We start from the raw sequence: 72,089 nt of genomic DNA, 5'->3' as shown, positions 1-72,089 counted from the left end.
ATGTCTCAGAACGAACAAATGAATTATTCCGTCTACAGCACTCTCTACATTTATAAACCTGGACATTCATCTCTAGCATCGGCTGAAAAGAACACGCCTCTGTAAACTCTATGGAGATCGTGAGCATGAGTGCATACACACTACATAATCGGTCGGTGCTTGGTCAGAAAATATTAAGCAGGGTGACCAACCAAATGAAATGATGATCGGCACTTTGGAACGACTTTAGATCATCGATACACACTCAATATCTGACCAAACGGTCGGATGTCGGCTGATTGGAGGTTTGTTGTGTAATCATCGGGCCAGTGGGTACCTAGCCTTATGTATAGAAAGCGGAGATGATAAATGTATAGTAAAAGGAAATATACTAGGAACATTTTACAATACCAGATAGGCAAAATAAATGTCTTAAATGTATTGGAATAATTTATATTGCCCCTTTTTTAATATATAATTGTGACTGTATTTTTATATGTGTTGTATCAATATTAAAGAAAGTTAAATATAAAAGAAAGGTAACCTGCTCTCTTGTGAGCTTGGGGAGCTGGCATGATTGTAGAAAGGATTTTATGGCATGTTTAAGTTGTTGTGCACCAAAACTGCAGGTTGGAGGTTGTAGAGGAAAGCATAGTAGTTTTGAAAAAGCGGGGCTATCTGTTTTGTGTCATATATAAGAGAACCACTGGCAGACTTAAGGGCAGTTATTCTATTACATGTATGTCGGCTTCTAAAGCTGTGCGCAGGGGGAGTGTCAGCTCTATTACTCTTCTCATAATATCTTTGCTGAACCCATAGTTAGAGAGTTAGCTGCTGGAAGGTAATTAATTCAATTGACCGTTCATAAAATAAATCTTAAGGTAAATCTGTTTTTAGGAAATCGCTGGTGTTGGGTGGCAAGATTTAAAAAAATGTTTTCAGGTCTTGAATACGGTCCCTTTCAGCTCTTTTCTTTGCAACAGCTAGATTAATAAAAACTCTATGTAAAGTAGCATTATGGACTTCCCATAAGATGACCTGTGAAACCTTCGGAGAGGGGTTATGAATGTTATAATTGGCAATTACCTGTGCTATTTCAGTGATATGTTCTTATTTAAGCAAAAGTGACTCATTAACATGCCAATAGGAGCGATCACAGTATGGGTGAGGGATGGTTAATTCCAAATCCATTGCCGCTTGATCAGTCCGAGACACAGGGAAGATCTGAACCCCTTCTGCCTGGTCAAATGCTCAATAAAAAAGTAATCAATACAGGAATAGAAATCATGCAGGGCTATATAATAGGTATAGACTTTGGCCATTATATAAGATACTCACCAAGCATCATACAGGTTATGGAGTATGAGGCAAAAGTATGATAGATGGAGTGTCAGGATTCCCAATATGAAGACCACTGAGAGAGCATAAGTGGAATGAAGTGGTTTATAAATAACAAGTACACAGGTTTAGGATGCAATAAATGGTAAGGTAACAAGTACAGCAGGGTATGGCAGTTATATCTTGGATAACTCAGGAAGCCACAGAGAATGGTCAAAAATAATATAGTTCAAATAATCACTGCTGAGAAGCCAGATGACAAGGTCTAGTTCAGAGGTTGGATAACCAGGATAAACCACGGTTGTTAGGATACCTGGATCACTCAAGAAGCACGAGGCACCGGATGAACCATGGATGACAGGACTCCAGGTTACTCGAGAGACACAAGGCACTGAATTATTCACGGGTGTCAGGACTCAGGTTACTCAGGAGGCACCAGATGAGTCACCAATGTCCAAACTCCAGGTTATTCAGGAGTCACGAATAACTGGATGATCAGCAGGCATAGAAAGTGTAGCGGTCTGCAGGGTGGAGGTCCAGGTAGGCAGACAGCCAGATACTGGATCAGACACGGAGGTGTAACAACTGCAGACACAGGAGCTAGAGAGCTGGATAGCTGCTACATACTGTAGATGCTGGATTGCTAGGGGAGCAATACACTGCAGACACAGTAACACAGAGAGTCAAACAAGCCAGTGATCAAAGCCAGTCAGTCCAACACGATACCAGGGAGAAAGCAGGTACGAAGTCACAAGAATGCCGGGTCAGAGGTTAAAAAAAAAAGTGCCAAGATGGAGGGACAAGCAGAGGTCAATACCAGTAAATCAATCAGGAATAACACACAGGAGAACCAGTAGAAGTTAAGACAATAGTTAAACTGGCCCAGACTGCTGAGAGAAACAGTCTTTTAAAGGCTAGAGACAGGTGCTAAGCATCCTAGAGTAACAAGCTTAGCTCTATTAGGTAGGAGAACAATCCAAGTACCACAGTGGCCCCTTTGGTGGAACAGTGGTACTGCAGGCTGGATACATATAAATCTAACATAGTTCTTGGCAGACAGCAGCTGCAGGAGGCAAGTAACATGCTCATGGAAAGAGGCAGATAATGGAACAGGGAAACATAGCGGGGGGAGAGTGGCAGACCTAGTCCTGGTGTGTGTGTTAGGTCCCAGAAATAAAGAGAGAGCGCAATTGCCGAACATTCCTCATGGGGGCATCGGCCTGTGAGGTGACGTAGTGTGTATAAGGAGTGATTGAGGTGGATTGACAGTCACGGGAGATGTGAAATAGAAAATAGGGGTATCAGAAGAGAATACAAGCAAGGTGAAATCCAATATATATAAAACAATTAAACAAATAAATAACCCAGATAACAATAGAACAGTACAATAAATGAGAATGTGAAAATAAGTCTCCAGACTGATATGCCCTCATTTTACGGACTGAAACAATGTTAGTAATCCTACTTAAAGGAAAGAAGTGTCTGATACAGGTTTAAGTGAATGAATATTTGCAAAGATTCTGTGAAAAAAACAGAAATAGAGAAAGCATGCAAGGTTAAGTCATAATTATTATCTAAATTCTCTTAAACTTAGCATCATAGTTACTAATCTGTGCGAAGTCCTGTAGATGAATAATAGTGGGGGCTCATGCCTGCCACGATTCTGGAGCAAGGTCCAGAGATCACCATTGGGAAAAGGAGGCGGAGGGGAACTCCAATGGAATGCCTAGGATTATGCCAAAGGGTTGGAGGAAGTCATATACCGGGTCTTGGGTCTTAATGAAATAGTTGCATCCATCTTTATAGATTATGAATTGAAAGGGGAAGCCCCATTTACATTTAATGAAGTGATTTTTTTAGGGCTTTTGTGATATTCATTAAGTCACATCACTTCTTGAGTATAGTTGGGGCAAAGTCTCGGTAAAGCTGGAGGTGGTAGCCAGTATAAGGGACAGATGGGATCAGTGTCGGACTGGGGCATTAAGGGCCCACCGGGGGACTGTAATGCTAGAGGCCCACCAGAGAAGGTGTGGCCAGCCATCATAGAGGCGTGACCAGACACTAGTGGGGGAATGGTCAGCCTACGAAGGACAGCTAGCACCATAGTGTAGTATATAAATAATGTAGTGTGTATATAAAGAGTACACAGTGTTGACCTGCCCCTTAGATTGGCAGAACAGTCACCAAAAATCGGGATTGTCCCACTAGACCAGACTTGGCTAACCTGTGGCACACCAGGTGTTGTGAAAGTACAAGCCCCAGCATGCTTTGCCAATATATAGCAGCTTATTGCCGGAAGGGTGTCACTTAACGGACTATTAGTTCCTCTGGCTCAAGACTTAGGTCTCTCTTTGCCTTGCCGGAGCCTGTCTTGCACCGCGGCCGCCCGCCATCTTGACCAGGCGTCTGTGCATGTGCAGACCTACAGACTGTTAAAACCTTGTTCCTCTCCTCATTGGATAATTAATTACTCCTCACTATTTAAGACACCTGCTGCCCTATTACCTTTGCCTGTTCTTGGTCCTCATTCCTCTGAGGTAACCAAGGAGTTGTCTTTTCCTGTTCGTGGTTTCTGTTTGCTGTGGACGCTTACCTGCACCCGGACAAGTCTCTACTCCACGCCAGTGGTAATACCTGTCAGCCGCAGACTGCTCCACGCTACCTCGTATCTTACCTGTACCTGGACAAGTCTCTACTCCACGCCAGTGGCAATACCTGTCAGCCGCAGACCGCTCCACGCTACCTCGTATCTTACCTGCAACTGGACAAGTCTCTACTCCACGCCAGTGGTAATACCTGTCAGTCGCAGACCGCTCCACGCTACCTCGTATCTTACCTGCAACTGGACAAGTCTCTACTCCACGCCAGTGGTAATACCTGTCAGTCGCAGACCGCTCCACGCTACCTCGTATCTTACCTGCACCTGGACAAGTCTCTACTCCACGCCAGTGGTAATACCTGTCAGCCACAGACCGCTCCACGCTACCTCGTATCTTACCTGCACCTGGACAAGTCTCTACTCCACGCCAGTGGTAATACCTGTCAGCCGCAGATCGCTCCACGCTACCTCGTATCTTACCTGCACCTGGACAAGTCTCTATTCCACATCAGTGGTAATACCTGTCAGTCGCAGACCACACCTCGCTACCTTGTATGTTATCTATTACCAGGACTAAGCTTCTACTTTGCATCTGTGGTAATATCTGCTAGTAGCTGACTTCTCTGCTACTTCGTATTATTGACTGCTTGTATAGTCTTTGCCTTCAGTGGTGAAGTATCCGTTTGTGGTTCTTTTATATGTTGCAGCAGTACCTCTATTCACAAGAGGTGCTGCTATTGTGCCTTACTTGTTTGTATCAGGGGTTAACCTGCCCTGTAATTATTCCTTGCACCTGGGTGTGTCCCTTCTTAAACCTGTCATTCCCAGCATACACTGCTGGTTATTGTTGTCACATCCTGATGTTATACTCTGTGGTCACTTCCTCCTATTGTGCTCCTGGATATATGCTGCTGACCTGTTTCTTATGTGAACCTGGGACTTTTTTCACCTTATCCATGGCTTCTTAGCTGTATTTCTACATTGATTCGTGACAGTATAACCAGCCCAAAAAAACAGCTTAGGAGTCAGGTGAAAGTTATTTTTATTCTGGGATGTTTTTGTTCTGCAATCAATTTTTCATTTTATTTTTGGAACATGTCTGCTTTACCAGCTTTTGAATTGCCACAGCTACAGGCATTACAAATGGACATAATCCTGCTACTCTCCCAGCTGGCTAAATTTTCTATCTTGCTTATGGACCCATTCAGGAGGCTGTCAGACTCTTTCTCTTCTAATGCAGAAGCAGGTGATTTATCTCCACCTACTCTCTCAGCTGTGGAATCTGTGCAAGCAGCACCTCGTAATTGTGCTCTTACAAATTTGCTATTTACTAAGAACTATGGCTTAACTAATTCCCGGTTCACAGGTGGTCCACGCCCCCATCTCTCCGAAGAGGAGCGGCGGCGCAGAATAACAAACAAATTGTGTCTGTACTGTGCCAGCAATGAGCACTTCTTACAGGACTGTCCTATCCGTAGACCACGTCAGCCTACTGATCCATCCCCTGTTGCTTCCTCTCTGCATTCCAAAATTGTTTATGCTCCACCATTTCTGTTCTCGGGGATGAGACCCAATCTGCTAACTCCAGCCGCCTGTCCTGAGGCGCCAGCTCCAGCCGCCTGTCCTGAGGCGCCATCTCCTGCCGCCTGTCCTGAGGCGCTAGCTCCAGCCGCCTGTCCTGAGGCGCCAGCTCCAGCCGCCTGTCCTGAGGTGCCAGCTCCAGCCACCTGTCCTGAGGCGCCAGCTCCAGCCGCCTGTCCTGAAGCACCAGCTCCCTCTGTCTCCTGTTGCGAGGTGCCAGCCTCTGTCTCCTGTTACGAGGTGCCAGCCTCTGTCTCCTGTTGCGAGGTGCCATCATCTGCCTCTTGCTCCAAGGTGCCATCATCTGCCTCTTCCTCTGAGGTGCCATCATCTGCCTCTTGCTCCGAGGTGCCATCATCTGCCTCTTGCTCAGAGTCTCCTGCCACTGTGTCCGGTCCTGAGTCTTCTACCACTGTGTCCGATCCTGAGTCTCCTGCCACTGTGTCCGGTCCTGATGCTCCAGCCTCTACACCTGAGTCTCCTGCCGCAGCCTCTGCACCCGAGTCTTCAGCCGCTGTCTCCAGTTCCGAGTCTTCAGCCGCTGTCTCCAGTTCCGAGCATTTAGCCGCCGTGTCTAGTTCCGAGTCTTCAGCCGCCGTCTCCAGTTCCGAGTCTTCAGCCGCCGTCTCCAGTTCCGAGTCTTCAGCCGCCGTCTCCAGTGCCGAGTCTTCAGCCGCAGTCTCCAGTGCCGAGTCTTCAGCCGCCGTCTCCAGTTCCGAGTCTTCAGCCACTGTCTCTGTTCCTGAGCTACAGTCTGCTCCAGAGGGGGCGCTACCCTTAAAGCCTGCTCTAGAAAAGTTTCCAGTCCATGCGGTTCAGCCCGAGTTGCCTGTCCATGCGGTTCAGCCCGAGTTGCCACTCTATGCGGTTCAGCCCGAGTTACCACTTGGTGCTGTCTGCTTTGAGGCTTCTCACAGTGCTGTCTGCTCTGTGGCTTCTCACAGTGCTGTCTGCTCTGTGGCTTCTCACAGTGCTGTCTGCCCCGAGGCTTCTCACAGTGCTGTCTGCCCCGAGGCTTCTCACAGTGCTGTCTCCCCCGAGGCTTCTCACAGTGCTGTCTGCCCCGAGGCTTCTCACAGTGCTTCTGCCCCGAGACTTCTCACAGTGCTGTCTGCCCCAAGGCTTCTCTCAGTGCTGTCCCTGCCAATCTTGCCACCCAGTCTGGGCCTGCTGCCAAACCTGCCGCCCAGTCCGGGCCTGCTGCCAAGTCTGCCGCCCAGTCCGGGCTTGATGCCAAGTCCGAACCATCTGTTGCCGAGGGTGCCAAGTCTGAAGTACCACTTACCTTCAATGGGGACATACAGCAATTTAATGCTCTGATTAAATTTTTTATATCCTATTTTCCATCAGTACCTGACCTCATAGATAACCAACGGAAGCAAGTATATTACCTGTTATCCACCTTTACACAGGAAAAGCTCTGGAATGGGTCAGCCCCTTTATTGAGACCAGAGATCCCATCCTTTCTGTTTTACAACTTTTTTGTGAGGCAGTGTTCAAAGAATTTGCTCCAGCACCTGTCAGTTGTACTCCCTGCATGTCTTCCGTGCCAACTTCATTGTCTCCAGTTGCCCAACCCTTGAGGCTACCTGCATGTTCTATTCAGTTTGAGCAATCCTGTGTCCCTAAAAAGAAAGCAAAGAAAAATAAAGGTAGAAAGAAGAGAGGTGTGACTTCGGGATTCCTGCATCCCTTGGACATGGTTCCCGTACCTTCTCTGTCCATGGATGAGGAATTCTCCACTACATGCCCGATAGTGGACTATGACTGTGACACTTTCAAACACTTTTGGCGATTTAGGTGTCTGGAATCCACCCTTAAGGGAGGGGGTACTGTAACGACCTGCCTTCTGGACTTTTGGACTTTATTATTTGTGGTTCTTTTATGTGTTGCAGCAGTACCTCTATTCACCAGAGGTGCTGCTATTGTGCCTTACTTGTTTGTATCAGGGGTTAAGCTGCCCTGTAATTATGTCCCTTCTTAAACCTGTCATTCCCAGCATACACTGCTGGTTATTGTTGTCACATCCTGATGCTATACTCTGTGGTCACTTCCTCCTGTTGTGCTCCTGGATATATGCTGCTGGAGATCTTTCTCAACATACATTCTGCTGACCTGTTTCTTATGTGAACCTGGGACTTACCTGTGCATTTCCCTATACATGCTGCCTGGAATCTTTCCTCACCTCCCATTTACCTGCAACTGCTGTATGTCTGGTAATTTCTGCAAGCTCATTATTTCATCATCTGTTCATACTCTCCAGCAATAAACATTGTTTGTTTTTTCACCTAATCCATGGCTCCTTAGCTGTATTTCTACATTGATTCGTGACAAGGAGACCCTTGCTCTCATTGTGTATAGCTGTATCCGTCTATTTACCATGCTCCCCAGGGGGCCGCGACCTGCACAGTGGAAGCTGCTAAAAACCATACTTCCTTGCGGGAGTTCCTGGAGAAGACCAGCCACTGTGTTAGACTCCGCGCCTCTGGTGAGTAAAGCTACATCTGGTAAATTCTGGGTCAAGACTCCTAGTGACCGTGACCGTGACAAAGGGTATGCTGGGACTTGTAATTTCACAACACCTGGAGTGCCACAGGTTAGCCAAACCTGCACTAGACTCAGAACATTTGACAGACTGTCCTACCTGTTCTTGTCACGTTTACCATCTGTGGCTGCTGGGATCTTTAGTTGTGGCTTGTCTGGATCCTGGAATGTTGAAGGCCCTATTTGGAAAAAATAATGGGTACATTTAGAAAATTCCAACCAGCCACGGTATTAAATAAATAGGACCCAAAATTAATACTTAGGCCTCCTCCAGACCCAAAATTAAATGAATAGTATTCCCATTTAATAAATAAACCCAATACCCTCCCTTCAAACAGCCCCAGCAATAATTTAATAGCATTTACATTTAATACATCCATTTTCCACAACCATTCCCAGTATTAAATAATATTCACATTTAATAGATTGCCCTCCTCCCCACACTCAGCCCCACATTCAATTATAGACTAGAGATGAGCGCACTCGGATTTCGTGAATCCGAGCCCACCCGAACGTTGCCGATCCGAGTCGGATCCGAGACAGATCCGGGTATTGGCGCCAAATGAAAATCTGAAACCGAGGCTCGGAGTCATAATCCCGCTGTCGGATCTCGTGATACTCGGATCCTATAAATTCCCTGCTAGTCGCCACCATCTTAATTGGCTGATATAAAAAAATAATTGACCCTAGTCTCTCCCTCTCTGTCTGTGTGTGAGTGTGTGTCTATATTAAGGAATTTAGACTGTAAGCTCCAATGGGGCAGGGACTGATGTGAATGAGTTTGCTGTACAGCGCTGCGGAATTAGTGGCGCTATATAAATAAATGATGATGATGATGATGATGATGAAGTCCCATGACTCTTGCACCCCATTCTTTACATTAATTAATTCCAACTTCTGTCAGGTGAGTCCCTGACATGGCTGCTAGTGCTAGGGAAAGACTTGCCTTTAAAAGCTGTGTGCAGGTAAGACTTAAGCCCAGATAAAATAGCATAGCATTTGATCATGTTAGGACTGACCAGAATGGGAAGACTTTGGCGTGAGTTGGTCAGCTTAACATATATTGCAATATGTGGAACTAACATTCCCTGTTTTTACTATAGAATAGAACTTGGTACAGCATTAATTATGTGTGTGGAGAGTGCAGAGTATCCCTGTTTTTTTGTCTATATATATATATATATATATATATATATATATATATATATATATATGCCCCCAGGTCTTGTACTCTAGTTGTAGGAGCTGATACCTGAGAACGTACCGCAGGTGTTCACACAGAGGTGGAGTGAAGATCCCACAAGGGATATATGGTGACTGGCGAACTGCAGCGTCAGGTCCAGGCCAAGGTCAAAAAGGTCACAAGCAGTACGGCAGAGTTCAAGTCCAGGCAAAAGGTACAGGGTCACAAGAAAATCAGCAGCGCCTAATACAACTAGGGGTCGAGGTCACAGGCAATCAATCAAAGTCTGAATCTAGGCAAAAGTCGGCAACAGAAGAGAGTAAATATATAATACAGCAACAGCAGCACAGCAGGAAAAGTATGCAGGAGCAGGAACTATAACCGGCAGGGAGAGCTTGCCCCTTCCTGCCTTATATACTGATGTGGGCCAATGGGAATTGTCCTGCACAGCAGGAGATAATCAGCCCAGCTGGGCTATAAGCTACATTTAGATTGCACACGCGCCTAGCTTCCCTAGATGTTGGGACGCGGCGCTGTGGTCTGAGAGTTTCCCGACCATTGCCTTGGCGGAGTGGTCAAGGAACCCCGACAACCCGGTTTTCCGTGGAATTTTTTAAAGAATTCAATAAGTAACTTGTCCGAATGTAGATTCCTTTGTGGTACCTAGGACCTTTCCTCAGGGCCATACCCCCTCCAATGAACAAGAAAATGGGTTTGGTCCTGAACTTTCTTTGAATCCAAGATGTTTTCGACCTCAAATTCTTGATGTCCATTGATAGACAGAGGCTGGGGTCTAGAAGGCCGTTGGTGACCGAACTTCTTGGAGGTAAGAACGGGTTTCAACAGGGAGCAGTGGAACGTGCTGGGTATTCTTAACGATTCTGGAAGCTTCAGCCTGAAAGACACTGGGTTAATTTGTTTTCAGATAAGAAAAGGTCCAAAAATCTTGGGTCCTAACTTCGAGTTTGATATTCCGGGTAGACAACCATACGAAATCTCCAACCTTAAAGGAACAGGCGGAAAGGTGAAGGTCAGCAAAGATTTTGGATTTAAAAGAGGCTTGGAGTAAGGACTGATGTACCAACTTCCAGACTTTCCTAAGACGGGTGGACGTAGACCTAGGTTCAGATTATTTATCAGCAGACAAAGAGGACAATGAGTTGGCTCTGGGATGATACCCAAGATTACAGTAGAAAGGGGAGTGCTGGGATGAAGAATGGCATGCGTTGTTGTAGGCAAATTCGGCCCATGGAAGAAGGTCCACCCAGTTGTCGTGGCTTTTAGAAATATATAATCGCAGGTATTGCTCAAGAGACTGATTTACCCTTTCAGTTTGTCCGTTTGACTGCGGATGGTAGGCAGATGACAGGCTTAGACAAATACAGAGCAGGGAGCAAAATGATTTCCAGAAGGCTGCTATGAACTGGGAGCCTTGATCGGATACAATATTTTCAGGGAGGCCATGGATGCGAAACACATGTTTGATGAATAATGAAGCTAGGGAGCGTGCTGAAGGTAGTTTAGTCAACGGAATAAAGTGAGCCATTTTACTGAACCTATCCACGGTAACTTAGATGGTGTTGCACCCAGAAGATGGAGGTAAATCGACATGGAAGTCCATGGACAAATGGGTCCAAGGTCTGACTGGGACAGGTAAGGGCAACAATAGACCAGTAGGCAATTTTCAAGGAGCCTTGTTTTTAGAGCACAGATCGCAAGATAATAAATATGCTCTAACATCCGCAGACATAGATGGCCACCAGACAACTCGGGAGATTATTTCAATGGTCTTGGTAATACCAGGATGTCCAGAAGTCTGTTTGTCATGACATTCAGAAAGGACAGTTTTCCTGAGGTGGATAGGCACAAACAGTTTGTCTGCAGGGGTTTCAGGAGGTGCCTGTGGTTGAACTTGTAGAAGAGTTTTTCCCAGTTCTTGTGTGAAAGCAATCAGCACAGACGAGGCCGGGACAATAGGACACAGCTCTGAGGTAGGAGTCTGACACAAAACAAAACTACGGGATAGGGCATCCGCCCTAAGGTTCTTTGAGCCAGGCCGGAAGGTGATAATAAAATGGAAACGGGAGAAGAAGAGGGGCCATCGTGCTTGTCTGGAGTTCAACCTTTTAGCTGATTGGATGTAAGACAGGTTCTTATGATCGGTGTAAATTGTGATTACATGTCTTGCTCCTTCAAGCCAGTGGCGCCATTCTTCCAACGCCCACTTGACAGCCAGTAACTCTCTATTGCCCACGTCATAATGTTCTTCAGCGGAAGAAAATCTTCGGGATAAGTAAGCACAAGGATGAAAGCGATGGTCTTCAAGGTTTTTTTGAGAAAGCACGGCTCCTACTCCTACCTCTGAAGCATCGACTTCGACAATAAATGGAAGGTCTGGGTTAGGATGTCTCAGAAGAGGGGCAGACACAAAGCTTGTTTCAAGGCTTCAAAAGCAGATACTGTGGCAGATGACTAGATTTTCGGATCAGCTCCCTTGCGAGTCATAGCTGTGATGGGAGCAACAAGAATAGAAAAGGAACTGATAAATTTCCTGTAATAATTAGCAAATCCCAGGAATCTTTGGATGGCTTTAAGATTTGAGGGTTGCACCCAGTCAAGGATAGCATGGACTTTCGTCGGATCTATAGCGAAGCCTTCAGGGGAAATAACATACTTTGGAGACTTCAAATTCACATCTTTCAAATTTGGCATATAGATGATGATGACGGAGTTTCAGAAGTACTTGTCGAACATGTTCTCAATGCTGTTTTAATGAGCGGGAGTAAATCAGTATGTCATCTAAATAGACCACTACGAAGGAGCCCAAGAATTCGCGAAGGACATCATTAATTAAATCTTGGAAGACAAGAGGCTGAGGTCGAAGGGCATAACGAGGTATTCATAATGGCCCGTTTGAGTATTAAAGGCCGTTTTCCATTCGTCACCACTCCGGATTCGTATCAGATTATATGCTCTGCACAGATCTAATTTGGAGTAGATTTTTGCTCCTTTAAGTTGGTCGAAGATTACTGAGATAAGTGGCAAGGGATACGTGTTTTTGATGGTTATTTTATTTAAGCCCCTGTAATCAATACAAGGCCTCAACACGCCATCCTTTTTGGCCACAAGAAGAAGCCTGCTCCAGCAGGTGACTTGGAAGGCCTAATAAAGCCTTTCCATAGGTTTTCTTCTACATATGACTCCATGGCTTGGGTTTCTGGAATAGATAATGCGTACAGTCGTCCCTTGGGCAATCTTGAGCACAGGATGATGTCAATAGCACAATCGTACGCCCGGTGGGGAGGAAGAGTATCTGCATATTTTTTAGAGAAAACATCATGGAACTCACTGTAAGGTAGAGGCAGTTGCTCGGGACCAGTATGGGTGATCCTAATTGGCAAAGACAGACAAGAAGAAGAGCATTTAGGATCCCATTGAGTTATCTCACCCCTAGTCCAGTTGATAGAAGGATAATGAAGAGCTAGCCAGGGATGACCCAAGATCAGCGGAACTGAGGGACAATGAATTAAGTACAGTGAGATTGTCTCGGAGTGAAGAGCGCCAATCTTCAGCTGCAGAGGAGGAGAACGATGAGGAATTTCACCGTGGTTCAGGCGATTCCCATCCAACCCGCATACAGCAATTATGGAGTCTAGAGGAATGGCTGAGAAACCCAAGGACTGAGCGAAGGTTAAATCTAAAAAGTTTCCGGCAGCTCCACTATCCACGAATGCAGGAATAGAAATGACTTGTCCACCATATGTGAGTTGGGCAGGTATTGTAGGGAATTCTTTGGAGAGATGGCTTGTAGGCCTAAGAGTACTCCCTCCATGTTCACTTGGCCTGGTCTTTTCCCGGTTTGATGGGGCAAGTACGAAGCAAGTGGCCCTCCTGTCCACAGTACAAGCAGAGGCCCAAACTACGTCTCCAGGTATGTTCTTCAGAAGATAATCGATATGCTCCAAGTTGCATTGGTTCAACTTGATCAGTGAGAGAAGTTTGAGAAGGCACCGGAAAATAGGGTAAAGGATTTTCTTTTTCAGCTTTCCTCTCTCTGAACCTTTGGTCGATCCGAATTGCTAGTTGCATGAGTTCCTCGAGAGATCCCGCAGGAGGTTACTGGACAAGGGAATCTTTAATTTGTTCAGAGAGACCCAACCGGAACTGGCTACAGAGAGCCAGGTCATTCCACTCACAGTCTGAGGAGCAACGCCTGAAATTGGAGCAATATTCTTCTGCGGAACGTCGACCTTGCAGTAAAGATCGCAGCTGCGCTTCTGCAGAAGCCACTCGGTCTGGGTCGTCATAAATCAATCTTATGGATTCAAAGAATGCGCCCACTGACTGTAACTGAGGACTATTGGAATTCAAGCTGAATGCCCAAGATTGAGGATCTCCTTGTAGAAGGGAGATAATTATCCCCACTCTTTGCTGTGGTGATCCAGACGAGAGTGGCCTCAATCTGAAATAAAGTTTGCAGCTTTTCCGGAAGTTACGGAAGAGCCTGCAGTCTCTCGAAAAGCGATCTGGCAAATTCATCTTCGGTTCCACCACAGGAGGTTGAGCAGCTCTTGACGCCTGTTCTTGGACAGCCTGTCGCTGAGACAAATCTTGGATCATTTGGAACAGGGTTTGGATCTGTCCTGCTAACACTTGAGCCTGACTAGGTTCCATAGGACTGACTATAGACAATTCACTCACTCCTAGTGTATATTTGGGCCGGTTATAATGTTAGGGCTTACGCCCCTAGGCATCAACTCCTAGAACCGCTTCAGAGGTCTTCACCTATAGGTACTTTTCCCATAGAGCTAGATGCGCTCACAGGTACTCTGATGCCCCCAGGTCTTGTACTCTAGTTGTAGGAGCTGATACCTGAGAACGTAGCGCAGGTGTTCACATAGAGGTGGAGTGAAGATCCCGGCAAGGGATATATGGTTGCTGGTGAACTGCAGCGTCAGGTCCAGGCCGAGGTCAAAAAGGTCACAAGCAGTATGGCATAGTTCAAGTCCAAGCAAAAGGTACAGGGTCACAAGAAAATCAGCAGCGCCTAATACAAGCAGGGGTCGAGGTCACAGGCAATCAATCAAAGTCAGATTCCAGGCAAAATTTGGCAACAGAAGAGAGTAACTATATAATACAGCAACAGCAGCACAGCAGGAAAAGTATGCAGGAGCAGGGACTATAACCAGCAGGGAGGGCTTGCCCCTTCCTGCCTTATATACTGATGTGGGCCAATGGGAATTGTCCTGCACAGCAGGAGATAATCAGCCCAGCTGGGCTATAAGCTACATTTAGACTGCACGCGCGCCTGGCTTCGCTAGATGCCAGGACACGGCGCTGTGGTCTGAGAGCGTCCCGACCGTTGCCTTGGCAACAGCCGGGACAATGCGGAAGTGACGTCGGGGGCAACGGAGGAAGCGAGTTGCGGCGATGCCTGGAGCCGTCGCGGCTCGTGACATATGCAACGTATCAGATGTGATTAATTCGGGAACATTTTTAATGCAGATAGTATTATGTCTATTGCAAGGTCTTCCAGATGGTCTTTAAAAGAGTCAAATTCAGTCCTCAAATCCTTGTCAGTGGCATGTTTATGGTGGCACACTTCGTCCAGTTTATGTTCCATAGCGTCCTTATGTGTGCAGAGTTCTGTGACTTCAGATCTGAATTTGGTGATAACCACTCTCATTTCTTATAGTTTCTCATTAGCAGTCAGGAGTAGAGGTGTCATCCGAATCTGACCCTACGTCTGGCAGATGTGGAGGAAGTTTGGTATGGCCAACAGCCGTCGCTAGGGCTTTAATAATAATATGTTTGGGTAAAGTAGTCGACTTTTTGTATTTGTGCGATATTGCTGAAAAAATTGAGATATGCAGTCAAAAGAGTAAGCATCAAAAAAAGGCGTTTATAAATGCGGCTGAGATTTACGTTGCAATTAGCATAGCAAAAAAAGTAATCTCCTATTGTACCTTTGGCGGTTACATTGAAAAAGTCATGTGAATATAGTAAGCCACAATAGTGAAATAGTATGTATATACAACTGGGCAAAGACAATCACAAAGTGAGGGTGAAGGTGTTCCGAGGTGGGTCACCATTAGACATGTATTGCTATGAAAATGTAAGTGCTAACACATTATAGCTATTCTCTAAACTCAATTAACGCAAAGTCAAAAAGGTAAAAAAATGAATGATACCTAAAACTTTTGTTATAGCTCATTACAGGCATTTTAGTTACACATTCATTAGAAAATAAAATAGAGCCCATATTATATATAGATATTGAAACCAGTACTGTACTACAGTCTGAGCAACACAGATGAAATAGATATACATAATTGGTTCTAGATATATGGATGCTATTGTTGATCACACCGATATAAATATTAGAGATGTGCACTGTTTCCCGTATTTTGATTTTGGTTCTAAAATGTCTTTGTGTTTTGGTTTCATTACAGGTTTTCCCCAAAAAACATTGTGAAAAATAGGAAAAATTATGTGATATTGAGCTGTTTTTTGCTCCTCTATTATTATTTATAGCATTAACAGTAATTTACAGTCTATTTTCTAATGATCTCTTCACAACTGTCCAAATTTTCATAAATTTTGCCCAAAGTATTGCTGCTGACCTTCTCCAATGTGTTACAATACTGCCTAACAGTTACCTACTTGGTGCATTTTCTTTTTTAAAATTAAAATTTGATTAGGATGATGATGATGATGATAGTGGTGATGATAACATTGTCAAAATTGAGGACAGTGATCAGTAACCACTGCTATCCAAATACCCATGATTCATTTGTTAACTATCTGTTCTCCAGTTCAACATCCAAAATGTTGGCTTTTGTAGGGGCCCAAAGAAATCAAGCACTACAGCCACAGAAGTAGCAAACCCTGTCGCTGAAGTGCTTTTTTTGTTAAACTATGCTCATGTCCTTTTTCAGCATATGAGTGAGTGGGTGGACCCAATAACAATGCTATCTTGACTTGCACAATTTAACATTGTGCTTTCTCATCTTCTTTTAAATGTCTACCTATGCTGCTGTCTGTAGTTGAGGTCTTGTGTCCACTCTACTTAATAAAATATTTTGTAACTCCGCCATCATTGCATTTGCTTTCTCCGATTCAATTAAAAAAATAATTAACCAGTCTATACGGTTCTCTAACTTCATCACATAGCGTAAATTGTCATCATATCTCCATCTATACATGTCTTCTTTGCAATGCCAAATTTGTCCTCTTATCTTCTCATAATATGGCCTTTCAAATGCATTGTCTTGTCAACCAAATCTGCATCAATGTCAGTTATACATACTTACTTATGTGTGAAGGCCAACTATTGGCCGATCTGAACTGTCTGTTTTACATATTTCTTACACTTCACTAATATAACATATATATATATATATATATATATATATATTATTTATACATTCCATATTTATATATATTCCATATTTATTTACAGGGGTGTTTGGGACCACTGCAAGTCTCGGGCAGTCTCCTTTACCTCAGAGTTGTGTAAGGTGAGAGTTCCAGTCCCACCACCACTGAATTTTCAGATTTCCTCTGGGCCCAGTGCCCTGGAGGCACAGGCCCCTCAGGCTCCAAGCACCAATGGCCTTCCGGTATCAGACCACGTAGACACACCCATTCAGGGCAATCTGAACCAACCTTTCTAGGTAAGATATCACACTTGAGCTTAGCCAAAAGGATGAATCGCGACTGACATTTTAATCTCAAACTGGATGTAGAGATACATGGTAACTGGCAAATATATCAGAGTTCCCTTGTTTGATTCACAAGGACAGCATTACGACGCAGATCTAGCTTACTTATAGCATATAATTAAACCAAGGTATTTGAAAGCTCAGCTCTTGGCTACTGATGAATGCTCTGTCCATCGAGAAGTACATAGTACTAGTTTTTGAAGGTTTTAGTATGGGTGCAGGCCACCTTCGTCTATAATCATCAACATTTATATAGCTCAAGAAAATTACGTAAAACTTTACAATTGGGTATCTATCTACTTGTCTAAACATGCCATGGTCCATCTAATGACATCTGATTGTTACTGCCTCTTCACTCTCCATGAAAAAAGCTTTCTAACCTTCCAAATTTAGTGTGTGCGTAGCATTTCAACACTTTTTTCTCTTGCACCTTGCACGCCTTACACTACAATTTTATTGTTGTTTAATTATCTAATTAAATAAAATTTAAACACCCAAAACACTGCACCTCACCCTACAAGTGCCCTTGTTTGATTCACAAGAACAGCATTACGGCCCACATCTACCTTACTCATAGCATAAATAACCACTTAAGTAAAACAAAGCAATAATTTTAAATCTCTGCTCTTGACCTCCGATGAATGCTTTGCCCATCGAGAAGTGCAAAGTACTAGTCTTTGGATTTTTTAGTATGCGTGGGTGCAGGCCACCTTCGACTATCAACATTTATTTATATAGCGACAGAAAATTATGTAGCACTTTACAATTGGGTATCTATTTGTCTAAATATCTACTGATGCCTTTGCCCACCTAATGACATCTGATTGCTAATGCCTCTTAGCTCTGCATGATGCCAGTTTAGTTTCTGTCTCTTTAGGTCCCCCTCCACTTGTAGAAAATACTAAAAAATTCAGCCGTTATAGACTGTACAATATAAATTGAAATGGACAAAGGCAGTTTGGTTTCTGTCTCTATAGCCCAACCCCTCTCCACTTGTAGTCAAATAGAAAAAAAGCAGCCTGCATAGACTGAACAATCTAAAAAATAAATGGACTGAGGTAGTTTGGTGGCTGTCTATGACCCCCCCCTGCCCTCCACTTGTAGTTGAATAGAAAAAAAGCAGCCTGCATAGACTGAACAATCTAAAAAATAAATGGACTGAGGTAGTTTGGTGGCTGTCTATGACCCCCCGCCCTCCACTTGTAGTTGAATAGAAAAAAAGCAGCCTGCATAGACTGTAGAATTAGAATATAAAAATAAATGGGCAAAGGCAGTTTGGTATCTGTCTGCATCAGACCCCCTCTCCACTAGGAGTAAAATAGAAAACTATTCACCCATTATAGACTCTAGAATATAAATAGAAATTGAGAAAGGCAATTTGGTATCTGTCTGCATCATCCTCATCAACATCATCATTAGCGCCCTCATCACCTACACAAATCTCCCCCTCATCCTCTTCTAATTCCAAAGTGGCATCCTCAATTGGTGTATCGGCGGCTACACTCGGGCTGTTAAGGCACACATCAGCAGAACTGCTGAAAGGACCCTTCTTTATGGGTACACTAACAGAATGCTCACGATTACACATACCACTGGTGGATGGACTCTCCACAGGGATTGGTGTAATTTCTGATTCTGAGCATACATTATCCTCTAATGCAGTGGTTCCCAAACTTTTGCAGTTCGTGGCACCCTTAGAGTCTCCAAATTTTTTTCAAGGCACCCCTCCAAAATAATTACTGAGCAGTCCTGTTTTGGAAGTAGTTGGGTAAAAAAATTGTAATAAGTATTTAGGTCAGGACAGAAATACTTATTTAGTTGTATGCAAAATTGTCCCTCTGCATCCAGACACTCTTCCCCCTCTGCGTCCAGACACTCTGCCCCTCTGCATCCAGGCACACTGCCCCTCTGCATCCAGACACACTGCCCCCTCTGCATCCAGACACACTGCCCTCTCTCATGCTGCCCCCTCTGCCCTCTGTCACGCTGTCCCCTCCTCTGCCCTCTGTCACGCTGTCCCCCCTCCTCTGCTCTCTGTCACGCTGTTTTCCTCTTCTGCTCTCTGTCACGCTGTCCCCCTGCTCTGCCTCCTGTCACGCTGCCCTCTCTGCCCTCTTTCACGCTGTCCCCCCTCCTCTGCTCTGTCACACTGTCCTCCTCCTCTGCCCTCTCTCAAGCTATCCCCTCCTCTGCCCTCTCTCACACTGTCCTCCTCCTCTGCCCTCTCTCACGCTGTCCCCTCCTCTGCCCTCTCTCACGCTGTCCCTCTCCTCTGCTCTCTGTCACACTGTCGCCCCTCCTCTGCCCCACTGTCCCCCTCCTCTTCCCCGCTGACCCCCTCCTCTGCCCTCCGTCATGCTGTCCCCCTCCTCTGCACTCTGTCCCCTCCTCTGCCCTCTCTCATGCTGTCCCCTCCTCTGCCCTCTGTCACGCTGTCCCATCCTCTGCCCTCTCTCACGCTGTCCCTCTCCTCTGCCCTCTCTTACGCTGTTCCCCCTCCTGTGCCCCGCTGTCCCCCTCCTCTGCCACGCTGTCCCCCTCCTCTGCCCTCTCTATTGCTGTCCCCTCCTCTGCCCTCTTTCACGCTGTCCCCTCCTCTGCCCTCTCTCACACTGTCCCCCTCCTCTGCTCTCTGTCACATTGTCCCCCCTCCTCTGCCCCACTGTCCCCCTCCTCTGCCCCGCTGTCCCCTCCTCTGCCCTCTCTCACGCTGTCCCCTCCTCTGCTCTCTGTCACACTGTCCCCCCTCCTCTGCCACGCTGTCACAATCCATCTCACTCTGCCCCGCGCCAGCCATAGAAAAAAGAAAGAACACAAAAAAACGTACCAATCCGCGTGGTGCCGGCACCCTGCATCCTCCTCTCTCCCGCAGCTGTCACTGACGTCGATATTCAGTGACAAGCTGCGGGAGAGAGGAGGATGCAGGGTCCCGGCGCCGCGCGGATTGGTAAGTTTTTGTGTTCTTTCCTTTTTCTATGGGTGGCACACGGCACCCCAGTGACAGCGCCGCGGCACCCCTTGGAGCCGCGGCACACACTCTGGGAACCGTCGCTCTAATGCCTTACTGTTTTCTTGCAGCTTGCCTTTCAAGCGTAACAGTAGTTGTGCACCACTTTTAGACTCCAAATTTCTTGGTCTTGCTTGCTCACGAGTGACCTTACAAGAAGAAGGCTCAGTAACATTTTTAGATCTGGCAGTAATAGAGAAAGGCGAAGGCATCATTCTTTCTTTGCCACTGCGTGTGTAGAATGGCATGTTGGCAATTTTTTTTTTTATTGGCAGTTAACTTTTCTTCAGTTACACTTCTTTTTCGCTTCAACACAGTAAAAAAAAATTTGCTGTGTGTTTTTTTCCCTGATTTAAAAAGACTATGTACATTTACATAGGCATTACCAGATGACGTACTGGGAACACTACCATCAGGACTGGTGCCAGCACCTGCTTGTTGATTCTGCTCATATGTGGACTGCTTTGAATCCATTTTAATGAGCCCAAAGCACTTGTAGTGCAAAAAATTGTAGAAATACTGGTGATAAATATCACTTTTGACAGCCAGAAAAATTAATGTTTTACACTGGGGAATATGGGACACCCCAAAGCACTTGTAGTGCAAATAATTTAGAAAAAAAGCCTCCTCTCTTCCTGCTCTAACAATTGCCAATAGAATTGGAATTTATAATAGAATTGAATAGATTAGAAATGAAATAATAATACAAAGAATAAGGTGTACAGTTATTGCTCTGTCCCTGCTCTAATACAGCCTGTGACCTAACCCTGCTCTCTCCCTCTGTCAAATGGCAATGGATTGCTGCGGAGGCGGGTATTTATGCATTTCAAATATTGCGAGAACCGAGCTCTGAGATCCGACGACGTCACAATAACGTTTTGCCTCGATTTCGAATCCGAATGGGGGGGGAGAGTATAGGATAGGTGAAGTTCGCATGGGTTCAGTTCTCGGGGAACCGAGCTTGCCCATCTCTAATAGAAAGCAGCATTTACAGTGTGTTTTAAATCGAAAGTAAAATAGCATACAAACTGCATTGCACATCAGACACACTGAAATGGAACAAGCAGTATTAATAAAAAAATGGACTGCTGTATTGCTGTGGAGGCTGGTATTTATGCTTTTCAAATCTCGCGAAAACCGAGCTCTGAAATACGAATACGTCACGATGACGTTTTACCTCGATTTCGATACCGAACAGGTGGGAGAGCAACGAGCCTGCTCGGCTCGGTACTCGGATAGGCAAAGTTCGGGTGGGTTCGGATCTCTGGGAACCGAGCCCGAACATCTCTAGTGATGCTACTAGTCTCACTCTTTCAGACCTGGCGAGGAGGTTGGACGCCTCCTGAGAGCCTCTGAATAAGGTGAGTAATTACCTCTATGTTTTATATGTGTGTGGGATACAAGGTCCTTCACAGAAGACCGGGTGTTCCAGTGTGTTTAGTTAGTGAGGACATACAAGGTATTAATTTTTAAGTTTTCTTTAATTTTTCTGTTTAATAAAATTAGCTAAGTGCAAATTTATAGACTACAATGGCCACACTTGAAAATAACAGTGCTTCTATTATTAAAAAGTAAAGCAGTCTTTTAATTAGAGAACTTTAATATACTTATATAATTTAACTTACTGAATACAATCTCAGGTTTATCTGAAAGTGTTTGGAAAGATTTTTTTTTTTACAGCAGTTTAAATATTTTTTAAAAAATATATCCACATATTCAGATATGTGAGACTTTAAAGATTCAATGCCAGCGATGATAGATCTCTCTGGGGGATTAAGGGGAACTGTAGCAATATACACGGATTGATTTTGAACTAGAAGCTACCCTGAACAAGTTGTCAATGAAGCTATAACAAAAATGAAACAAATTAACAGGGAAGATTTATTGAAGTACTCCAAGAAAGGTGACCAAAAAGCAAAAGATCCTTTTACCATACAGTATAATTGCTGTAAGGAATAAATTACAACTATTGTTTCAACACTGGGCCAGACATTATAATTGGGCCCTAATATTTGACAATTAAACATATATTCAACAAATGTAAAATGATGATGATGAGCGTTTGAATTCTAGGGTTCACTTCCTCAGCATTACCCTCACTGATCTTATAGCTATATTGAAGTTGTTAAACCACCGTTGTGAACTTTTTATGGTCTATTGTGCAAATATAAGCCCTATCCTATAGTTAATCATTGGTTAGATAAAATCTCTAGAAGAATGAATCCAATGAGTACCTTATAGATTAGATTATCCATGTTTTGGGTCCTTGGTGTATATATTCCTGTGTCTTCACTCAGCCACCACCAAACAATTTTCGCATCACTCAAACTGATGATTTGGTGGTGGGAGTACAGCATAGACAAAATCTGATATTTTCAAAATAGACCTTAAGGGGAGCAAGGAGAGTGGTGGTTAACATTACAAAATGATCTACTATAAAGGTGGAATTAGCCTAAGTAAAGAATGCTGTATACTTAGTAGCCACTAGATGGCAGGAAAGGACCATAATATATTGAAGATTCTCTCTCTAAATCAGGTCTGTCCAACCTGCGGCCCTCCAGGTGTTGTGAAACTACAAGCCCCAGCATGCTTTGCCAGTAGACAACCTGCTGATAGCTGGAAGGGCATGCTGGGACTTGTAGTTTCACAACATCTGGAGGGCCGCAGGTTGGACAGGCCTGCTCTAAATAATACATTTATATATAGCTCTCTCACAAGCCCTGCTGTGATGCAAAGGGTTTAAATGCATTGTGGTTTTTGTATGCAAGGAAAATACTATATGCAGCACACAAATATGGACAACTTTATTTTAACATCACAGTTTGAGCCCCCTCCCAAATGTAAATATATTTGCACATTTTAAATTTGTCCCCTCTTCCCACAGTGCCACATGGTTTTGCCAAGGTGAAAACTTGCACCAACTGGCTGGATTTATTACGAACTCTAAATGAGACCCAAATTAATTGTTTTTTTTCCAAAAGGGGAGTATAGAAACCTGATTGTTCTGTTGAGATCCTGCTCCTGCCACGGATACATTTTGAAAGAGAAAACACAGCAAAACTTCTAAGGTTACCAATGTGTCTTCATATACTGTGTATCACAAAAGTTCTGGGTTACGGTAGAAGAAATAAATGGATGAGTTATTATTTCTTATTTTTAAACAGTATTTTGTCACTGAAGATAATATAGGTTTTGGCACAGATGGATTTAGGAATCAAATTTTTCATGTCTCTGAATGTTTAATTCTGCTAAGTGTCTTTTAAACCAGTCAGTCTTGCATGAGTCAAATGGACATACAAGAAATCTCAGATTTTATGAACAAAATTCACAGGGTGACTCAGCCCAAGTAAATAATGTGTTTCACCTTCTGACCCTTCAACATGACCTCTTCCACCTAGTGCAAAATGCTCTGATATTGAACTTACCACTTAATTTACTATTGCTGTTACCTGGGCTGAATTAATTAGTTGATAAAGATTGACTTTTTATTTAACATTAACTCTTTAGCTCAGTTAACTACAATAGCTAATTAAGTGGGGCATTTAAGAGCAGAGCACTGGAAGAGGTCATGTTGGACAGTTTGAGAATTTGCTCACACTATGGTCAAAACCGTATGCAATGTAATAAAATCACCCTGAAAACAGTGCAGGCGTCAAGATAACTGATCCTGGATTAAACACACCTATGATTTTCACACAAGCAGCAGTAACGACCACAGATCATCATTCCATTTAAAAGTTTAAACAAAGTCCCTGAACACACGTTTCTACACAAGCCACAAGCCTCCAGTGTCATTTAGTCTGTTTTACATTTACTGACAGCTGTTAGGACTTTCATTTTGCTGGTTTTCAGGTTATAAACTAAAATAAAACACAAGCTTAATTTGCCTGTATTACATTTTAGGTCTAATTAAAATGTATCAGAAGGGTTGAATTTATGATCACAGGTTCAGAAATTGATATCTTTCTCATAAAATAAGTATTATATTGCTAAGGTTTGATAATGTAAAGCTTCACAGTTATAGAATGTGTACTCAGGTCCCAGCTATGCAAATGGGACACTCCACCTCCTTCTATGCTGTTTGGAAGTGGTCCAGTTATCCCTCCCCTTACTGCAGTAAGAAGCTGTACATTGCTGCAGTGGGAGGTAGCTGTCTGTCTGACTGCTGCAGGGATCCGGTGAACACACTCAGGGAAAAGGTAAACCATACTTATAGCAGGCAGGAGCTAAGATGCATGTAGATCTTTCTATAAGGTAGACAAAGTGAAGAAATGAGAAATTTATATTTGGGGAGTTTGAAATATACAGAGACACACATTAGAACACAAATTTGATGATGGATGTGGAAGGTTTTTTTTTCTTTCTTTTTAAAGGGGGCACACATGGTCATACAATATTTCTGAAAAAGGCAAAGACATGTTGGCTCAGTAGATGCACATTAATAGAGAGGAAAGATACAAAATGCAGCTTTCACATTCTTTCAAAGTTAATTGACATCAAATAGAGAGGAAATGGCATCCTGTTGTTCGGCAACCATCCAATTGCATTATTTGGAGAGGACACAGCTTTGTGTGGCATTATATCCATACTATTCATGCTAATTTATTTGTTTTTTTCTACAATGGTTCAGAAATCTTTTATGTTTCTGTTCATACAGAAAAAATGAATTATACATTTTGATGGTAAAATAAAGTTTATAGTGTAAATTTCTTTAAATGACAACATTTCAATAACAACTTTTATTATATTTTTCATTAACATTTTAAAAAATATTTAAAAAAAAAAAAAAAAATTCACATATTGCATAATTCAAAATACAATAATATTTTATGACATAGAATCCCACTCACAAAGTAAAAACAATGAGATTTGAGATGAGGAAAGAAAGCAATTAATTTACTCTTGTCTGCAAGTCTTTACTTCCATAAAACATTGCATTATGCTATACCCTATTGTATTATTTTCTCTATTAAAGCTGGTCACACTACATGTGTGGGCTGCAAACATTTATGAGACACACGTATGAGAAACAGTGGAGGGGAACCATCAAGGAACCTCTCACCATATGAATATAAGTATTGATATATATTTTCTTTTCTGTTTAATCTGAATAGTATATACACAGCGCCTGAATTGTTCTTTAAGTATTTTAATTAAGTGTTTTTGTAAATTAGTGTGTGTTTTACATCTGAACTGGTTTGGGCAGCAGTTGATTTTTGGAGCGAGAAGTTTTTTTTTCTTTTAGAAACATGTAGACTTGCTTGATGACATTGTGATCTTGATAGAGTAAGTCAGACCCTCTCCGAGGACAGTGGCAGGGGTGAAGGTTGACTGGGGCAGTTCTCCATGTTAATTCATAATAATGGTGTTCTAATGGTTGCTCAGAGAGGCCCAAAACTCTTATGAAGCAGAGGTGCTGAAGCTTGGCTTGAGGAATGACTTTCAATAGATTTTAGCAAGGAAACAGTTCTGTTACGCCTAAAACCCTGACCTAGAATCGGTTGCAGCTAGAGCAATTAATTTACCCCTTGTCTCCAAGTCTGTACTTCTTTACAACATAACATTATGCTATACCTTATACTGGGCACAGGGCCTGTTATTTATTCCATATATACTGTTTTTCTCTGTTAAAGCTGGCACACATCATGTGTAAGCTGCAAACATTTGGACCTGCCTGTTGAAGTTGTGATCAGATTTGATAGGGTAAGGCACAATAACTGGTTGACTGACAACCACAACAAGATATATGTGAGATCATCAGTCAGCAAGAACAAATGTGTCAATGTAATACAGTCATTCATCCTGATCACTTAATGACTGGATATTTTTCTTCCTGAGTGAACAGTGATGAGTGAACCTCGGTTTGGTCATTTGGAATATGTGCATGATAGCTTGTTTCTCTCTGCAATGGTTCAGAAGCCTATTATTTTTCTTTATGTACAGAAAAGTTGAAATAGACAATAACAACGTTTATATCAATGTTCATTAAAAATGTAAAATAAAGATATTTTTTTAGGAAAGTCACATATTGCATACTTCCCAATAAAATATTTTCTTTTAAAAAAATGAATATGGAGCTCCTGTAAATGATCAAAATCTAGAACAATTTCAAACTGTTACAAATTGTTTCATTTATCTCTAGTGGCCAATGACCACATTGATATGTATGAAAAGAAGAACAGATAATTGCACAAAACTGTATGAAGAAAAGTTACAAATTAAATATTGTTATAAAAAGGTAGAAAAGGGACTATCTTTAGTAGTTAGTGCAGCATTTCAGCTAATGGGTGTGAGCAGGTCTGTCCCACCCTAGTCTTACTTTATTTATTATGCAGGATGTATGGAAGTCAAAAGCTGAACATGGCGTACACCCAAATTCTAGCACTATAGAACTAGTTCTAGATGAACAAGGCTCTTCTGAAAGCTTCCAACTGCACATATAATAAAAGTGGTTCAATGACACATGGAAAGTATTAGTGAAGCATGTTTATTGACAAAACAAAATGTTTTGGAGGCAGCCCCAACTTCATTTACTCACAAAGAGCTGTGTGCCATCTTTGTTTTGCAAACAAACATACAGTACACCTATGACAATGAGTCACTAACAAGTTGCCTGTGCAGACTTCAAACCACTTTTTTTTCATATATATATGTGGGTTCATGGAAGTCAACATAATGTGCAAAAATCCAACCGAAGATGGTGAGAAAGTCCCTCACTATTGAATATTAAATAAACTCTGCAGTTTACATGACCAAGGCAAAAGACTCCTATTGACTCTATCCCCTATCGTAATGTTATCTGCTTTTGCTTCTCCCTAAACACACACTGGGTTCTAACTGGCTTTGTCAGCTCTTAGTTCTGTGCATCAGAGAGCAATTTGACTAAGTGGCCAGCAGATGTATGGAACCAAGAACAGTCAGTGGCAGTCCATTTTCTGCACTCTATTTCAAAGCGTACGATACGCTACTGATCCTGATACACTAATCTGAATTGCTTGAGGGGACATGGCTCCAATCATCATCCACATTTATTTATATAGTGCCAGCAAATTTGTTAGTGCTTTATAATTGGGACCAAACATAGTAATAAAACAGTACTCAGTAATACAGACAGACAGACAGACAGAGAGGTAAGAGGGCCCTGCGTGCAAGCTCACAATCTATAGGACAATTGATACATAAGGTTAAGTGCTACATATTGCACATTGGCCCAGTTAGATTGTAAAGGTAAAAGTGCTTAGTGGGCTATATAACCCAGTCACAAAGCAATAATGGTCAAAGTGTTGTTGTCTTGTGTTAACTGTGTAAAGGGTGGTAATAGGGTAATCTAGGGAGGTTAATCGGGTGGTTGAGGAATTTTATAAGCTTGCCTGAAGATATAAAATTTCAGAGAATGCTTAAGAATGCTTACATGTTTGAAGAGTATAGGAAAGTGTTATTGTGCAAGGTAGGGGATTCCACAAAGTCGGTGCAGCCAGTCAAAAGTCCTGTAATTTGGAATGGTTGTGGATGAGATATGCAGATCTAGTGCAGAATGAAGGTGTCTTGTTGGGAGAGATTTTGAGACATGTGAGGAGATATATGTTGGTGCAGTTTTGTTGATGGCCTTGAATGTTATTAGAAGTATTTTACATTGGGTTTCAAGAAAAACAGGCAACCAATGTAGAGACTGTTAGTGGCTCAGCAGCGGAAGTAGAATTTGCAAGAAAAAGAGTCATGAATCACACCTAGGCAGCTAGGGTGTGATTTATGGGCATGTTGAAAGACCAGCTTATTACTAGAGATACTCAGGCTATTTTTTCTGAAAACTGAGCCCACCCGCACTTAGGGGATCCGAGAAGACTCGCGAGCCAGCTCGTTACTTTCGCGCATCATTGGATCTAAATTGGGGCAAAATGTCATTGTTAAAACAGAACAAACAATCCCACAAGGGGTTAATGGCGCACACTATGTGGGTGGAGGAATATACACAAATTAAATTTACCGAAGATTTAGATATGTTTATGCATAATCAATATATATTAATAAGAATAGAAATAGAAGGATACTCTGGTTTTCCACTACTGCACTCCCGTGGTCTATGGCATATAAACCACTATCACACTTATGTGTATCAACCAGAACGAACAAAACAGGTTGCGCTGTGCAGAACTTATATAATGTCATTGTTGCATTGTCGGATCTCATGGGTTTTGGATTCCATAAGTACCTCCCTCCCCGGGAGATCCAGCGCCATTGCTCACACAGAAACAGGAGTAGCAGTGTTCTTGTCACTCTCCAGTCTCCAGTGACATTGCTCAGTGCCATTGCTCACAAAGAAACAGGAGGAGTAGCAGTGTTCTTGTCACTTGACAAAAATTGAAATGATTGGAAATTAATGTTATTGAGGTTAGGGATAAAAAAGCCAAATTATGTGATTTTAGCAAAAAAAATAGGGATTTTAGAGAAAAAATCAGGATCCAAAATAAAAACAGCGAGGGCGGTTTTGCCAAAACCAAAACAAAAAACCCAACAAAGTTAATCCAGATCCAAAACCAAAACCAAAACACAAGGGTCAGTGAACATCTGTACTTATTACTGAAGTTATAACAAACACACAGATAAGGGTCGCTAATCCACCTAAAATGTACGATAGAGATGCTGCTTATCTAGGCAGGATCTGGACCTGCTATAATAGATACAAACTAAAAAAAGGGGATAAGATAGCGCAATTCTCAAATCGGCACAGTTGTTTATTGATCAGATATATAAAACCAATATAAATCTATATCACCTTAAGTATGAATGAACATGCGAAGTATTGCAATATACACTGGATTGCTATTAGGCAATCATTGATATGAGGTACACATATAGAGTTATTAGTGCAGCTTGATATATGCCATTGCAGCACTTAGTACAGAAAATAAAATCATAAAATAAAATTCACCTGGGTTCCAGGACACCAAATATATTATAAATAAAATGTCACTATATTCAAAAGAGACTTGTAGAATGAAACTACACATCCAAGTGTGTGAATAGTGACGTCCTCCTTGTTGTCTCCTCCGCCAATATGCGGGACCTAAACGACATATAGCGCTGTGAAGTTGTCAGATGAGTTTGTATTGCCAGCGTATGTGCTATGTTCAGTAACTTGCGCTCCCCATTATAGGTTCACTTGTTCGATGTTGAATTATGTCAGCCCACCAGCGGCTTTTATGATTTTATTTTCTGTACTAAGTGCTGCAATGGCATATATTAAGCTGCACTAATAACTCTATATGTGTACCTCATATCAATGATTGCCTAATAGCAATCCAGTGTATATTGCAATACTTCACATGTTCATTCATACTTACGGTGATATAGATTTATATTGGTTTTATATATCTGATCAATAAACAACTGTGCCGATTTAAGAATAGCGCTATCTTATCCCCTTTTTTTAGTTTGTATCTACTTATTACTGGTCTGAAAGACCAAATGCTATATTAGTGTAGGTGGCCACCAAGTATCTAATGCAACTATCTAGCAGTTTAACCAATGACCAGCCAGAAATTTGCATCTGTTGACATTATCAGACAGCTAATTTTCCATAACAAAGGTCCTTATTTAGTGGAAATTTCAATGACACAGCACTGCACTGTACTACATTGTGTACTGATTTGATGATTTGGATCAGTTTTTTTGCTACTAATATGAAACAGGTGTAACTTGGACCTACATACTATGTTTCATTAAAGGAGCGTTGTCTTTATATTTACATGTCTACTAATTCATGACTTAAATATAAAAAAATCTTCTTGTCTTCTTTCTTGTTCCAACATAGTCCAAATGGAAAGAAATGAAAATAAAAACTGATATTAAAAAAAATGACCCACCTGTACACTACAAACCAACTAGCTACATGATTAAAGCCTGGAGTCTCCAGGACTCCTATTCATTGGCTAGTCATCCTGCCCCCACCACCCCTCTCCTTTTATTTCTCACCCCCTTTCTCCTGTCCTCTACACCACTCTCTCCACTCTCTACATGGGGAAAGTGCAGAGAGCTCACAAGAGGCAGGAAATCTGCCTCTCCCAGCTGTCAAGGATATTCATTAATTCAAGTCCAGACTTACGACCATTTGCGTAGCGTATCTTGCGTGATTTCACACTGCACATGCCCAGAAACCAAACTTAAACATCTGAACCCAATTGCACATAATTCATATTTACACTCATCTGACACTTATAACCAGTGGTGGGATTCAAATAAATTAACAACCGGTTCTCTGCCTTAATGACCGTTTTAAGTGTACAAAAATATATACCGAAAGGTAGTTTAATATTTCATGCATTTAATACTCAAATAAGAACAATAAAAGAGGTACACAAAACTAGATTATGTTATAAGGAAGTGTTTTGTGCGATACTGCTTTTACCCCCCTTCACACTGTGCCATGCTGCTTTTGCCTCCCTTCACACTGTGCCATGCTGCTTTTGCCTCCCTTCACACAGTGCCATGCTGCTTTTGCCTCCCTTCACACAGTGCCATGCTGCTTTTGCCTCCCTTCACACTGTGCCATGCTGCTTTTGCCTCCCTTCACACTGTGCCATGCTGCTTTTGCCTCCCTTCACACTCTGCCATGCTGCCTTTGCTCCCCCTTCACACTGTGCCATGCTGCTTTTACCTCCCTTCACACTGTGCCATGCTGCTTTTACCCCCTTCACACAGTGCCATGCTGCTTTTACTCTTCTTCACTGTGCCATGCTGCTTTTGCCCCTATTCACCCTGTGCCATGCTGCTTTTGCCCCTATTCACACTGTGCCATGCTGCTTTTACCCCCTTCACTGTGCCATGCTGCTTTTGGCCCTCTTCACACTCTGCCATGCTGATTTTGCCCCCCTTCACACTGTGCCATGCTACTTTTACTCCCTTCACACTGTGCCATGCTGCTTTTGCCCCTCTTCACACTGTGTCATACTGCTTTTGCCCCTCTTCACATTGTGCCATGCTGCTTTTGCCCCTCTTCACACTGTGCCATGCTGCTTTTGCTCCCCCTTGCTTCCGTTCCTTCACTTACCTGTCTGCTCTTCTTGTCTTTTGTCTTCTTGCTGCTTGCTTGCTGACTCCTCTCTGCGCTCCTTATTGAATGTCGGGTGTGAAGACATCACGCCCGACACACAGTGCGGACGGAGCAGGGAGAAGGAGTGCCGATGCCACAAACGGTTCTCTTTTTTTTTTTTAAAGGACCCTGCTCTGCCTACCAACGAAGAAGGTGGACTCAGTCTGCAGCCACCGATTCGCCAAACTGACCTTAAAATTAGGTATCAGTTCTGGCAAACCAGCTGAATCCCACCACTGGTTATGACCCCTCACAACTTAAGAGGCAGATCAGGTGAAGGAAGGGGTGGACTAACGTAGGTCATATACAGTAAAGACGTGTTGCCAGAAATGCATCCAATTAAAATCCTCTGTTTATCGTAGGTGCACTTGTTTTCAGCCATATCTATTGCACCTGCTACAGGAAAAGTGCAAATGCCAGATGATAGTGATGACCAACATGGCATAGTCTGTGACTAGAAAATGATATGTATGTGTCTCTGTAGCTATCACAGAACAACAGTATGCATTTAATATTTATTTTCAAAATGCATTGTATGCACTATTCACATTGAAAAGTTACTTATTTAGTTAGTTATTTTAAAATACTTTATGGATCTAAATAAAAAAATATATATATAGATTACATTTTATTTTTTTATTATTATTATTATATTGTTGCAGTTGTTATTTTCATTTATGATCAAATTAAAGTTTTGATGTGAAATATTTGTAAATATGCATATTCTTTAGTCTGTTATGTGTCTATGCTTACAGAAGGTACAGCTTATACAGACTATTTCAACCCCAATTGAAATTGTACTCTATCCTAAGAAAAGGTTTGATTTGAATATGGGTGGAACTATGCAAAAGTTGCATACTCTTTTCATAGACATAAATTACATCCAATTTGCGCCCAGACTTGAATCAGGCCCCATCTTTCATGGAGGGGATTAATGTTATGTGGAGGTATGGTATTAATATTTTGTGGTGTGATTAATATTTTGTGGTGAGCTATTAATGTTATGTAGAACTGGTGGTGGATATTAATGTTATGTGATGGCTCTTTTTAAATGTTGGAGTTGTTAGTGTAATGTGGGGTTGGTGGAGCTATTGATATATTATAGGGGCTATTAAAGCAATCCAAGATCTAAATGTGAGGGCTATTAATTTAATGTTGGAGTTTAATGGGAGAAATGTGCCTATTTATTAAACAAAATGCTATTAAGTTACTGTCATGGGTGTTTGGGGGGAGGAAGCCTGCTTATTAAATGTAGATGTTGGTAGGCTGACTGGGGAAATTTAGACCATCTATTAAATATATTTGCCATTAATTTTAATGTGCTTAGTGCTAGCTGTCTGGAGAACTGTTTGTATATAGGTATATACTAGAGACGTGCGTTGTCCCCCATGTTTTGGTTTTGGATGTGGAAAACGTATTTGTGTTTTGGTTTTGTTTCAGGTTTTGCCCCAAAATCATTAAATATTTTGGTTTGGATTTAATTAGAGATGAGCGGGCTCAGAATTTCGCAAATCCGAGCCCACCCGAACAGTGCGGATCCGACGGGATCCGAGCACTGTTCAGGAACTTCCGGCCGCCAAATGCATCCAAAACGAGGCTATGACATCCAAGTCTCGCGTCTGATCTCGCGAGACTCGGATCTCATAAATGCCCCGCTCGTGGCCGCCATCTTCATTCTCCCTGTGGTTACTGAAGAGGGAGGTTGATGTGCTCTGTCCTGCTGATAACTATACAAAAGTGGTGCTTTGTCCTGCTGAGTGCAGTAGTACTTTTCCCAGTGCTCTGTCCTGCTGATTCCAGTGGTGCTTTGGCCAGTGTCTGTGCTGCTGAGTCCAGTGGTGCTTATGTCCTGTATTTGTTTCTGATAAGTCCATATCAATTTGTTAATTAGCCAAAAATCTTTTAAAAAATTAAAAAAAAATCTCCAAAAAAATAAAAAAAAAAATATAAAAAAATAATTGAAAAAGTATAAAAAATATTATAGAGCAATATATTCTTGCAGTCCCAAAATAGAGGACCTGCCATTTCTATTACTACGTTCATTATTTCTGTAGTTCCAAAAAATAGGAACTGCCAGTTCTATTACTACGGTCATTGTTTGTGTAGTTCCAAAAAATAGGAACTGCCAGTTCTATTACTACGGTCATTCTTTAAGCAGTTCCAGAGAATAGGTACTGCAATCTATATTACATTTAATACGTTCAATTTTTAAGCAGTGCAAGAGAATAGGTACTGCAATCTATATTACATTTACTACGTTCTTTCTTTATGTAGTTCAAAAAAGGAGTAACTGCCAATTCTATTAATACTTTCTTTATTTCAGTAGTTCAAAAAAATTGTAACTTCCATTTATATTACTATGTTCTTTGTTTTTGTAGTTACAAAAAAGAGGAACTGCCATTTTTATTACTACGTTCTTTCTTTCTGTAGTTCAAATAAATAGTAACTTACATTTATATTACCACGTTAATTGTTTGTGCAGTCCCAAAAAAGAGGAACTGCGGTCTTAACATCCATGTTGGTTTTAGACGTCCATGCGGTGTCCGCCATCTGTGCAGTGGAATTCAGACCTGTTGAGGGTGATATATTGTGGCCCCGGTACCAAATTGGGTACCGGGGCCACTCCACTACGCAGTCCAGAAAGCTACCGCGGTGCAACGTTTTGGACTAAAAAGAATATTGTGAGGTGTTCAGAATAGACTGGAAATTAGTGAAAATGATTGTTATTGAATGTTATTGAGGTTAATAATAGCGCAGGAGTGTAAAAAAAAACAAAAAAATGGATTTTAGCGCTTTTTATGCTTTTTTAAAAATAGCTGTGCTGTGTTCTGCTCAGTCCAGTCCAGTGGTGCTCCTGAGTCCAGTGGTGCTGTGTCCTGTGCTCTGTCCTGCTGAGTCCAGTGGTGCTTTGTGCAGTGCTGTGTCCTGCTGATTCCAGTGGTGCTGTGTCCTGTGCTCTGTTCTGCTAAGGGCATTGTTATTTCTAAATTATTCCAAAGTTCTAAAAAATTTATTAAAAAGTTATAAAAAAATAAATATAAAAAAAATAAAAAAATTATAAAAAAATTATACGAAAAAAAAAAATTAGGTTGAAAAAAAATAGGTAGTACTATTTCAATTCAAAGTCACACTACGTTCACTCTTCCAGCTGTCACAAAAATTAGGTAGTACTATTTCAATTCAAATTCACACTACATTCACTCTTGCAGCTGTCACTAAAAATAGGTGCTGCTGTATAACTACAGTCCAGTGGTACTCTCCTGTGCCACAGATAATTTGTAAAGGCTTTGCCCAGTGTGTGTGGTTTAGGGGTATGCTCTCTTGTGCTGCATATAATGGAGTACCAAAATTTGGAGGATAAAGTAGGGAAAGATCAAGAACCACTTCCTCCTAATGCTGAAGCTGCTGCCACTAGTCATGACATAGACGATGAAATACCATCAACGTCGTCTGCCAAGGCCGATGCCCAATCTCCTAGTACAGGGCGTGTAAAATCCAAAAACCCAAAGTTGACTAAAATTTCCAAAAAAAGAAAATTAAAAACATCTGAGGAGAAACGAAAACTTGCCAATATGCTATTTACGACACGGAGTGGCAAGGAACGTCTTAGGCCCTGGCCCGTGTTCAGGACTAGTGGTTCAGCTTCACCCAAGGATCTAAGCCCTCCTCCTCCCCCCTCTCAAAAAAAATTGAAGAGAGTTATGCTGTCAGCAACAACAACAAAACTGCAAACAACTCTGTCTTCTAAACAGATGACATCACAAATCCCCAAGGCGAGTCCAAGGGTGTTGGTGGTTGATAAGCCTGACCTTCCCATCACTGCACGGGAAGAGGTGACTCCATCCACCATTTGCAGCACACCCTCTGCATATGCTGGAAGGATCACCCACAGTGTAGATCCAGATTTGGATAATCAAGGTGTCAATGTTGTACACCGGGAGGAGGCTATTGATGTAGCTGGCGCTGTGGAGGAACTTGATGATGAGGATGCTGATGTGGTTATTGTAAATGAGGCACCAGGGGGGGGAAACAGCTGTTGTCCATGGGATGAAAAAGCCCATCGTCATGCCTGGTCAGAAGACCAAAAAATGCACCTCTTCGGTCTGGAGTTATTTTTATCCAAATCCTGACAACAAATGTATGGCCATATGTAGCTTATGTAAAGCTCAAATAAGCAGGGGTAAGGATCTTGGCCACCTAGGGACATCCTATCATTTCAGCCACAGTAGTTTGGTAGGCCCTGTTGCTGAAATGATTGGTTTGTTAAAGTGTGCATGTCCTCTTTCAACAATATCAGGGTGGGTGGGAGGGCCCAAGGACAATACCATCTTGCAACTCTTTTTTTGGCATTATGTGCTCTTTGGGGCCTAGTTCTATCTCCATCAGAGATATTCCTGCAGGCCATGTCACCGGCACAGCTATGTTGGTGTTAGACATGCGCTGCATACTCTGTCTGATTTAGCAGAAGCTAGCCATTGGCCTTGATAATCAAATAGGCTTTCCGTGATATTACATTGTCAGGGATTAGGCTAAACAGAGTGTCATGGTATTTGAGATCCTTACCTTACTTACACACAGCGTACACAGCGCTGCTATTTGTTCTATCATAATAATGTTTAGATAGGGTCTCTACATATTAACACACTCCGCTTGCTCACATCACCCAGTTAAGCAAGCGCTATATAAGTGCCAACTTTTATACACGTTAGGCAGCGTCTTTAACGAGAATACAGTATCTATATAATTGTGAGTGCTTTAAGATCTTACATGACCTTTAATCAGGCCACTTTAATCGCTGCTCTATTACAGATCTCTGTACAGTGATCATCACGCATATTTTTGCAGAACCAATTTAAATATATAAACAGGGTGTCCTAGAATACGTACTATTTTATTTAAAGGAGTTTTAAGGGGCATTACACTCTAATAGAGAGACTCATCATTTCTGAATAAAAAAAATGCTCTAATTCTTGTTAAGTTCCCAAAAAGAGGAACTGCCATTTCTATTACTACGTTCATTGTTTGTGTAGTTCAAAAAACGAGGAACTGCCATTTCTATTGATATTTTCATTCTATATGTAGTTCACAAAAAGAGGAACTGCCATTTCTATTGATATTTTCATTCTATATGTAGTTCCCAAAAAGAGGAACTGCCATTTCTATTGATATTTTCATTCTATATGTAGTTCCCAAAAAGAGGAACTGCCATTTCTATTGCTACGTTTTGTTTTTTTGTAGCTCCAAATAAAAATAACTGCGGCCTTAACTGCTATGTTGGTGTTAGACGTGCATCCTGTGTCCGCCATCTGTGCAGTGGTATTCAGACCAGTTGAGGGTTTTATATTGTGGCCCGGTACTAAATTGGGTACCGGGGCCACTCCACTACGCAGTCCAGATAGATGCGTATCAGATTTTAAACTACATTCAATGTTGGGGCCAAATCCAAAATTAACTAAAATGACCTGTCATCGTCAAAAACAAGAGGTATTGACCCTGTATATGCTGCAGAGGCTGTAGGATCAGCCATCTGTAGAGTGAAATTCAGACCAGTTAAGGTTTTTTTATTGTGGCCCCGGTATCCAAATTGGGTACCGAGGCCACTCCACTACGCAGTCCAGAAAGCTACCTCGGTCCAACGTTTTGGACTAAAAACAATATTGTGAGGTGTTCCAAATACACTGGAAATTAGTGAAAATGATTGTTATTGAATGTTATTGAGGTTAATAATAGCGTAGGAGTGAAAAACAAACAAAAAACTAGATTTTAGCACTTTTTATGCTTTTTTAAAAATAAATCAGAACCAAAAACCCTAAATCAGAACCAAAACCTTTCGTCAGGTGCTTTGCCAAAACAAATCAGAACCCAAAACCTCAAGCTAATCAGAACCCAAAACACAAAAAGCTAAAAGTGCCCGGTGCACACCCTTATTTTCTACCAATCTCTTCAAAACTGTCCAATTTTGGCCAAAGCATTGGTCTCTAATGTATTGCATGTCACACATGCTGCCTTAAAGTAACCTACTTTGTGACTCTTCTTTTTTTTAAATGAAAATGTAATTGATGTAGACATTTTTGATAACATTCTCATTTGTCACCACTGAGGAAGATGACCAGTGACCACTGTTAACCAAATGGCTATGATTTATTTGTTAACATCCCTATATATTATTATAATTATTATTATTACCATTTATTTATATAGCGCCACTAATTCCGCAGCGCTGTACAGAGAACTCACTCGCATCTGTCCCTGCCCCATTGTGGTTTACAGTCTAAATTCCCTAACACACACACAGACTAGGGTCAATTTGTTAGCAGCCAATTAACCCACCAGTATGTTTTTGGAAACCTGAGCACCCAGAGGAAACCCACGCAAACTCGGGGAGAACATACAAACACCTCACAGATAAGGCCATGGTCTGGAATTGAACTCATGACCCCAGTGCTGTAAGGCAGAAGTGCTAACCACTTAGCCACCGTGCTGCCCTAACTATTCTCCAGTTCAACCACTAAAATGCTGGGGGCCCAAACAAATCAAGCACTTCAGCCACAAAAGTGGCAGTCCCTGTCGCTGAAGTACTTGGTTTGTTAAAATATGTGCATGTCCTTTTCAACATATAGGTTGGTGGATGGGCCCAAGGACAATGCTATCTTGACTTGCACCATTTAACATTGTGCCTTCTCATCATCTTTTAAATATCTACTAATGCTGCTGTCCGTAGTTGAGGTCTTGCATCCACTCTCGTCTTAATGAAGGATTTTGTAACTCATCCATCATTGTATTTGCTTTCTCTGATTCAATGAAAAAATAATAACCAATTTTGGCAGTAATATAACTCCATCACATAGCGTAAACTGTCAAACATCAAATCTCCATCATATCTCCATCTTTTAGTTTCTCAGAATATGGAATTTCAGTTGCATTGTCTTGACAATGTAGATGTTTTTGGCAACCAAATCTGCATCAGTATCAGTTATACATACTTACTTGTGTGGATAGGACAACTATTGACCTATCTGAACTGTCTGTTTTACATATTTCTTAGACTTCCCTAATATAACATATATATATTATTTATTAGGGGTGTGCACCAATGCTTTGGCCAAAATTGGACAGTTTTGAAGAGATTGTTAGAAAATAAGGGTGTGCATCGGGCACTTTTAGGGTTTTGGGTTTTGGGTTCTGATATGTTTTGCCAAAACACCTGACGAAAGGTTTTGGTTCTGATTTAGGGTTCTGATTTTTTTTTAAAAAAGCATAAAAAGCGCTAAAATCCAGTTTTTTTGTTTTTTTACACTCCTGCCCTATTATTAACCTCAATAACATTCAATAACAATCATTTCCACTAATTTCCAGTGTATTCTGAACACCTCACACCTCACAATATTGTTTTTAGTCCAAAACATTGCACCGAGGCTTTCTAGACTGCATAGTGGAGTGGCCCTGTTACCCAATTTGGTACCGGGGCCACAATACCTCCTCCAACTGGTCTCAATTCCACTGCACATATGGCTGCTCCTACATCCTCTGCAGCATATAGAGGGTGTAGTTCGAGCGCGTCACTACCTCTTGTTTTCGACGATAAGTCATTTTCATAAAATTTTGATTTGGCAGCAACAGTCAACGTATTTTAATATATAATATGCATCTATCTGGACTGCGTAGTGCAGTGGCCACGGTACCCAATTTGGTACCGGGGCCACAATACCTCCTCCAAATGGTCTGAATTACACTGCACAGATGGCGGACACCGGATGCACGTCTAACACCAACATAGCTGTTAAGGCCGCAGTTATCTGCTTTGACATAGGATGACTACTGTCGTACTTTGTGCTCATGGCAAACGACTGTTGGATGGTCACATAATGCCAAAAAAAGAGGTGCAAGATGGAATTGTCATTGGGCCCGCCCACCCACCCTTATGTTGTTGAAATAGGACATGCACACTTTAGCAAACCAATCATTTCAGCGACAGGGCCTACCAAACTACTGTGGCTGAAATGATTGGTTTGTTTGGGCCCCCACACAAAAAAAGCAAATCATCTCTCCCTGTACAAAGTAAACTGGCTCTACTGAGGCAAGATGTCGTCCTCATCCTCATCCTCTGATTCCTCTCCCCCTTCAGTGTGTACTTCCTCCTCCTCACACATTATCAATTCATCCCCGCTGGACTCCACAACCACAGGTCCCTCTGTATTATCTGGAGGGCAGTGCTGTACTTGATTGAGGAATTGATAATTCATTTTTATGAACATCATTTTTTCAACGTTCTGAGGAAGCAACCTCCTTCGCCGCTCACTGACCAGGTTCCCCGCTGCACTAAAAACTCTTTCCGAGTACACACTGGAGGGGGGACAACTCAGGTAAAATTTAGCCAGTTTGTACAGGGGCTTCCAAACTGCCTTTTTTTCCTGCCAGTAACAATATGGACTGTCTGACATGTCTATTTGGATGGTGTCCACAAAATAATCCTCCACCATTTTTTTTAATTGTGACAGCATCCAATGCAGCGACGGTAGACATGTCTGCAATGGTTGGCAGGTCCTTCAGTCTGGACCAGATGTTCTCAGCATCCCCGCCAGCGGGTCTTTTAGGAAAACTGAGCTTTTTCCTCGCAGCCACAGGTGTGGAAGAAAATGAAGGTGGAGCTGTTGGTATGTCACGGTCCTCTTCAGAGGACAATCTCCTGACCAGCAGGTCTTTGCACCGCTATAGACTTGTGTCCGCCGGAAACAGAGACACAACATACGCTTTAAACCGAGGATCGAGCACGGTGGCCAGAATGTATTCCTCTGACTTTAAAAGAGTGACCACCCTCGGATCCTGGCAAAGCGTACGAAGGGCTTCATCCACAAGAGCTACATGCTTGGTGGAATCGCAATGGTTTACCAGCTCCTCCCTCACTTTCTCCAGCTGCTTCTGCAGCAGCCTGATCAGTGGAATCACCTGACTCAAGCTGGCAGTGTCTGAACTGACTTCTCATGTGGCAAGTTCAAACAGCTGGAGAACCTTGCACAACACGGAAATCAGTCTCCACTGCGCTTGACTCAAGCGCATCCCCACTCCTTTTCCTATGTCGTAGGTGGCTGTGTAGGCTTGAATGGCCTTTTTCTGCTCCTCCATCCTCTGCAGCATATAGAGGGTGGAGTTCCAGCGCGTCACAACCTCTTGTTTGAGGTGATGGCAGGGCAGGTTTAGGCTTTTCTGATGTTGCTCGAGTCTGCGGTAGGCACTGGCAGAATGCCGTAAGTGTCCAGCAATTTTGCGGGCCACCGCAAGCATCTCCTGCACACCCCTGTCACTCTTGAGGTAATGCTGCACCACCAAATTAACTGTGTGGGCAAAACATGGGACGTGCTGGAAATTGCCCATATGTAATGCCCGCACAATGTTACTGGCGTTGTCTGACACCACAAATCCCCAGGGGAGTCTAAGTGGGGTAAGCCACTGCGAGATTATTTCCCTCAGTTTCTCTAAGAGGTTGTCAGCGTTGTGCCTCTTATTAAAACCTGTGATACACAACGTTGCCTGCCTTGGCACGAGCAGCCGTTGTGGAGATGCTGCTACTGATGCAGCTGCTGCTGTTGCTGCGGAAGGCGATGCATCTACCCAGTGGGCTGTCACAGTCATATAGTCCTTCGTTTGCCCAGAACCACTTGTCCACATGTCCGTGGTTAAGTGGACAGTGGGTACAACCGCATTTTTCAGAGCACTGAGGACACTTGTTCGTACTTCTCTGTACATCCCGGTTATCGCCTGCCTAGTGAAGTGGAATCTAGATGGGATTTGGTACCGGGGACACAATACCTCCATCAACCGTCTAAATCCCACTCCACTGATGGCTGACACCGGACGCACGTCTAACACCAACATAGCTGTTACGGCTGCAGTTATCCGCTTTGCCATAGGATGACTACTGTCGTACTCCATGCTCATGGCAAACAACTGTTGTACGGTCAACTGTTTGGTGAAAGACGTAGCATTCTTGCGACTTCCCCTCTGGGGAGATGACCGACTACCAGCAACAGTGGCAGTAGTATGCGTACCGCTGCAGGATTCCTCAGATGAATCCTGTATTGAAGAGGACTCCGTCTGGCTGGTGACATGGCCTGCAGGACTAAATCTGATGGAGATTGTGGAGGAAGTTGACGAGGAGGGTGTTGGTGGTGTGTATCCAACAGAACCAAGGGATTTAGGTGTCCCTGGACTGCTGACGGTCCTAGCCACAGGTCCTGAACTAAACACTGAAATATGAAGGTTCTTCAGGTGACGTATATGGGAGGATGTCCCTAGGTGGCCAAGATCCTTACCCCTGCTTATTTGAGCTTTACATAAGCTAAATATGGCCATACATTTGTTGTCCGGATTGGGATAAAAATAACTCCAGACAGAAGAGGTGGATTTTTTGGTCTTCTGACCAGGCATGATGATAGGCTTGTTCATCCCATGGACAAGAACTGTTTCCCCCCCTGGGCGGTTCATTTATGATAACCACATCAGCATCCTCCTCAGCACCAGCTACATCAATATCCTCCTCCCGGTGTACAACATTCACACCTTCATTAGCCAAATCTGTAACTGGACTGTGGGTGATCCTTCCAGCATATGCAGAGGGCATGCTGCAAATGGTGGAAGGGGTCACCTCTTCCCGTACAGTGATGGGAAGGTCAGGCTTCGCAACCACCAACACCCTTGGACTCGCTGGACTTGGACTAGTTGTTGATGACAGCTTAGGTCTCTTAAATTTGTTAGAGGGGGGGGGAGGAGGAGTGCATAGATCAATGGGTGAAGCTGAACCACTAGTCATGAACACGGGCCAGGGCCTAAGCCGTTCCTTGCCACTCCGTGTCGTAAATGGCATATTGGCAAGTTTACATTTCTCCTCAGATGATTTTAATTTTATTTTTTTGCTAATTTTTGTGAACTTTGGTTTTTTGGATTTTACATACCCTATACTATGAGATTGGGCATCGCCCTTGGCACACGAGGTTGATGCCATTTCAGTGTCTATGTCAATGTCTTGACTAGTGGCAGCAGCTTCAGCATTAGGAGGAAGTGGGTCTTGTTCTTTCCCTACTTTATCCTTCAAATTTTTGTACTCCATTATATGCAGCACAAGAGAGCGTACCCCTAAACCACACACTCTTTGGGACTACAGAAACAATGAACGTAGTAATAGAAATGGCAGTTCCTCTTTTTTTGGAACTACAGAAACAATGAACGTAGTAATAGAAATGGCAGTTCCTCTTTTTTGGAACTACAGAAACGATGAACGTAGTAATAGAAATGACAGTTCCTCTTTTTTGGAACTACAGAAACGATGAACGTAGTAATAGAAATGACAGTTCCTCTTTTTTGGAACTACAGAAACGATGAACGTAGTAATAGAAATGACAGTTCCTCTTTTTTGGAACTACAGAAACAATGAACGTAGTAATAGAAATGACAGTTCCTCTTTTTTGGAGCTACAGAAACAATGAACGTAGTAATAGAAATGGCAGTTCCTCTTTTTTGGGACTGCAAGAATATATTGCTCTATAATATTTTTAATACTTTTTCAATTTTTTTTTATATTTTTTTAAAAAAAAATTGGGGGTATATTTTTGGTATTTTTTTTAACATTTTTAAATGATTTTTGGCTAATTAACAAATTGCTATGGACTTATCAGAAACAAATACAGGACAAAAGCACCACTGTACTCAGCAGCACAGACACTGGCCAAAGCACCACTGGAATCAGCAGGACAGAGCACTGGAAAAAGTACTACTGGACTCAGCAGGACAAAGCACCACTTGACTTAAGTAATCAGCAGGACAGAGCACTGGACAAAGTACTAATGGACTCAGCAGGACAAAGCACCACTTGACTAAAGTAATAAGCAGGACAGAGCACATCAACCTCCCTCTTCAGTAACCACAGGGAGAATGAAGATGACGGCCGCGAGCGGGGCATTTATGAGATCCGAGTCTCGCGAGATCCGACACGAGACTTGGATGTCATAGCCTCGGTTTGGCTTCATTTGGCGCCCGGAAGTTCCCGAACAGTGCTCGGATCCCGTCGGATCCGCACTGTTCGGGTGTGCTCGGATTAGCGAAATCCGAGCCCGCTCATCTCTATTATTTATGTACTCCATATTGCCATTTTTTATTCATGGCTGTGTTATTTTGCAAAATTGTAAGTGAGCCCACTCCCTTGGCTGAGAAGCAACCCCACACATGAATGGTCCTAGAATGCTTTACTATTGGCATGACACAGGACGGATGGTAGTACTAACCTTTCCTTCTCCGGACAAGCATTTTTCCAGATGCCCCTAACAATCTGAAAGGGGATTCATCAGAGAAATTGACTTTACCCCAGTCCTCAGCAGTCCAATCAGGGATTATCAGTGAATGTATTTTGGACTCACTGCAGTATTCCCAGACAAGATCTTGCAGCAATCCACATGCCTGAGGAGTTAAATGGAGTGCTGAACAATGCAGTCAAAAATTTAAATTTTAGAAAATCACTACCCAGCAATTCAAGACTACTTACTGTTTTTATGTGAATAAATGGGCAGCCAGCATCTTACTCTGCTGCCACATACTGAGGTAAGGTGATTCTCACATGACAAAGTTCTTGTGCACTTGTTTGGACTTAGATCTGAAGTCTTTTTTTAGATCAACCATTTGACCTTACCGGTGTAATGGAAGATGCTTTATGGCTCCAAAGAGTGGCAAATTTAGCAGGTATTTTTTTTCATGAAACTAAGTGTGTTACTTCAAGGTCCCAATACAACAGTTTTAATGTACAAGACTGAATCAAATCCATTTTTAAAAAAAAATTGCAATTTTGGCAGCAACGTTTGAAAAAAATAATTAGATTGAATGCTTCAGTACCCTTCAAGATTTTGTGACGGAAAATGACCTACAACTCAACAAACATGTACATTATAACATTAATGAACATCTCCATAAACTTTGTATATCATCCAGGGAATATTTTCCAGTCATGTCAGAAGTGAATTGGATTCCTTTGCTTTCCAAATAAAGCTATTTTATTTATACTGCCATTACCAACAACCTATTTTTGGGAGAACGTTTTTTTCAGCATACTTAATTAGAAAACAAAATAGCTTCTACAGGACCCTAGACAAGTTATGAGAGAAGCAGGAGAGTCAAGATCCATCCCGAAGTAAAAGAGAGCCAGATATCAGCCAAGCAGAAAAGGGAGAGCCAAGACACAGCCCAGACATCCAGGGAGAGTCCAGGAGTATTCCATGTGTCTATCTCTTGTCCTGTTTCTTTGCAATCCCTTCAGGCTCCTCCTGATTTTGCTGCTACCCCGTTCATATTGCATTATAGTATGGAGAGTCACTGGAGGTAATTGATTAGGAGATTCTTCCTATGTTGCAGAGCTGGTCTGTGTCTGCTACATGTGTTTGTAACCTGCCAAACACTACACTGCACCACACGCAGAGGTATTTGACTGTGTTATAGTACGTTTGAGACAGAGGTACTGCCTCGCATTGCCCTATGCTGATAGGACTACTCCTTTCCTTATTCTATACCTAGTCATATGCTTAGTAATTTTTATTGTATACGGGACCATTCTAGGACTTTTTACTACACTTACCTGTACCCAGAAGAACAGCATATTTCTGATGTGTGACAAATCTCCAATATCCCACACCTAAACATATTTCTTGCCATGAAAGAGTTTATATTTCAGACTACAACAACCATTATGGTTTCCTTTGTTTTTTAAAGTAAAGACTATTACTGCAGACTTTCTTCATCATAGTCTACATCCTAATACTATTCAGGGTGCCGTTTTTTTTTGCTGCATAAAATCCTTTTGTTCCAGGGTGCACATCCATAGTTAAGTTATAGAGTGTAACATTTTTTCACCAGTATGTAAGTCATGCAGAGAATTCTAAAGTAACATGGTTTTGATACACATCATCATGCTGTGATTACTGAGCCACTTTTATTGCCATACATAAGAACCACTTACAGAATTGCATTAGCTTTACATCGTCATCTGAAAGTGATATTGTCATTAAATTGCAATTCATCTTCCATTGTATTTTGTATTTTTTTAACTTTTTTTTCTCAAAAATGTTTTTATCTTCTGCCATACTGCCTTTGTTTAATTAAAATTACCATTCAAGTATTTGTATTTATTTCCTACCAATTCCTTATTATCTTGTGGTTATATTGCTCCACGTCTTTTCCAACATTAATTCTTAAACAGTAAACAATTTGTTAAACACCACCACTTTTTGGCTTCCAGGCTATAAGGTCTGTCTTTAACAGTGTTAGGCAATCGGGGACAGAAGGACCGCATGTAGCTTAGTAAGCCTATATCTGCGGCCCCCAGCTCCTTCCTACGTTAACTACTTGTTCGTTCATTTATCTGCTTTATGCCTCATTGAACCCTGCTCTAATCTTTTGCTTTATGCCTTTCAGAGCTTCACCTGTAGTTGCAGCTCTCACTGAGAGGTGTTTTAGGGAAAGTTGGAGTTTTGAGAGGCATTTTGGGTAAATGGTATTCAAAAAGGGCACATAGGGATTTTGGGGTGAATGTCAGGGATCTGAGGGGTGATTTGGGTGAGTGAGGGGTTTATGTGGCACATGGTCTATTGTAATGATATGCTATTTGAGTAAATTATTGTTTTAGGGATTTAGTTTAATGTGTAACCCTTTAGAAGATTAGTGGGTAGCACATGTGGTCTTGGAATGTATCAGGTGCCCACCACAGGTCTACAGTAATATCCTTACACATTCTACTTAATCCTACATATAATTACTGAGTCACCACCTACATATTCTAAAACCTCTACACTCTCTACTAACCCACACAAAGACTGTCATCCTCTGCACTTTCAATGTTGCAAAAGGTTATGCCTAACATATGCTACATCCCTACCTTCTGTTTATTACATTAATCCAAAATATTACTTTTCAGTCACAAACCTACACATCAAACATACCTGTGCTGCAAACACTGCACAGCTTACCTTTCACAATCAATAAATAACATTGTCATAGTTTCATACCTGCCAACAGTCCTGATTTACCTAGGACTGTCCTGAATTTTGGTGGACAAAATTGGCGTGGCCTCACAAATGTGGGCTGCTCTATGCCATGTAACTTTCACTACTCTTCAGTATACTGTCTCACTGTCACCCTCATTTACACCACTACTTTCCTAGACACCCAAACGGTTATGCAGTTATGCAAGGGCGATGTCTGTGTCACTTTTGCTATTTTTTTTTATTATAATAAACCCACATATCATAGTTTGCACCAATGGAAACGTAAAGTAAAATAAGTACATACGTTTCGTATGTATTTTGAACACTTGATACAGCTGGAAGCTTATTCTTCTGTTTTGCAAAAGGACTTGGTGGCCACCATGTATTATTTGTCTTGGACCCACCAAAGACTTAAAGTGGCACTGATCCCACCCACACTCTCGTGGCAGCATTCCGATTCCTCCTCAGCACCAGAACCAACTTCTCTCCCAGTACACCCCTATAGGGGCTTCCTCTACCAACCACAAACACACCACTGTCTTCCCTTAAGTAACAGTGGTGTTGTCGCCAGGGCCGGTGCTAGGGTCCATGGCGCCCTAGGCATTTTTACAAAATCGGCGCCCCCCCCCCCAAAAAAAAATCGGCGCCCTCCTCCCCCTCACCTCGTCTTTCCTTACCTTGTCTCACCACCGCCGCCTCTCTGCTCCATCTCCTCCCCTCCACTCACTGACACTAGTGAGTGGAGGGGAGAAGACGGAGCAGAGAGGCGGCGGTGGTGAGCAATAGCCTCTTCCCCCCCCCCCCCCCTCCCCGTGCATCTGAATGCTGTGCAGCGGCCGTGACAGGTATGGTCAGCGGTCGCCGCACAGTTTTAAAGTCATTTACCATTCTGTGGCGCCCTCCAGAGCCCAGAGCCCTAGGCAAGTGCCTAACTTTGCCTAATGGGAGCGCCGGGCCTGGTTGTTGCAATTCTCTTACATAAGGGAGAATTATTATTTTTGTCAAGGAGGCTGGAACTGGCTTCAAAAATAAAAGTTTATTTACCAAGTTGGCATACATATATATCACATATTAATGTTTCACTTCTGACTGGCTATATTGATGGCTCCTTTTAATGCATTAGCTCCACCTTACATTTCACGTCACTGATGTTTCTTTACAAAGCAAATAAGATATGTCCTTAGACAGTAGATGGCAGAAGAGCTACATCTAACAGCATACAAATGTCTAAAAAAATGCAATACAAAAATAAGTAAAAGTTATTACATAGTAATATATAATATATTCTGCCTTATTAATAATGAATCTTTATCTATGTATTCAAAAGTTAGTATGAACCATCAATTCAAATATCAGAGGTCTTATCTTGTACCAGTAATCAATATCATTACTAATGGAATATTACAAATCGGTGGTAATCGCGTTTTTACGATTACCACTATTCCGACATGTTTAAGCCCTGCAAATAAAATCCGAAATTCTGAAAAACCGATGTGAAAATAAACAGACTTACCTTCAACCCGACGCTGGAGAATGAAAGCACCATGCTGACAGCAAGAGATTCCGATTGAAGAAGTGTTCGGCAGTGCAGGCTGACGTCTGTCAATAGAAATTTAAAGCGGCAATGTGGGGACCCATAAGGTTAAATGTTTAAACACTTAACCCGACATTGCCGCTTTAAGTTTCTATTCACAGGCCTCGCGATTACGTCAGCCTGCAGTGCCAAACACTACTTCAATCGGAATCACTTGCTGTCAGCATGGTGCCTTCATCTGAGATCTCCAGTGTCTGGTTGAAGGTAAGTCTGTTTATTTTCACATGGTTTTTCAGCATTTCAGAATTTTATTTGTAAGACTTAAACATGTCGGAATAATAGTAATAGATAAAGCGTACCCAACCCTTACAAATAATTACTTAGTTCAGATGGAAATTATAAACATTGTTCAGAACATTGGGTGAATGCATTATAGAAACCAAATGTATATGCCATACTTGCCAACTCTCCTGGAATGCCCAGGAGACTCCCGGATTCTGGGTCGGTCTCCCGGACTCCCACATTTGCTCACTTCCTAGTGAAGTGGGCAGAATTAAATTCAAAATGCCTTTATTCTCAGGGGCCTTTGGCCCCACTCACCACTGTAAAATGACGCAATTGCGTCATTACGTCACAGGGCGAGGTCAAAAGTGTGTGATTTGCATAGCCCCACCCCCGAAACTCCCACCTCTCCCCAGGCAGCTCCTAGATGCTGTAATGAAAAAGTCGGCAAGTATGGTATATGCATATAGAAATTTTCCTACCACTTCAAACAACGCTACCTCCACTGCTGCAGCACTCGTCGTTTTGTGGCATGTAAGAGTAAGCAGGTCATGTAAATTAGGCATGGGCGGGTCTGTGAATGTAGTGAAGGAGCATGAGGAGAATGGGGTAGCCTTAACTTGAAAAGAGAAATTGATCTTTTAAATGTTTTAAAAAAAAGAATAGCAATTGTAAAGAAGCGCTAATAGAACTCCTAGAAAGAGAGTACAAATTTTATAAGTTAAATACAGTGGGAAAGAGAGAAAGAGGGGAAGAAAAAACTTTGTTAGTGAAGTCTTGAATGCCTGTGACATATAAAGGAAAAATAACATGGTAGAAATAGCCATAGAGATGTTAGCAGAGCTAAGAGACAGAGGGCGTGATTCATTTAGAAATGTAAATGCCGATGCTTGCCGTATTTTGCGATAAATTGCACAGCGCTAGCCAAGAAACGAACTATGCGCTAGAGAATGCAAGTGTATGCAATTCATCTTCAACCGCAAAGGACAATAAAGGCAGGCTATGATTTCATGGGCAGATCATGGAGGGGAATAGGTGTATGCACATAGTCAATGTACAGTAAAGTCATGCCAATGAGGGTCCAATTTAAGCTTTGGGCATCTCTAAGATGTGCGCTGCACCAGCTACAAGTGTAAGTACCGAGTGATAGTGATGACGGGCGTGTATGTATGGTAGAACACGTGTTTGCAATCAGGAGCTGTAAAAATGCATTTGATGTACAGGAGACATCCTGATTAATGTATTTCATAAGGGGGAGAATAAACAAATATTGTTTTTTCATTAATGTCTATGTTATTAACTGGTGACAATAATTGAATACTTTTTCTCTGTGTTTTCTCCTGGGACTATATATTCCACATAACTGTTGTAAGTATGCTGCAGTGTATTGTGTCTGTCAGTGCAGAGCATACCTAGACCCATATCCAACAAGAGGTGTTTTTTCAGTTCCGCTTCTAGTTGAATACAGATGTATGTCAAATTTATGTGCATTATTTTGAAAAAATAAATAAAAAAAATGTGTTTGACTTGCATTTGTTAATGAATCAGTCCCAGAGAGATAAACACCACATGAGTCTAGCAAAGCGCATCAGATACGCACCTAAAAACATATTAGATTTGTACCAATTTGTACCAGTGCACCCTGATGGTTGACTCAGAACACTTCATGAGTCCACACTTTCTCTGTACACAATGAGTAACACTTCATGACTGCAGAGAAGTGGAAAACATTTTTGTGAGGTGTACTGTAAATCATACTTGCCAACTTTCTAAAGTTGGCTTCCAGGAGCCTGCCGGGGGAGGTGGGTGTGATGGGCCCCCGTGACGTAATGACGCAAACGCGTCATTTTGCAGCAGGGGGTGGGGCCAAACATTGCAGCGTTTTGGACGTAATTCTGCCCACTTCACTAGGAAGTGGGCAGATCCGGAAGATTGCCGCACTCTCCCGGGAGTCCGTGAGACTCACGCGAAATGCGGGAGTCTCCCGGACATTCCGGGAGAGTTGGTAAGTATACTGTAAATTCCTAATCAAAGTCTGCCCTCCAAACTTTTTAGTACCACCTAATACTGCAAATTTAGTCTTATTTATGATGTAAATAAATTCTGAGTAATAGGGGACATTTGTGCTGTCTTTATTAGATGTTTCATTTTGGCGCGTGTAAAAGCTTTTATTACATTGCTCAAAATGAGCTTAGAAATTACACTTAATTGATCCATGACTATATTACTAGATCACTTGTCATTTACAGTCTAAACTTGGAGACAGTCCCCATGTACAGTGCACTGGGTAAAAATAAAATAATTTTAAAAACCAGTCAGTGTGCTCCCTCCTAATCCTTAATGTACCCCAGTGGTAGACAACATGGACTGGTTTCCATTATAATACAGGGACCATGAGAATGGGGTTCCGTGTTACAGGCCAGTTTTCGAGGCTACCAGCCATTTGTTGAGAAGGACTATGAGGAACAAGATAATTAGCAAGATTTAGTCCCCTGGGTTGTCCACTTTGCAAACTCATTGGTAGAGGTATAAGAAAGGTATAGAGGTATAATGGATAGGTTCCCTTAAGCCTCCTGACCCTGACCATTATATCAAAAGACTAAAAAAATTGTAAATAAACAAACACAATTTTCGTATAAACTTAAATAAGTTTGACCAGTTGTTTGAGTATATTGGTGCAGGTAGGCTCCACCTCCTAGTGAAAAAAAACATTTTGCTGATAGTTTAGATTTATATTTAACATTTTTATGGTTTTCAAGCGGTAATATATTTTTTTGTTTCTTGGTGGCGTTCTGTTTTGAATGTTTAGTTGATTGGTTGTTATATTGTTTACAGAATCTCCAAGATTTTATAAAATTATTCATGTATTTATGACATACTGTATATTCTGTACATTACATTGTTGTTAAATAAAGACCACCTACATGGTTCAGCTGGTACTCCTATTTAAAGTAGTGCCTCAGAACTAAGGTGAGCGTTTTGACGACACAATCTTTCTCAGAGGGAACCTCGTGAGTACGTTTACCATAGGAATTGACCCCAACTCCAATGCCCCTATGGAGTCTGCATACAATTATTTGGTATAATGATGGTAATATTAGGCCACAATTGTTTTAGTGTTTTTATAATGCTTTCATTTTAAAAACTAATAAATAAAAGGTACTTGAGTCCAGGTGACTTCTGCCAATGTTATTTAACTGGTACTTTGGTCACTAGTCAGGTTTAATAAAGAACTTTACTTGTGAGGATTTATATGTAGTGACCTTTTACACTTCAGTTCTGCCACATTGTTTGGCCTTATAAGGTCACCAATCTTGGCTCATATTGTCAACTTGACTTAAAGTATCACCATGATTAAGAAAATACCCCTCCTTATCAGGTCATTTATACTCCCTTCAGATACATCTTCCTCATGATATTATTTGTCAAGTTAGGTCAAAAAGAGGATCAATATTCGCCACCAATGGGCCTCAATGATCAATTAAACTCTTAAGCCGGTAAACTATTTCTAATGAAAATAGCAGCACTAATACAAAACACAAAGCTGGTGGTATCTGTTGCCAACAAAGAACGTTAGTAACCTATAATCAGACAAGTTAATTATATTATATTTTATTTTATTTGTGCATATATTTATAACATCATTTTCTAACTAATTTTGAGAATGTTTTAGATAGCATAAAATTGTGCATGTATGTTTATTTTATTTTATTAAATAATTCTGGATTGCAAACCACCTTGCACTTGAATGGAGATTTTGCCTGTAGCTGACAAGCATGTTACATGTATGTTATAGAATGCACATATGCTGCTACTCTAAATGAAACCCGTGTACATGACTTTTGGGGAGTACTACTTTATGCTTTTATATGTTTCAGATCCTTTTTTTTTATTTACATTTGTGTACCATATTTTTTCCTACACATGGTCAAAGGGTGCTCTGCATAAGAGAATATTTGTATTGTTTCATATTTCCATGTTGTGCACAGGTGCCAATAAGGAAGAAAAATGAATTACATACTGCCAATGGGGCTATTTTTTGCTGGTAAGTATCAGAGCGAATAATGTCATGTTCATCTTTAGTGTTAAGGGTCATTTAAGTACCACTAAAGGTGCAGACCAGCAATGTTTCTTTATGTGAGCAAGTGTGCATAATTATCAAACTAGTGCATTTCAAGGTGCACACCTGCTTCACGGTTCTTGGAACTGACCCCAGCTTTGCAGGTTTGTGGATACACCAGAAAATGCACATGCTGGAAAGAGTGAAACGTCATCTCGCAGTTCAACCTACTAACATTTTAGTGACATGTATTTTCTAAGACACCATGCTGGGTAACCATAGCAGTGCATCTGCAACAAATATGAGAGTGGATAAATAATTAGAGGACAAGCTTATAGACAACGGTCAAAGTGGGCTAGTTTAAGGTGGTATGTCATATCTTCATTCCTACTGCTTTCATTGTAAAACTAACAAATTCCATTAATTTACATTTTCCATATTACTACTTCTAAATTTCCACTTCGACCACTGATTATGATATAAATGCTTTTATAAACTAGCTTCTCTAAGCGGTTTTATTTGTCTCAATCTTACTACTATTTTCGTAAAAAAGGAAAAAAAAATCTATGAATAACCAAAACGTAACTATGGATTTGTTTATGTAGACTGGCATGTGTATCCCCCAAACTCCCACTCCTAATATACGGTAAGATTTAGAAACATGTGGCAGAAAAATTCTGCCATCATAGGCCACTGTCTGTTATTATTTGATGCTTCTCCAAAATCTATTCAATGGATACTCATAATTAAATCATATAATTCCAATAAGTGGTTTCTTGTTAATGTTTTACATAAGAAAATGAAACTAATTTTTGTATTTTTCTTTACTCTTTATTCTTATTAAGTGCTGCAGGCATCCTGTGGACAGAAAATCACAAAGCTCACAGCCTGTCTAAGTGGTCGTGGTCCAACACTGCGATTAGACTGCCGCTACGAGAACAATACTAATAATCAACTGCGCTATGAATTCAAGCTGCAGCGTAAAGTAGAACCTGAGACCATTCTCAGCACCATAAACCTTAACTTCTTTACTGACAAATATCATAATCGAGCCAGCGTTCATACAGAACGCGGCCTAGTTCAACTGCACATTGAGCGATTCAATGCGTCAGATGTAGGCCAATACATTTGTTCTTTACTTATTCCTAATGACTTCACCATCAACCAAACAGCCTCCATCAATGTCAATAAAGGTAAGATGATAAAGACTGCAAAGGAAGTACATGAAATTGTAGACCAGCATGATTTTATGTACAAGCCTAATATTTTTTAACATTTGTGGAGATATTCACTAAGGTTCTCTGTTAGAATTGGATGTAAATATAAGCATTTCCATACTGTGTGTACCGAAATGTGTCCATATCTAGATTTATGCTTATCTTAGACTTGCAGCTCCTTACACCTGGAGAGACTAGATGGGGGCAGGCAAACATTAAGTTAAGTATCTTGAGAACATGTACAAGTAAGTGTAGCAAACACTCATAGATAACTTTTGTACTTAAAATAACACTGCCAAGACACTATTGTCTCTTATATTGTATATGAATAGGGTTACACAACTTTCGCATTTACCACTAACAATGTAGAGCCACATCTCTATGCTATCAGGGTCAGAGGTGGAATTAGCGAGCTGTGCGCCCCAGATTAGGGAAGAGGGAAGGAGAGAATCGGAGCCCACAGCTCGCTAGTTCCCCTGCAGTGGGCTCCATTACCTTCATGGGCCCCAGTGCACCGCACCTACTGCACCAGTATGCCTGACAAACACCTTACACAGAAATACAGCTGATATTGTGTTGGACGTATTGTATGATATAGCCCAGGGGCGGGCTGGCCCGGGGGGCAGGGGGGCAGCGGCCCCCTGGGCCGCTCAGCCAGACCGCTATTGGGGCCGGGGGGAAGGTCGCCCCCCCGGATGCAATATACCGCATCTGATGACACGAGATGTGGCCACGTCAGCGTACAGGCGGCCGCATCATGTGACAGGCGATGCGGCCGCGTCATCAATGACGCGGCCGCATCGCCTGTCACGTGATGCGGCCGCCTGTGTGCACCCCGGGTTTCCCTCTTCCAGCCCGTGCCTGATACAGCCGACTTAACATATACATCTAAGTATGCTCTTTTGTCAGCAAAATATTTTATGCCTAGGTATGGAGTGCAAAATGTATCCAACTCTAAATGCGCAGTAAAACTGGATGGTATAACCTGGCGCAAGAAAAAGATGTAAAATGGATGTAGATGTAATAAACAGGTTTATTAATGCTTGGCATATGAGGTCTATAGCAGTAGTAACTTGTTGGAAAAATGAGCCTCAATAACCAATGGTGTTCAGGCCACTTCCAATGACCTATACACTAAAGTGAGTAGAAAAATGCTTAAAAAAGGATAAAAACAATGATGTTAATATATGAAACATAGTCCTGGACATGTCAGATATTCTTAAACTCAAATAGAGAGTCCAAAACCAACTGTAGACATCGGCTGTAACCCAGCCCGATCTCAATACTGAAAGCTTTCAGAACAGGATAAAAAATGGTAAAAAGTCCTTCATATGGCACCAAAATAAAAGCAAAGATAAAAACTGACCTCCGTGGATGAGAAAAAGGGAGATGGATCCTGGTTCGGCGGTGTATAGTCCTCCTGTATGCCCGCAGCGTCTCCAAGGTCCTGTCCCTATAGTGAAAGATTTCCCATCTGCCCTTGGCTGGGTCCTGGCAGGTATATACTCCACGCTTATGCTGAAATGCGGTCTGCGCATGTGCAGAAACGCGATATAGAGCGATGTGTGGTTAAAGTATTGCTAGCAACACAAGAAGAGTAAGTGTCCGTTACCCTACGCGTTTCACTCATTAAGAGCTTCCTCAGGGATATGTGTAGATGGGAATATCCTGCCATATATAGAGAGGCTCCTTCAATGATTGGCTGCAATCTTTCAATAGGTCATTTTCTTTCCCCACGTCTCATAGGAACTGTTATGTCCCCAATAAGTGGCCATTTTGTTGGAGTTGGAGACCAGATTAAAGTAAATTAGTCCCATACTGTGATCTGCTATTTCTGAAAAATATCTAAAGTCCAATAAAAGTTGTAGAGATGAATACAGATGAACAAAAGGACAACACAATAAATATATATGAAGTTATAAAAAGGCGTTGAGATCATAAATGCGCAGTGAACACAAATATGGGCATATTATTGTACAGTTTTAAAAAGTTGTAAGTAAAGGAAATAATGGCACTTAGAAAAAAGAATCACCAACTATTTTTGTACTAATTCAAGTTCTCATTTCTGTGAAACTTCATGTTTGCCTACAGTAGTGTGTCCTCCATTGTCGTATGACAATGATCTATTACCAGGATGGGCACTTCTAATTAATAGGAGATTCAGGTTCTTTCCTCTAGACCTACTTGACATTTTATAGCAGGAAGAAACTGCTTTGATGATACTTCAGTTTGATATCAGTCTTTGCAAAGCTATTAGCATTAGCAACACATTCACTTTTACATTCCTGTCTATAGTAGATTTTAATCTTCCACCTCAACCAGTTCTCCAGCTCTGAAACCTGGAAACCTGGATATTCTACAAGTTTAAACAGTGCTGACAGGGCCTGATTAAGGGTTCTGGCCGCCCTAGGCTAATACGGCCGCAGCGCCCCCCCCTCCTCCGAATATATAGGTGTATAGGAACACTCCTGAATATGAATGTTCAGGTGTATTCTCCAGCATTCAAATTTAGACAGATTGTGCCATTGTCTCTTACCTGTTCTTGCTCTTCTCTCTTGCAACTTTGTTATCCTCTCGCTGGCTTCTGGAAAGTTGGTGTCCTGTTTTGAAAATGCAAAAATGTATTATAATGCAAACCCTGAATGATTAGGCCCTTTAGTTAAAACAAAACACTCCATTATGGCCAGCTAAAAGTACCCCATTGGACAGGCATATATAAGCAATATCTGAATATTTGTTGTCAATCAAATACAAACCTCTACCAGCCCCATCTCACTAATATTTAGTATTCTAGTGATTGCTGAGACCACCCATGTGACCACCACACAATCATGAGATTCTGCCCCCCAAAGCTGCTCTATTTTTTAAATACCCCCTGCAGCCATTTTCCTTAACCACAACACCCCCACAGCCATTTTCCTTAACCCCTGCTGCAGCCATTTTCTTTACCTCCCACCCTGCATCCATCCCACTTGCAGCTATTTTCCTTACCTCCACTCTGCTAGCTAGCTATCCCCCCCGTCACATCAAAACTCCCCCAGTCACATATATCAGCCCCCCTCCTCTGCCCTCCTTCATACATATCAACCTCTCTCCCTCCCTATAGATTTTCATGGCAGCCCCCCCCTCCCACCCTATAGATTTGTATGACAGTCCCCCTCTCCCTCCCTATACATATGCATGACAGTCCCCCCTCTCCCTCCCTATAGATATGCAGGGTAGTCCCCCCCCCTCCCTATAGATATGCAGGGTAGTTTCCCCCCCCCCCTCTCTATAGATATGCAGTGTAGTTCCCCCCTCCCTATAGATATGCAGGGTAGTTCCCCCCCCCCTCCCTATAGATATGCAGGGTAATTTCCACCCCCCTTCCTATAGATATGCAGGGCAGTTCCCCCTCCCTATAGAAATGCAGGACAGTTCTCCCCCTCCCTATAGATATGCAGGGCAGTTCCCCCCCTCCTTATAGATATGCAGGGCAGTTCCCCCCCTCCTTATAGATATGCAGGGTGGTCCCCCCCCCTCCCTATACATATGCAGGGCAGTTCTCCCACTCCCTATAGATATGCAGGGCAGTTTCCCCCCCTCCCTATAGATATGCAGGGCAGTTTCCCCCCCTCCCTATAGATATGCAGGGCAGTTTCCCCCCTCCCTATAGATATGCAGGGCAGTTTCCCCCCCTCCCTATAGATATGCAGGGCAGTTTCCCCCCTCCCTATAGATATGCAGGGCAGCGTCGCTCCTCTCCTCAGATCAGCAGATAGGAAGTGAAGACGTCCTGCTTCCTGTCTGCTGCACAGCAACAGGCAGCCTGGCGAATGGCTGTGTGTTGCTAACTACTGACCACCAATGCTTTGGATCGTCGAGCCCTCCACCCCCCGCGGCGACCCCCCCCCCTCCCCGCGGTGACCCCCCCTCCCCCACCCAAAAAAAAAAATGAATGAAAAAAAAATTCAAAAATTAAATAAATACCCACAGCGCCGCGCCCCCCGGGACCCAGCGCCCAGGCTGCAGCCTGGTCAGCCTAGTGGTTGATCAGGCCCTGATTATCAGGCAGTGGTGCTAGCCCATGCTATGGGAACCAACAGAAAGTGTTACATGTGATTGTTGGTAACTTAAGAGGGGGATTGCCATAATATGAACAATACCTATAGTTTCAGATCACCAATTTTGAAAAAAGTATGGACACTTGGGAAGTATTAAACTTTAAAAGAGACAAGGCTATAAACACATTCACCTTTCTGATGTATTCACAATTCTGCTATGCACATATCTACCTCGGAAATAGTTTATTTGCCCAGTGATCATTTTTAATACAGTGCTTCTAACTGTATGTAATCAACTGACTGCTCGTGTGTGTGTGTGTGTGTGTGTGTGTGTGTGTGTGTATATATATATATATATATATATATATATATATATATATATATATTCACATTGCAATTAAAAAAAATCTAACCACTTTTTTCATTTGTTTTTATACAGACAAGCTGGAGAGATGTGGAGGAGTCAGTCTACTTACTCTAAGTACACCCTGGCCCCTTGTTCTGTTCCTCTCGCTGCCATTACTTCAAGCTTCAGGCCTCTTATCTTTGTAAAGATCACACATTTTGACAGAGAAGCTTTTCACATATGACTCCAGACTAACGAGTGTTGCTCCCATGTAATTTAATGCACAATGCTTGTGTATTCTTCCTTGTATTGTCTGTAACTGTGATCGACAAATACCCCTTTCACTGTAATGTACGGAAAGTCACAAACACAACAAACAACTCAACCACTAATCTATAAGTGCAGTCGATTTTACAAATCCACAGCAATGGCGTTATAAAATTATGCATTATATTCACATTTGGTTATTTATTTCAAAATTACATATAAATCATTTTCAGAAATAAACAAAATGCCTATAGGATTCCAATGTATTAAAAATTGTAGTTTTTCAAAACAAAATTGTAATTTAAAATCTGTTATGGCAAAATGATAGATTGTAAGCTTGCGAGCAGAGCCTTTTTCCCTGTCTGTCTGTACTACTCAGTATTGTTTTATTACTGTGTTTGTCCTCAATTGTAAAGTGCTATCAAATTTGCTGGTGCTATATAAATAAATGTTGATGATGATACTGGTAGAGTAGGGTTTTTCACCTCCAGTCCTGCAGTACCACAAACAGGTCTTGTTTTGATGGTTTCTCTCTGTGAAAGGGAGCACTAATTTTCTACTCTGTGATAGGCCTGGAAAAGCTAAGAATGTTTTGTGTAAGCGATCTGTTGCACGTGGATGAGGTGGAACTGTGGGTGCCAGGAGATGCTCACAAAATTTAAAATGATTCAAAACTATCTTATTTTACTGCTTTGAGGGTCTCAAATATATTTACAGTATAATCTTGAATTTTTGCTGATTTGAATTTGCGGTTTAAAGTTTTTTTGCAAGCATTCATGTTTACCATTTGCCGTTTGGGTTTGATATTCACTGTTCATGCTCTCCATATGCAGTTTGTGTTCAAAGTTTGAGATTCACCATTCACATTTAGCGTATGCTATTCGAATTAGAACATTTTGAAAATGTATCTATTAATTTCAAATATGATTGAACCTCTTGATCTCACTCAAATTTAGCTCAAATTATAGCTGATTTAAATTTCCAGCTAATGTTTAAACTTTAGATCTGATAGGATGCCTGGTTCAAGAAAGTCTTTTTAAAAATTTGAGCATCTCTAGTCTCAATGGTTGTGTGCCTACAGGCTCAATTGATTCAAATCAAACCCTGTTCACTTATTTATAAATGAAAGACATTTTCGAAATATAGATACAGTTGGGAAACCTTGCTGTGCGGTCAATCGCGTCATTTTGACGAGTGAGTTGCCGTATGCGGGATACTTGCCTGCTCTCCCGGAAGTCCAGGAGACGTACCCGAATTTACAGAGTCTCCCGGACATACCGGGAGAGTTGGCAAGTATGACATAGCTTGACCAAGATGGCTGCTTGCAGTCATTTACTATGAAATGTATAATTCTCTAAGGTATCAATGACTCCTATTTCAATTAATATGTATTGTGCGTTCACCATGAAATCGAATGCAGCTCAGGACAGATTATGGGTGCATAACAAGCCCCATGTGTATGCATTACAAACATAGTTTTAATTTATGTCTAGTACAAATAAGTTGTCAGACAACAGCAATCTGTCATTTATTTTTGTCTAATGTATTTCACAATTATTCTTTCATTATTAGATTGTAGCCATCTGTCTACAGACAGTATTGTTGTTATTAGTTTTCTAGAACTTATCTTTAATACCAAGGTTCTGCTCTTCACACTCGCGTGAAATGTAATATAAAATACCACAGTGTAGTGGCTTGAGGGCGCTAGCTTATAGGTAGTGCTGGAACCAATGGAAATGTCACCATGCTAACACACCTTCTGGAGGTCACTTGTCTCTGCCTGACTTGCATGCTGGGAGTAGTAGTTCCACAGCAGGTTGATATTCTGATGCTGCTTGCAGTTCGCCCACCTCTGCCTATATGTATAAGTTTGTAATTGATGCCATGCACTTCTTATTTCTCACTGCCACGACTGTACTGAGCCTGTTCAAGGCTACAAAGAAAGTAGAGATGGTCACTGACCCCCGTGTTTTAGTATTTGTTTTGGATCTGGATTACCTTCGGGTTTTGGTTTTGGCAAAACCGCCCTTGCGTGTTTTGGTTTTGTTTTTGGTTTTGTTTGGTTTTGTTTTGCAATTTTGTTTAAAAATCAAAATTTTTTGGCCTAAATTAACCTAATTTAGTGCTCCTACCTGTTTCTTGGATAAGTAAGGTAATTCTAAAGCCAATAAATTAGGAAAAAAAACAGTTTAATCCCCGGTAGGCCGTCCTTAATTCTGCACACAAACCTGATTGTGTTCCTCTCCCTCTTAGCCTACTGGCAATGCAGCCATCGTCTTTGGGTGTATATTACACCCTACACTTATAGTTAAATATAAAAATAAATGGACAAAGGCAGTTTGGTTTCTGTCTGCATCAGCCCCCTCCCTCCACTTGTAGTAAAATAGAAAAAAAACAGCCAGTATAGACTGTACAATAGAAATGGACAAAGGCAGTTTGGTTTCTGTCTGTATAGCTCCCCCCCCCCCCTCCACTTGTAGTTAAATAGAAAAGAAGCAGCCTGCATAGAGACTGTACAATAAAAATAGAAATGGACAAAGGCAGTTTGGTGTAAGTCTGTATCCAGACCCCCTCTCCACTAGTAGTAAAATAGAAAACAATTCAGCCGGTCTAGACTGTAGAATATAAAAAGAAATGGACAAAGGCAGTTTGGTGCTTTATTGTGAAATTGACAAAACAGTAGCCTTTCAAGACTGTACGTGATATAGAAATGCCCCAAGTCCCTTTCCTATTTGGGGGTAGATTGCACCCTACACTTATGTAAACTTGTTTTTTTTTGGGTGTGTTTTTTTCCCTGATTTAAAAAGACTATGTACTTTTACATAGGCTTTACCAGATGATGTACAGGGCAGACTACCATCAGGACTGGTGCCAGCACCTGCTTGCTGATCCTGCTCATATGTGGCCTGCTTTGAATCCATTTTAATGAGCCCAAAGCACTTGTAGTGCAAAATATTCAATAGATTGTGCTGCTAGATAATACTTTATGCAGCCAGAAAATTTGTTGTTTCACACTGGGGAATATGGGACACCCCAAAGCACTTGTAGTGCAAAATATTCAAAGAAATGCCTTCTCTATCCTCCTCTCTTCCTGCTCTAACAATTGCTAGAAGAATTGCTAGCAGAATTTCAATAATAATAGAAAGAATAAGGTATACAATAATTGCTCTGTCCCTGCTGTAATGCAGCCTGTGACCTAACCCTGCTCTCTCCCTCTGTCAAATGGCGATGGATTGCTGCGGAGGCGGGTATTTATGCATTTCAAATATCGCGAGAACCGAGCTCTGAGATCCGACGACGTCACAATGACGTTTTGCCTCGATTTCCAATCCGAATGGGTGGGAGAGTATAGGATAGGTGAAGTTCGCGTGGGTTCAGTTCTCGGGGAACCGAGCTTGCCCATCTCTAATAGAAAGCAGCATTTACAGTGTATTTTAAATCGAAAGTAAAATAGCATACAAACTACATTGCACATCAGACACACTGAAATGGAACAAGCAGTATTAATAAAAAAATGTACTGCAGTGCAAGTCAAGATAAACACGCAAAAATGCAAATATGTGCTCTCTCATTTTGCACAATGTATTTTATTTTTGGCTTATGTATATATGCTGTTAATTTACATTAGGAAAGCATCTTAAATGCAGACTTTTAACGCCAGTGTGCATGTATACAAAAATCATGTTTCTATGAAGCTGAAGCTATCAAGTATAGTACAACGCGACTGTGAGTATGACGCACATGCAAACCTCAATACACAGGCAGAAGTAGGCAAGCCACAGGATGCTCTCCCAATCTCCTCTCTGTGCTTAGCAGCCAACGTGAGAGTGGCTCTGTCTCAGGATCAGGAATGGTGACATCTGTGTATGGAAATGGACAGGTGGAGGCAGAGGACAGTATGCTCTACAGGTAGCATAATCAAACATTGAAATGAAGGGAGCTGGAGAGCTCTAATGTGTGGGTGTGTCTAATTGTGTGATGTCATTGAGTGCATTAGATGTAAAGCGAATTACCATGTCCATGGCCATGGTATGGCCAGAATACACTAATTTCATTTACTTCTATGTTCAATTTTGTGGAGTTTTTAAACGTTAATTGTGCAAAACAGGCACATATGGTCAATTTTGCAAATTACCCTCCAATTTCATGTTGGCATTACAATGGCACATTGTTAGCATTGCTGCCTCAATCATGGGAACATGAGTTTGAATCTGACCCAGGCGCTATCTGTTTGTAGTTTGAATGTTCCCCCTTTGTTTCTGAGAGTTTCCTCCAGGTGCTCTGATTTCCGTCCACAGTCCATACTGGTAAGTTAATTTTCTTCTGCCAAAATGGGCCCGTGTTTATGTGGTAGGGAATTTGGTGCAGCTTAATATGATTGGCGCTAAGTAAACTATTATAATAACAATAATTAATACCAACTTGCCAATGGACTGACACACTATCTAGTAGATTGCATCCAATGAATACTTTGTTTCCAATTCTCCATGTTTTAGAAGGCTAAAGCCTCATCGCCCTAGCTGAGATCAGCGGAATAAGCTTTTCTATAGGTTTGTGACACATCTGTGGGGACCAGGGGGTAAATGTATGAAAGTCCTGTTTTTTCAACTCGCCGAAAATCGGCGACTTTACAGCTAAAATTTAAAGCGGCGATGGCTTGTAAAGGCAAGTTTGTCTTTACAAGCCATCGCCGCTTTAAATTTTAGCTGCAAAGTCGCCGATTTCCGGCAAGTTTGCCTTTACAAGCCATCGCCGCTTTAAATTATAGCTGCAAAGTCGCCGATTTCCAGCGAGTTGAAAAAAACGGACTTTCATACATTTACCCCCAGAGAACAAAATGATGCACTTTTAACCCCTTAAATTAAATTCCAGAAAGATTATATATATTTTTTTCCATTGTATAGTTTTGGTAACATTTTTTCTATTATTGGGCATCTGTTGTCTGGAATGATAGATAACAAGTTCTTACAGGTTTTTACTTTGCATTGTTGTTTTTTTAAGAGTTAAAGCCAATCTAAAAGCTCTGCCTAGATCACAACATGCTAAAGAAAAGGTTTATCATAGCAAAACAAACATTTTCAAATCATGACATTTTGTTTAATGAAGCAGATTTCAAGGTTCACTTAGAAAAAAGGGTATCGTAATAAAAATTCTCCTTTAAAACATTGGCGCAATCCCTAGATTAATTATACACTGAAGGTCAGTTTTAAAATAAAAGTGCAGTACAGAAATTAATATTTTGTTTTGCGTCTTACTGCTTGTACACTTATGTGTACGCCTACAACGTTCATATTCTGAGTACAGCCTACACCCTTTTCCCTCCTTTTATGTAACTTTCCCAAAGCACTGCTATTAGTTGACTCACTTAACCCTCATTTTATTATTCACCAACTCAGAGAATTAAATGGGCATGGGAGCTTTTTCAGTACTGTTTCATGGTTGTCCATTTTAACCTTTTTATTGGATTGTTTTCCAGTTTGGTAAAAATGTTTTGTGCCTTTATGCAAACACACTTCTTATTGAAAATATCACATTGGGACCAGTTGTGAAAATCTTTGCACTTAGTAAAAGCTCTGCAACCCCTCACAATGGACGCCTATCGCCTCTCTATTGCTGATTTTTATGTGTATTCACAATGCCACTGTCTTTGCATGCAAATCAAGGATAATATTGTAAAATTAAGTTAATTGCTATAATCCATTATCCACCATATCTAAATCTATATACATATATGGTATCTATGAATCTTATGGATATATTTACTAAGTAGAGGTTCTGAGGAACTACTGATTCTCTGCGCTTTGCCATCATTTTTTTTAAATGGCAATTTTATGATTGCAAAGCGCCGAGAATCAGTGATTCAGCAGAACTGTCACTTAATAAATATATCCCTTAGTGTTTAATGTAAGATGTTCTTTTCTTTAAATAATTCAAGATATCAATATAAAATGCTTGCCATAAATGTGTTCATCTTTCATATAATTGTCTTTTGTATTAGTTTTTTTATGATTAAAGTGTATCAGTGATTTGTGAATAAACAGTGTTTTTTTATTTTTTTAAATTACACCAATGTGTGGGCAATCAATAGAACTATGTAAAATATTGAAAGAAATTTACTCCAGGAAAAAAGTAATTTCAATTATTGGTGTCAACCACAGAGAAAATGAAGGTGAGTGATATAAACGCAAGGGTATGAACATATCAAAACATGATTAAAATGTAAATATTATTATGAACCCAAAACAATCTATATTGCTAAGTACAAAGGAAATGTGGAACTTTTGTCTATATGAATCTTGCATAATTAATCTAGAGTATAATAGTAGAAAGCAGACAAGTTGAGGTTCTGTTGTATATCATAATATATTTTATATTTGCATTGAACAGTTTATCTTTTTTTAACTAATGCATAGTTCATGTTTACATGTCACAGATATTAGGATCTGTGTCACATCTTTCACTAACTCTAACTGAATATGACCTAGAACTGCAGACTGTTATATTAAGTAAAAATGTACATTCCATGGAACAGCTCATTTGTTCTAACATCGGAAAGTATTTTATTAGATTCAACGATTTCGGGCTCAGAAACTGCTGCATGTTTCCACTTTATGTTTTTCAGTGAAATTCGTGAGATGTGCATATGGTGAATTGTTGAAGTCCACATGCCTTCATGCTCTGGAAGTATCACCTGTAATTCTATCATGGACTGGCCTTAAAGCTTTGCTAATGACTAGCAGGAAAAAGTCAATGGGGTATATTTATTAAACTGTGGGTTTGAAAAATTAGACATGTTGCCTATAGTAACCAATTCAATTATAGTTATCATTTATTTAGTACATTCTAGAAAATTATAGCTAGAATTTGATTGGTTACTATAGGCAACATCTCCACTTTTTCAAACCCGCAGTTTAGTAAATCTAGCCCAATCTGTCATTTAATACAAAACCTACAGTTGCTATAAATCAAACTACATGTTCTTTTTCATTGCCACCACCGAGTTTGTGTAAAATATACCAAGCTTTACGGCTTGGATCATCACAGTAAATATACAGGATTCTTTGCACCACTTAATTCTAATAATTCATTGTGGTCATTTATGAATGGTTGGCACAAAATTACTGACTATTTTATCCCAAGGGGTGATTTTATGTTCAGTTTGTTCGAACACTTTACATGGTCTTTGCACATTTTTTTCTTGGAATCAATCTGGATGGATTGCATAAATAAAATAAAATATCAAAGTATACCTTTGTATCATATTTTAACCCTAAAATGTGCTAGGTGGACAAGTAAGTGTATTTGCTTACATAAAGAAACAATGTGGTTCTGCATATTTCAGAATTCATAAATGACTCTTATTGGTTTATGTGCACATAATAATAGCTTGCTTTATAATTTGTGCCAAAGCACACAGCACTCCCTTAAACATAATGGAAAACTATTGGATAGGGCTACCTCCAAGTTTGTGATATAATCTCTGCTTTTTATACTGGTAAAAGTTTTGCAATGCCTTACAAAGTTGTGCACCTTCCATTTTTTAAGTCCTTTTTAAAAACTTGCATGCGGAACGAAATCTCATCTTTGCAAATTATGTAATCTAAATACACAAATCCATGTGCAGGAACATAAACAAAGCACAACCAATCTTCAACATGAACGAAACTACTAATGCCTCTGAGATATCATGTGGCTGAGAAATGACATCCAGTTCATATTTACCCTGTGCCTCATGCTCCTAAGCTTGGTTCTTATTTTAAGCCGGCCTTTCAACAATTTCTCTTTCTCTACAACGAGTCATTAAGTCTTTCTTTCACTCTTGTCATTTTCTGCAGCCTGTCACAGCAGTGGTCGAAGTGAAGATTTAGAAGTGCTGGTATGGAACTTACACTTTGAAATGAAATGTCAGGCTCCCCAAAACTTTAGGAATTTTGATAGAGTGAAATTAATTGTATTGGTATTTTAACACTCTATAGTATAATATAAAACATATTAAATTATGCAAGGCTATAGAGCATTCAGAGATAGGCTATGTCTTCCTTATACACAAGTACACAAACTATACCTCATATTATAGATTAAGTCTAACATGGAATTTTTATATGGCAAAGTACATTTCCTCCACATGCATCTTTGCTCTTGCTGACCAGATGGAACATTCCGCACAGATCTAACAAGATAGGACAATTTTTTTCATGTCCTGTTTATTCAGAAACGAACAGGATAACAACTTCTGTGTTTTAAAAATACGGGGATGACCTGAGGTTTTGCAGGAAAGTAGTATGGACTGCTCCACCTTCCTAGAATCTAGAACAAACAAGAGCCAAGCAGGGGTTTCTGGAGGGACTTGATCTTGTACCTGCGGTAATTGAGTTGAAAGGTCCTATGTAAGACCAGCTAAAATTGATTTAGCAGGAATTATGGGTAAATGTTCAGTTATTGGATTGTGCCCAGCATGAAAACCTCGGAATAAGGCATTTGAGTATCTTAGAACCCCTCCTTTATGTGATGACAGAGTTGAATAGGGTAAAGAGCAACACCCGACGAGCCTGCCTCAAATTTTGTCTTCCAGCCAATTCATTATGTAATGCCTCCATTTGTCAAAGGTCCATTTAACAGCAAGGAATTCCCAGTTATCACCGTCATAATTGGACTCAGTGTTAGTAAACTTGCGGTAAAGAGACACAGTAATGCAATCTCTTATCCACTGGGTCCATTTGAGAGAGGACTGCCCCTGCACTGACATCAGAAACGTCTACTTCCATGATAAAAGGTAACTTAGGATTAGAATAGTGAAGCACTGGAGCCAAGATGAACACTCCTTTCAGGTCAGTGAAGTCTTCCAAGGTTTGAGGGAACCAAACAGTGGTGTCGGCAAACTTCCTAGTCAAGACAGGGTTGGACGGTACCATGACTGAAAATGACCAACTAAATCTCCTGTAGCAAAAACCAAAAATCTCTGGATAGCTTTAGGTAGATGGGTTTACTTAAGTTATTGGAGAAACATTCAGGAAAGATGATAAATAACTAAGAATGAAACTTTAGTCAATTTAAAGTCTCTAATTTTTTCAAATCTTAATAACTCTTCTGACATGAACCCTGTGTAGTTATAGAGAAGAGAAATAGATCAGGATATCGTCAAGATATACAACAACAAATTTGCCTCAGAAATCACAAAAGCATCATTGATTAAATCTTGAAAGACCACATGAGCATTGCAAAGAGCAAAGGTGTCACAATTCCAGCAGATAAAGTGGGTGCACTTTCGCTGGATTAGCACTGGCAGTAACAGAAGCACAGAGTCTAACGAACCATCGGTTTTCACCAGGGACCAGGTTTTCAACAGGGACCAGGGACCTTGGCTTGTGTATTGGATTCCCTGTCTGCTGCTGGCCCTTGACCCTTGCCTGGACTTCACTCCGCTTTCCTGGGTTCTCCCTAGTCGGTACGCACTTCACAACCCTCTGCTAGTCTGCAGCCCAGTCTGTCCCCACCACTAGGGGCTCCAGTCAACACCTGAATGGCAGAGTAGACTCCGGCATGTGCTGTACCGGCTAGAGGGGTTCCTAACATTATAACCGGCCCAAAAAGACATTCTGGAGATGAAATTGGGATGGATGAAAGCGGAACCAAATTGTCTCCATTCCAAGCCCTGGCGGGTCATGTTGAGACCCTGTATCAGATGGTCCGGGGATTGTCCCAGCATTTGTCCGCTCAAGAGGAGGCCTCCCAGACTACAATAGCCAGTTCCGGTTCCACCGATGAACCCAAGTTAAATTTGCCGGATCGATTCTCCGGAAAATAGAGCCCTGTTACGGAACTTTAAGGAAAGCTGCAAGCTCTACTTTCGGCTGAAACCTCGGTCTTCCGGTTCGGAACCGCAGAGAATCGGGATTGTCATCTCCCTCTTGCAGTGTGACCCTCAGTCTTGGGCCTTCACCCTGCCGCAGTCTAGTCCTTTCTTGCAATCTTTGGAAGCTTTCTTTAACGCTTTGGGTCTGCTCTACGATGACCCTTACCGAGTTGCCTACGCTGAGGCTCATCTACGGGCTCTAAAGCAAGGACGACGTCCTGCAGAAGAATCCAGCACGTATTCCGCCTTAATGGACTCCCTACTGATATTGTTTCCGACCGAGGTTCCCAATTCGTAGCACAAATCTGGAAATCTTTTTGTACCCTTCTGGGAATCAAGCTTAGCCTTTCTTCTGCATATCACCCTCATTCTAACGGGCAGATTGAGAGGGTTAACCAGTCTTTGGAACAGTTCTTACGTTGTTACACTTTGGAATTTCACGACAACTGGTCATCCTTGTTACCCTGGGCGGAGTTTGCCTACAATAATTCATGTCACTCATCCATTCAAACTTCACCATTCTTACTGCAATTTTGGTTTTCATCCCAGGGCCAATTCCTTGTATTCCCTCAAATCCGCTGGCATTCCGGAAATTCGTTCTACTGCTGCCGATCTTAAGGTCATTTGGAGAAAAGTGCAATCCTCTTTAAAACAGGCCTCATTTTCTGCAAAAAGAATTCAGATCGCCACCGTACCACCTGCTCCTTCAAAGTGGGCCAGAAAGTGTGGCTTTCTACGAGAAATATTAGGCTAAGACAGCCCTGCCGGAAATTGGGTCCTAAATTCATTGGTCCGTTTCTCATTGTCAAGCAGATTAATCCCGTGGCATTTAGGTTGAGAATTCCTGGGTCATTAAGGATCCCACTTTCCATTGCTCCCTGCTCAAACCTGTACTTTATCCAAGTCAACCTCAGCTTCCAAGTTCATATGGACAGAATCGGAACAGGACTAAAAAATCGGTTGTTCAGAAGATTCTTGATTCTAAGAAGGTACAGGGTCAGGTGCACTATCTGGTGCAATGGAAAAATCGAGGTCTGGAAGAGTGGTCTTGGGTTCCGCTATGACAACTCCATGCCCCTAAACAGCTGAAGGAGTTCTTCAAAAAAATTTCCAAAGAAACCTGGTTGTTGGGGTCCCTTGACCCCTCCTCAAGGGGAGGGGTACTGTTATGAGCCGCGGCGGTGCCTCAGACCGCCGCGACTCTCTCTGCCTGACAGGAAGTCTCCATGACGACCGGGACATCACTTATGGTTTCTCCCCGGCCATTGCCTAGGCAATGACCGGGACGCGCTGTGGATGTAGCGCCGTGTCCCGGCATTAGGGGCAGCCGGGCGCGTGCGCAGAGCATAAGGAACAGAGTATTATAATTATTCTGCTCCTGGGGCTGATCAGCTGCTAGTTCCTCTGCTTGCCATTGGTCAGTGGTAGTATATAGGGCAGGGAGGGCTTAGCCTCCCTGCCGGTTATAGCTTCTGTTACCAGTCTGCTGACCTGCTCTGCTCCTTATTGTGTTGGATTGCCTGTGTATGACCCCTTGCCTGGATTTGGACCCTGCCTGTGTTTCTTGTGACCCCGACCTCTGGCGTGTTTACCGATTTTCCTGTTTGCTCGTCACCCTTGACCTCGGCATGTGTATTGGATTCCCTGTCTGCTGCCGGCCCTTGACCCTTGCCTGGACTTCACTCCGCTTTCCTGGGTTCTCCCTAGTCGGTACGCACTTCACGACCCTCTGCTAGTCTGCAGCCCAGTCTGTCCCCACCACTAGGGGCTCCAGTGAACACCTGACTGGCAGAGTAGACTCCAGGTTGTGCTGTACCAGCTAGAGGGGTTCCTAACAAGGTCACGGCCCTTTACACTGTCTTCAGGCAAGAGGAGCTGGTATCAAAGTGCAAGATTGGTCAACGTAGCCCGGACCGATACACAACGGGTCAGCAACAATCAGGAAAACACAGTACCAAACAGGCAGAAGAAAAGTCAGGAACAATCCGTGTCTGGACACAAAGGAATCAGCCACAATATGCACAGGAATGTTGGAGTAAAGCTATAGAGTCTAGTACTCTGAAACAGGCCTGTGCACTGAGCAGGTATAAATAGCTGAGCTGAAGAGCAGGGCAGAACACATGATCACAGACCCAGAGTTCTTAAAGAGCCAGGTATCTTCTGTTGTACAATGTATTACTATTATGGCACAAGGTTCTGTGCCTGGAGCAGAGGGATGAATAGAGGGAGTGTGCGGAACAGGGGGTTTGGAAAGTAACTGCCGGACTTAGTTGTGTGTCAAAAGGGCACAAAAAGATATTTGTAATGTCCAGATTGTGTGTTGTATGTATTTTTCTATTCATCTCCATCTTTTTGCAAATTAAATTATACGCTTTACAAAGGCCAATCTTAGAGATCCCTTAAGTTGGTTAAATAATACTGAGATCAGTTGTAATGAATATGTATTTTTAATGGTAACAGAGAAGCCTGCTCCAGCAGATAACTTGGAAGGCCTTATAAAGCCTTTATGAAGATTTTCTTGGAAATATTCTTCCATGGCCTTAATTTCAGGTCAAGACAAAGCATAAAGTCTACTTTCAGGCAGTTTGGCTCCAGGGACTATTTCAATAGCACAGCCTTAACTTCTGAGCTATGTATATGAAGAAGTAGCCTTCTTAGAAAAAAATATTAAGAAAGTCATGGCAGGGATGAGGAAGACCCTGTGGTGTAAGATGACGCATTCACAGAGGTAAATACAGGCAAAAGGCTGCACAAGATGATCCCCATCACATGATGTCTATACTAACCCAGTCAATAAGAGGATTATTGTGATAAAATCATAGATGGCCAAGCATAAGAGGAACTGTGGGACAATTAATCAGTTAAAGGGACAACTGTTCCAAATGCAGACTTTCAATGGATAAATAAACGTGTAAGTTGAGTCTTGCTTAAAATATTAGTCCCAACTAGGGGATTACCATCCAAACTACATACTATGGTTTCCATATTGAGAGAAAGAGAACCTGTGCTAGCAACCTGTAAGTAGCATGCTGTAGGAGATGAAAGTCCGCGAGATGAAGTCTATAAAATGTTACGAGCCGCGGCGGTGCCCAGCCGCCGCGACTCACTCACCTGCGTCCCGGCCGTCGCTATGGCGACCGGGAGGTCACTTCCGGCCCTGACCCGGCCGTTGCCGGGGCAACGAGAAGACGCTTCGGCGCTGCGTCCCGGCAATGAGAGGAAGCCGGGCGCAGCGCTCACCATATGTTCTAGCCTGTGGGCTAATTAATGCAGCCTATTAATTATGCTGGGGGCTGTGTCTAATTCAGAGCTAGGCTCTGATTGGTGGCCACTGGTATTTAAGGCAATGAGGTCTGCTGCCTCATTGCCGGTTATAGCTTCTGTGTTCCAGTCTGCTGACCTGCTAGTTCCTGTCCTGTATCCTGATATCTCTATTTGACTCCCCGTGTATGACCCTTGGCTTTGATTTGGACCTTGCTCGTGTTTCCTGTGACCCTGATCTTTGGCCTGTTTACCCTTTCTGCTATTTGCCTGTGACCCCTGACCTCAGCTTGTTCATCGATACCGTTGTCTGCTGCCGGCCCTTGACCTCTGAGTGGACCTGACTCCTCTTGCCTGGGTTCTCCCCAGCTGGTACGCACTTCACGACCCTCTGTCAGTCTGCGGCCCAGTCTGTCCCCACCATCAGGGGCTCCAGTGAACACCTGACTGGCAGAGTAGATTCCGGGTTGTGTTGTGCCGGCTGGAGGGGTTCCTAACATTATAACCGGCCCGCTCACGGAGACAAGGTTGGAATGGATGCAAGTGGATCCTCACCGTCTCCGGCACAAGCCCTAGCAGCTCATGTTGAGTCCTTATATCAGATGATCCAGGGATTGGCTGAGCGTCTGTCTGTTCAAGAAGAAGCCGCAAAAGTGTCACAACCCACTCCAAGTTCCGTCTGTGAACCTAAGATGAACTTGCCGGATCGCTTCTCTGGAAATAGGTCCCTGTTTCGGAATTTCAGGGAGAGCTGCAAGCTCTATTTCCGATTGAGACCCCGCTCCTCCGGGTCAGAGTATCAAAGAGTCGGGATTATCATTTCCCTTCTACAGGGTGACCCCCAGTCCTGGGAGTTTTCCTTGCCGCAGACCAGTCCTGCCATGCAGTCAGTAGACGCTTTCTTCGAGGCGTTAGGTCTACTATATGACGACCCGGACCGTACTGCCTCCGCTGAAACTCATCTACGGGCCTTGAAACAAGGCCGGCGCTCGGCAGAGGAATACTGCGCTGAATTCCGTAGATGGTCACCTGATAGTGGATGGAATGATCCTGCCTTGCGGAGTCAGTTCCGTCTTGGCCTGTCGGAACAGGTCAAAGACTCTTTGGTGCAGTACCCATCTCCTACCTCTCTGGAGGATCTGATGCACCTCTCCATTAAAATCGA

At 42.0% G+C, this 72,089-nt stretch overlaps 1 protein-coding gene across 2 annotated transcripts; it reads left to right on the top strand.

Annotated features, from left to right (window-relative positions):
- Positions 1 to 24,063: 24,063 nt before the first annotated feature.
- On the top strand, positions 24,064 to 58,273 carry THY1 (Thy-1 cell surface antigen). 2 transcript variants are annotated; one of them, XM_075190626.1, is made up of 4 exons: positions 24,064 to 24,154; positions 51,867 to 51,922; positions 52,783 to 53,130; positions 57,637 to 58,273. In XM_075190626.1, the coding sequence occupies exons 2-4, from the start codon at positions 51,886 to 51,888 to the stop codon at positions 57,747 to 57,749; spliced, it is 498 nt and encodes a 165-aa protein (XP_075046727.1). In that variant the 5' UTR covers positions 24,064 to 24,154; positions 51,867 to 51,885; the 3' UTR covers positions 57,750 to 58,273. The 2 variants fall into 2 exon arrangements, with proteins under 2 accessions (XP_075046727.1, XP_075046728.1); XM_075190627.1 differs by lacking the exon at positions 24,064 to 24,154 and having other exon boundaries at positions 49,741 to 51,922.
- Positions 58,274 to 72,089: the final 13,816 nt, after the last annotated feature.

This window comes from Mixophyes fleayi, chromosome 11 (assembly GCF_038048845.1).
Source record: "Mixophyes fleayi isolate aMixFle1 chromosome 11, aMixFle1.hap1, whole genome shotgun sequence".
Taxonomy (NCBI): domain Eukaryota; kingdom Metazoa; phylum Chordata; class Amphibia; order Anura; family Limnodynastidae; genus Mixophyes; species Mixophyes fleayi.
This window is presented reverse-complemented; position numbering and strand designations above follow the sequence as displayed.

Coding starts and splice junctions, on each gene's coding strand:
- THY1 (XM_075190626.1), top strand. CDS start 51,886: ATGAATTACATACTGCCAATGGGGCTATTTTTTGCTG. Junction 51,923..52,782: donor AATGGGGCTATTTTTTGCTG/GTAAGTATCAGA, acceptor ATTCTTATTAAG/TGCTGCAGGCATCCTGTGGA. Junction 53,131..57,636: donor CTCCATCAATGTCAATAAAG/GTAAGATGATAA, acceptor GTTTTTATACAG/ACAAGCTGGAGAGATGTGGA.